This window comes from Bidens hawaiensis, unplaced genomic scaffold, assembly GCF_021521415.1.
Source record: "Bidens hawaiensis isolate Kalapana, Puna unplaced genomic scaffold, B.hawaiensis_p1.1 tig00014461_1, whole genome shotgun sequence".
NCBI lineage: Eukaryota > Viridiplantae > Streptophyta > Magnoliopsida > Asterales > Asteraceae > Bidens > Bidens hawaiensis.
Window position 1 is genome coordinate 425425 of NW_027492256.1, and position 72089 is coordinate 497513.

The window sequence follows — 72089 nt, forward strand, 5'->3', positions numbered from 1 at the left end:
CTGGTTTGTACACTGGAGGACACATCACCTATAACATTCTCCAGAGGGTGATCTTTGTGAATTATCGTGGTCGGCACAGCACTGACATGCAAATTATCTTCCAAATTAGTAGAGAGCTCATCAATGGTTGTTTCTGGCTGAGAGTGAAAAGGATTGATAAACTCATCTTCAGGAGAGACAGCAGGGGAACCAATAGAATTTGATGAGGAAGGTTGACAATCATCAAATAGTTGTCTATGTGCCAAATTTTCCTCCTCATCTAGAAACATCTTCGTAGCAACACGTTCTTCTTCTTCTGTACGAACCAAATCAGGTATGTTAAAAGACTTGAAGAGCCTATCATAGTCGAAAATCCCCGGATGTCCAATGCTCGGTCTTGGCGATCTGTAACTCGTAATGTCGGTGTTACATACCACTTCAACCTTGCCGTTCGTTGTATTAAAGACACGCCTGTTGGGAGTCCCAACTTCATAGCCGACTAAGATTCCTTCATCGGCTGCTTCACCAAACTTTGAATGTGCCTTTAAAATTGAACATGGGGACCCGAAAGCTTCAAGTCCACACAAATTGGGCTTTCTTCCATGCATCAGCTCGTAGCATATTTTATTAAGTCTTTTTACCGTTAACACTCTATTCAGGACATAGCAAGCTGTAGAAACAGCTTCAGCCCAGAACACCACCGGAAGCTTCGAATCAGCCAGCATTGTTCTGGCTCCTTCAATTAAAGTTCTATTCTTCCTTTCAGCCACTCCATTCTGTTGCGGAGTATACGGAGCGCTGAATTGGTGTTCAATCCCTCTTGACAGACAGAAGATCTCCATTTCAAAATTTTTAAACTCAGAACCATTGTCACTTCTGATGAACTTCACTCGTTTATCCATAATGTTCTCAACTTTGGTAATCAGATTCTTCACCAGTTGAGCCGTTTCGTCCTTTGATTTCAGGAAGTATACCCACGAGTATCGTGAGTAGTCATCAGTAATCACAAAGCAATAAGTTGTACCACCTAGACTTCTTACATTCACAGGACCGAAGAGATCCATGTGAAGCAGCTCTAGTGTACTAGCAATTGAGTTTACTTTCTTGGTGAGATGGGACTTCTTGTGCTGCTTTCCCTTTTTGCACGCAAGACATTTGTCTTCAAAATTGAAACTTTTTAAGGGAACACCCAACACAAGCCCATGTCTGACAATATGGTTCATCTTCCGAAGATGAATGTGCCCCATTCTCCTGTGCCACAGTTCAGATTCCGATTCGCTTGCTTTCGTCAAAAGGCACGATTATTCCGTTGACATTTCAGTTGAACATAGATCCATCATATACGTATTTCGATCACGTGGAGCCTTCATTACTATCCACTCTTCTGGTATTTGATAACCAGGCTTCAACACAATAGCATCAGTCTTCGTGAAGTGTACGGTATAGTATTTATCACAAATCTGCGACACACTCAGCAGATTGTGCTTCAGTTCTTCAACAAAGTTCACATTTTCTAACGTCATCTTCCCGTTAGTTACCGTACCCCTTCCTGTTATTCTGCCACCACTCTCACCGGCAAAACTGACTCTTGCTCCCTGAACAGGTTTTAAATCTTGTAACAAATTCTTGTTACCAGTTATGTGCCGGGAACAGCCGCTGTCCACAACCCAAAGATTGTTGGAAGCCCTGTTCAACTGTTCCTGCACAAACAAAAGAGATTATTAAAATTTGGGGACCCAAGACCTCTTGGTCTTGGGTCGACTAACCTTCTTATCAGAACTCACACACCTTGACTGACCATAGTTAGCATTAGGAAAAATTTCACGAGTCCTAACAGGATACCTCCTTGGATACTGATAGTGAGGCCAACCAAACTGACGAACATTTAGAGAATTAAAAGAATTATAGCGGTTGGTTTGGTTATTAGTAGTGTGAAAACGAGATGTGTTTCTTTGAAAACCGGTATTATATCTCAAATTTGAATGGTTTTCATTTTTATCATTTAAACGATTACTAAAAACCTTAGTCTCAGTTTTCGAGGGCCTCACCTCTCTGAAACGCTGCTTCAGAGGGCAATCAGCAACAAGGTGCCTTGTTTGATTACATCTAAAACAACATCTATATTCAGCTTTCTTTTCAGCAGATGTTTTAGATGTGGAGGCAGTATTACCACCCGTACGTCTCACATAAGGTGGGACATATGGGTTGAGTGGAGTACTCTTTTGAGTTGATTTAACCTTTTCTCCACTAGTGGGTAATACTTCCTTCTCTTTTGTCTTACCCGACTCGGATGACTTATCCGAATCAGATGAGACTGGACTTGAAATTTTAATTTTTGAGACAGGCGAACTTGTTTCGCCTTTACTAACTTCCGGTACTTTACCAGTTTCCTTAGCAGTACCTGTCTGATCAGCTACAAAATTAACAGATTCATGAACACTAGGATTGAAAGTATAATTATGGTTATATGGTGGTGGAACCTCATGGTAACCAATTCCTCCCCTCTTAGGTGAGGAACCTTGATCACTGACGAGGTGATCAAGAATAGCAGAGGAATTCCGGAATTGCTCCAGTTTCCTATTTAGTTCCACCACTTTTACTTGGTGATCAGCAATCTGCTTTTCTTTCTCAGCAATTAACTTGGTTTTCTCTTCTAAAACCTCGTAGCTTAGATCGATCACATCAATTTTTTCAGCTAATTTTGTTTTTAAACTTTTAACGTCCTTTTCACACTCTTTAATTTTTATTCTATAATTATTTTCTCTTGTCTTTGTAAAATGATGATCTTCTTTCAAGGTTTTAAATTCGGCATCCAATTTAACATACTGATTAGTAATTGTTGCAAGCTGTTCAGACAAGTTCTCACACTTAGTACAGATAGGTTTAGTACATACCTCGGTTATCTGATCATCAGCCATGAATGCTTTTTCATTTTCAGCAGCTTTCACACATTCTTCAGCTGCAACCTTTGCCATGTGAGCTTGCCCAAAGAGTTCTCCAGAGAACATATTCCAGTTGTATTCTCCAGCATCAGACATCATGGCTCTATTCCCATTGTTATTTTCACTTTGCTGTGTAGTCCTCCCCTGACTACGTTCTACCCGTGCATTAGTGCACTCTTTTGCAAAGTGTCCATTCTGTTGGCAATTGCAACACCTCACCCTTGACTTGTCAAATCCTGGCTTTCCACCTACGAACTTTCTGCCAGTCTTCTTCATGAAACGCTTCACTCTTCTGACTATCATCGCCATCTGCCACTGCAGATCCATCTCCTCCAGATCATCAGGATCGATCTGGTCATAGTCTTCTTCCAAAACCGCAGGGTCCACAATCTTCCCTTGTATGTAGTTCTCGTAAGAAGCAATAAAAGATGCATAGACTGCAAACTGCTCTTCAGCAGATTTGACACTCATTGGCATCTTAGTGTAGTTATTGCTTGAAGCACTGGGAGAGAAACTACTTTTGGATGCTTGAGGTTTTGAAGCACTTGATCCTCCAGCAACGAAGCAAACATCACCGTTCATGTTTACAGACACATTTCCTTCATGAGAAGAGTCAGAACCTGACTCTCCTTTGGAGTAGTAAGCAGCAGAGTCAGGCTTCGAACTTGAGCCTGAGTTAACTTTGGCACCATACATACCAAGGTCTTGAATCTGATCTGTTGGTGTCTCTTTACGAACCATATTAAGCTCAAAGGTTCTGAGCTTGTTTACTGCTGTCTCCAAATCACAATTAGGAAAGTCTCTGTCTTCCCTCATTAGAACAGTGTACATTTCCCACTTCGGTGGGAGAGCATCGAGAAGTTTCTCAACTATTTCCTCTTCTCTGTAAGCAATCGAATAGTTGTTCAGCTCTGTCATTAGATGATAATATCGGGTGATAATATCATCGAGTGATTCGTTCTTCAAATGCTTGAATACAGAGAACTGGGTCTTTAACAGTTTGATCTTCGAGGCACGAATACCCACGTTCCCTTCGAATCTATTCTCAAGAGCATCCCAAAGCTCTCGTGCAGAAGTGTACTTCCTGAAAGTATGGAGAATCTCTTGAGGAAGAGCCATTGTAATTGCAGCATGGGCCTTGCTCTCGGCCTCATACATTTTCTTCTCTTCTTCCTCCATCTTGCTGTACTTCTTAACCACATCACGACCTTCGTACACCATTGTCGGTGGGATATATCCATCCTGGATGCACACCCACATTTTTGCATCCTGGTATTTAATATACTGAATGAATCTATCCTTCCACGCCACAAAGTCAGTTCCTTTCATCAACCTTGGGGCCTTAGTAGCCGACCCCGCTTCTACTTCCATTTTGACTAATTCAGAGATGTTAATTGGCGACATCTTCGCGAAAACAAGAAAAACCCGAAAATAAAAAAATTTTCCAAACAGTACTATAGGCGAAGTTAAGGCTAACTTCGCTTAAGTGTTAACTTCGCTGAAAAGATCTTAAATTCGCGTGACTTGGCGAAGTTGAGAATAACTTCACTTAAGGTAAGCGAAGTTGAGGATAACTTCGCTTAGGCGAACTTATGAGGTAGGCGAAGTTGTGGATAACTTCGCTTAGCCTTATATCTTCGCCGAAACCCTACTTCCAGTGGCGGCAACTTCGCCTGAAGAACAACAACTCCGCACGAAGAACACTGAAAATATTCAGATCTGTTTTCGACGTTTTAGCAGTTTCCGGTCGTTGTAACGGCTTGAATATGACTGTATAAGGTGAGTATAACACAATCCCAACGAAAACGCGTCCCGCGAATAGGTCAAACGAGACGTTTTCTACACCCGCGTGAAATCCCGAACCTCACAATCGAGCCTTGGCTCTGATACCAATTGTAGGTTCCTGGACGGATCGTACACGGGATATCGCTATCTGCGCAGGTGCGGAATCCCTGCGTAGGTAGTTACGAGCGTAGAATACGTAAAACACGAACACACGATACAAACGAAACCACGTTATATTATAACTCGAACCACGTCTATTACAGACACTTGACACGTGAAATGATCACACACTATCACGAACTCTGAAACAAACTCTCGAAAAACCTACCCCTAAACAGTAACCCGTAGGTTACTTAAATACACGACAACTTCGCCTCAGGCGAAGTTGTCAATAACTTCGCTCGTTGAACAAGTTCGCCTAGGCGAACTTGTCAACAACTTCGCTTGGTTAACAAGTTCGCCTAAGCGAACTTGTCAACAACTTAGCTGTTACACAAACAATTACATAAACAATATTACAGACTCGATTACAGACTTTATACATATGAACTACTGACATCTATGCACCAACAGGATTCCAATGAAGTATATGTTCCACGATGGAACACCGCCGAGGAACAACCCTTCGGACGCCTGTGGAATGCGTCGAGTGGGCGCACCACGCCGCCCCCGCTGGTGCGCTGGGGGAAGCCATGTCCAGCTACCAGGAGGGTAGGCTGTCGAATGAACTGCAGATTCTCCTTGCCCGGATGCAGCCGCGCATCGAGTTACTTTGTCGTGAAAACGACAAGTTAAAGACGGCGCGTAGCCTGGAAGTGGCTCAGGTGCGGGCCATCCGGGAGGAGAACAAGAGGCTTGCCGCAGTGGCTGCGGAAAAGGAGAAGGCCTTCGAGGTTGAAGTTCAGGCCCGGCTCGAGGCCCGTTCCAAGGCTGCCCAAGCTGTTAACGAACAGCTTCGGCTGGCTAAGGAAACTGCACGGAACGCAACTGAGAGGGCCACCAAGGCTGAAGCTGTTGCTGAGCCTCTACGCATTGAGAATGAGGAGCTTAAAGCCAAGCTAGAGAGGCTCCAGCAAGCTCATGATGCCTTGGCTATGGAAGACACCAAGAAGCTCCAAGAGATCTTGGACCAGAGGGGCGTGCTTGACCACACTGAGCGGAAGCTAAAGGGCGTTGAAGAGGCTGCTGCTAAGGAAGTGTTGCTCGCCAACCTTAACAAAAGTGAAGCCGAACGCGCCCGTAACCAAGCTCAAGCTGCCCTCCAGGAGGCTCTGGTTGCCAAGGAATGGCTTCTTCGAGAAGCGTTGTCTCAGGTATGCGCAATTTCAGAATATCTTTACGCTTTTCTTTGTACATAGAAAAGGTTTTGATACTTGTATTTTTTCTTGTAGGTTGTGCATCGAGTCTTCACAGACACATCATATGACGATGCCATGAGCGTAGCCCTCAACGCTTCTCATGAGGATGGGGAAAAGGTCGGCTTCCTGCTTGGTCTAGGGTTTGTTGAAAAGGGCATCCCGCCTTCCAACTTCCCTTTATATGATGTGGATACTGAAGCTGTATATGACCAAGTAGTGAACCAGTATGCCGCCTTCCCGCATCCGGTGGTGGAGAAGGTGAACGAAGTTGCTGCTGCTGATGATGGGCTAACCATTCTTAAGACCTTCCTTGAACCGCCACAGCCAACTGATGGTGTGGGTACAAGTGGGTTTGGAGAGAGTGGTCCTGAAGCTTGAACCTTTAGATCCCTTCCCACTGTTAGGATAGGTTTACATTGTATAGATTTATATTCTTGTAGGCGGGTAGTTACCCGGCCATTCTTGTAATACTTGAATTATTATGGAATACAAATCTTTGTGCGGGTAGGACCGCTACTTTCAGTGGATGACTTGCTTTATAAACGTTATATGACTTGCTCATGCATACTTTAGTTTAAATTAGCAACTTTCCAAGTGTTCTGAATAAGTTAACCTTTGAACGTGGTAGATAATAGGTTGAAGTTTTGCTTCATCCTTCGTGATTGTGCGGGTAAGACCTTCACGTGAACTTAGTAGGATGGCTAAACTTTACCTATATCTGATCTGCGTGGAGGTTTTCCTCATCTTCTCCTTAGAAATTTTCTAAGTGTTTAGAATAAGTTAACCTTTGAACGTGGTAGATAATAGGTTGAAGTTTTGCTTCCTCCTTTGTGATTGTGCGGGTAAGACCGTCACTTGCACTTAGTAGGATGGCTAAACTTTACCTATATCTCACCTGCGTGGATGTTTTCCTCATCTTTTCCTTAGAAATTTAAGTGTTTAGAATAAGTTAACCGTTCGACGCGCGGTTGTCAATAGGTTAGTTCGGTTTCCTCTATCATGATTTGTGCGGTTAGGACCTGCACTTTCATTTAGTGGGATCACCAAACTTTACCTATAACTGACTTGCGTGAAGGTTTTCCGTTTATTGTGTTTACGCGGGTTTTGCCGCCGTCCACACGCAACGATTTCCTTACACTTATGCGGTGAAAACCGGCATCAGTGTTGAATAAATTAACCGTTCGACGCGCGATTGTCAATAGGTTAGTTCGGTTTCCTCTATCATGATTTGTGCGGGTAAGACCGTCACTTTCATTTAGTGGGATGACCAAACTTTACCTATGACTGACCTGCGTGAAGGTTTGCCGTTTTTTGTGTTTATGCGGGTTTTGCCGCCTTCCACACGCAACGACTTACTTCCCCACTTATGTATGCGGTGAAGACCGGCATATCAGTGTAGAAAGTTCATAAAGTATAAATGTAAGACCATCAGCGTCAATGTGATAAGAAGAATCATTTCCATTAGAAGTGGCTCTGGGCCTTTTCTTTTACAAGTTTGGAATTGATCTACATGCAGACTGTGTAATTGAGCTCCCTTCCATGTTCTTGGGAGTGTCATCGAGCCTTTCGAGCCGATATGCACTTGGTTCGGAATCTCGTTGTTTACGCAGTATGTAGTCTCCGACATTGAAGCTGCAGTTTTATTCGTGTTTTCCCCAACTGGGGTTCTACACGCATTAGCTTGCTCAGCGTTTATTACGCCACGAGGTGCGTGAGCGTCCCATCTCTGACAAATGCTTCGACGATGTCCTTCAAGTCTACGCATTCCTCGGTGTTGTGGCCTCTTGTCCTGTGGAAGTCACAGAATTTGCTCTGATTAGCGTTGTGACGCTCTCGGATTATTGGAGCCTTTGGCCATGGGAGCTTCTCAGTGGCGAATATCTCGGTGACGCTTTTGGTGAGTTGCGTCCATCTGGAGTTCTGGTTCGACTGTACGTTATTCCTTCCGCCTAACCGATGTTGCAAGCCGGATGAGGTGTCAAAGTTTACCCTTGACTGCCAAATGCCTAGCTTCCGCTTTTTGTTTAGTCGAGCGGTAAGGACGTTGTCTTATCTTGTTTTCTGGGGGTAGAGGTTTGTGCTCTGGGGGAGGTCTCTACCCAGTTGCTTTTCCGTTTCCGCGAAGCGTTTAGCTGCTGTCATGATGGCATCCCATGTGGATGGCATGTCATCTTTACCCGTTAAGGTGCGGATGAGCTCTGGGTCTTTTGTGCCCTGGATGAAAGCAGCGCGAACAAAATCTTCGCTAATATTACCCAGACTTAGCTTCTTTGAGTTGAAGCGAGTGATGAAGTCTAGCAAAGATTCATCTTCCTCTCGAATGCAATTGAGGATTGTCCATTGTTCTTCGGTATACTTTCTTTGTTGGCTGAAGTGTTGGCTAAACTTCTGTTGGAAGTCTGCCCAATCGTAGATGTGGTGGACCGGTAGACGGTCGAACCACGCTCTGGCTGCTCCAACCAGCGTCATCTGGAACATATAACACCACGTGGGTTCCGTCCAGCTGCTGACGGTTGCCCCCGCTATGAATCTGTTCAAATGATCGTCTGGGTCAGATATACCATCATAGGTGCCGATGTTTGACATCTGTTTGGCACTTCTTGGGGCGATTGCTTCCGCAATGTCCCTTGCAAACTTGGAGGTTCCCGCATTTGCAGCGGTTGGTCTGAAGGTTTTAGAGAAGTCACGTGGGTTTCCACCCGCGTTTTTTGGTTTGAAGGTTTCTCCAAAATTCCTTCTCGGTTGGAAGTCCGTTTCCTTACGCTTCCCTTTCGCCCTATGGCGAGGGTTTGCGTCGGTGTCGGATTCCTCCGAATCATCGTCCAAGTACTCGCACTCATTGCTCATGTTGAGCTGTTGTCGAGTGCTTCCGAACTCGTCAGCCTGTTGGAGTGAACGTAAGCGTTCGTCCAACTCAGCTTGGAATTCCTTCTGACGTGCTTCCGCCCACGCTTTAACTTGATCAAGTGTTTGGCGGGGGAGCCTCGTCCGTTGTCTTTCCGCCTGGGCATTAATGAATCCCAGGGGATGATTGTTTACTGCACTTGCCCCGGCTTGGGTAACCGGGGTAGTGTTCGTAAAATTTATTGCACTTGCCCCGGCTTGGGTAACCGAGGTAGTGTTCGTAAAATTTGTGTACTCGCCGGTATTCCCCCCAGTCGCTGGGGTTGTGGTTACCGGGGCTTCTTGGTCACTCGTTGATCTTGGCAACGGAGTAACCTTAACCATATTTCCAGAAGTTTTGAAAAAACTGAAAAAGAAGTAGTTATAGATTTTATGCACGGATGGCGCCAATGAAGAAACACTAATCGACCCCGGGCAGATTACGGATAATCTGGGGGTTAAATAGATGTTTCCCACGAGGGGTTAGATCCGGCGAAGATGGTTCTTCTGATAACCTGCAAAACAGACACCGTGAGCTCGTCACTGAGAAGGGAGGGTACCTCCTTGTGACCACCCTCCGGCGTGAGAATCAGACTAGATTGCTCTTGAATATAAGTGTATATTAAGAGAATTACTAGAGCAGATATCAGGTAATATATCAAGATATGAGATATGAGATAAGATGATACCATTCCAAGGTGTTGGAGTATTTATAGCCGAATGTAGGTTTCCAAGCAGGTACAGCCGGCTGAATAGTGTTCCTGTTCTGCCAACTGTGGGCTATGCACATGCCATGCTGGTGGTTGGTGGGTAGGCAGCGGCTGATAATGACCAGGCCGGCTGTGTACTATTCCTGTTCCACCAACTGCAGGCTATGCACGTCCTCCGACAGGTTGGTGAGCAGGCAGCGGCTAATAGTGACATACAGTACAAGAGCGTGCGGCTTGTCATACTGTTGTCAGTGAGCTGTCGTATCTTTGGTCAGATCTTTTGTCCATACCTTGTCAGGTACAGTACAAAAGATTCTCCAGTATCGTATGGACTGGCTCATTTGGGCGGGAGCTTTCCCGGCTTTGTGCGGGAGTGTTCCCGGCTTGCTCACTTCTTCTTCAGGTGACATTACTGAATTATTTAAGAGTTAAGTGCCTTGTGCGTGTAGCCTTGCTGCGCAGGTAGCCTTCCCTGATGGCTTGTATCCGCAGCTGCGGGAACAGGCGGAGTACTTCACCATTGGGAGGCTTTTCCTGCGGGAACCGCTTGCGTACTGCGCGTAAGGACGTCACGTCTCTGAGCATGGTGGGTCCTGTGGGCCCAGTTGGTTTCTGCGCAGACGTCCCTCTTCAAGGGGTTGCGAGTTTAGCCTTTGCGCAGACGTCCCTGTTGAAGGTGAGACTTGCGGGTTCAACTGCGCAGACGTCCCTCTTTGAGGTGAGTCTTGCGGGTCCAACTGGGCTCTGCTGGGACCTACCTCTTCAGGTACACAATAAGCTACATGAGGTTCAATGTCATCCCAAAGCAACTTACAAAATCTCAAAACATAAACTTCTTCGAAAACATGATTTATAACGCCTTTTGCAGAAAACCAACTTTAAGGGCGTAGGCATCATATGCTTACAATGATATAGGCAGTATATAGCATGTCTAACAAATTAACACAAATACTTAATTAGACATATACAATTTATTATTTGGGAGCCAAGGTTGAAGCTATATATACCCTAGGACAGAGAAGTAATGTTTGCCTTTGATGCTTTCATCCCACCCAGTTAGACATAATCGTTATGTTCACAGGTTTGTTAATATACGGGTCACGAGTCAATGTTTAGTTTAGTCAAAACAAAAGTCGGATTAGACTTCTGGATTAAGTAAAAGGATGTTTTGTGTAAACAACTTGTGTGTCAAGTTGCTATATTAGAAAAGTTAAAATAATGAAGGTTATCATATCTAGGAAGATAAGGTTGTAACTTGCAACTAGTTGTGCAAGTTGTTTAAGATTATACAGATTTTATGTAGGTTCCCAGCCGGATCTACACGGAATATCTCGTTCTACGTAGGTGCGGAATCCCTACGTAAGACGTTACGAGCGTAGAAGACGATACACGTTAACACGATCAAACACACGTTACAATAAACAAAGACACGTTGTATTGCAACTGGAAACACGTGATTCACTGATCACCGATTACACAAAACTGAATAACTCGTAACTTAAAACTCTAACTCGTCTCCTGATCTAGCCGTAACCTAGCAGTTTATATAACACGACAACTTCGCCTAGCATGTTTAGGCGAAGTTGTCCCTAACTTCGCTTGTTCCACAAGTTCGCCTATATCAGCGAACTTGTGAGAACTTCGCTTACATCCAAATACAAATCCAACTAACTCGATTACAGACACTAGACACTGAACTACTGACATCATGTACCAACAGACTCCCCCTTGGCAGTAGCTTCATATCTCTATCTTCAAGCACGTGTCTTGTAATCTTCAACAATCTTGTATCTTTCATCTTCAAGCATGAACTCCTTCTCGTATACAAACCGAAACAACTCTTTGATATTTCTTCGCTTCTTCTTTCCAAGCAGGAATATAAAATATTTTCTTCTCGTTCAGCGCCTGCAGATCAGCTTGAGACAAATTCACCAAGTGCATTGGATCATACACTCTCAGCAGCTCTTGTTCATCTTCATTCTCCATTACTGCTTCAGCTGTTTCACAATCCACATACCACCACTTCAGATCCTTGAGCACATACTTGGGCATTTGTTTCATCGGCACTTCTTTTAAACACCGGATCGGCTTATACTTCATGATCATCCAAGGCTTGCCATCTGCTCTCATCCCTCTATCTTTATCTTCAATAAGTTTTCCTTTCTGTGGTTTCAACAGCTCGAACGTTTTCTCGTTTATACTTTCCTTCCAAACAATCTTTCCAATGACCCTAGCCATGTTATCATCACTCCTGTTTATCAACCCCAATCTGGCTAAGTCTTTCACTTCAACGTATTCAACGATCTCAACAGTCTCTTGAAGTACTGAACCCCATCATACCTTTTAATCACAAAGAGCCTCAACTGCTCATCATATAACCAGCATATAATCCCCTTTTTCGATTCAGCATAACCCCTGATGTTGTAACTTTTCTTGAACATAGTAGGGACCGCCGGTTTCTTAGTCTTTACGAACCACTGAGCGTAGCCTTCTTTCCATCTTGGCTGCTCTTCCCATTCCGTCTCATCGCTTCCCATATCTTGACCCATATCTGCCTTATCAACTTCCGGAATCTCATGCTCAATGTTCTCCTCTACAATCTCTCCCTCATCAATCTCATTATCAATAACAATCTCTGCCCCTATCTTCTCTATCTCCTCCATCGGTAACACATCCTCATCACCTATAACATCATCTAACACCTCCTCAGCATCCACAACCACCACATCATCACCTCCTGAACCGCCAGCTGCACTCGTTGTATCCCCCTGAGATGTGGAAGTCCCAAGAGCTTGTTCAGTTCTTGGCAACTCTCCACCTGCACCTTTCGATGCATTGGGATCATCGTCTCGATCATTACGCTTCTTTGTCCTCAGCTCATCACCCTTACAGCTCGTCTCCCCCTGAGATGCCAAGAACTGTTTCAAAGCATCAATTATTTTTCCATGTTCGATCAGCAGGGACGACTGTATCTGATTCTCTGCAACGAGGCGCTGAATAGCATGGGTCTGGATAAGATTTACCCTTGATTGTTCTGCCACGACCCGTTCAAGCGCTGCTATTCGTTCCGAGTCGGATAAGGTTGCATCGAAATCAAACCTCAGATGTGATATATCTTGAGTGTACTGAGGAGGGATTTCCAATGTAACCGGGACCTCAGAAGTAGGCGTAAATGTAACCGCAGGTGGTATCGTAACTGACAACCCTGCAGTAGCTACAACTGTCGACTCAATAAATCTTGCCACGACCTCCGTTGAAGTAAGAGTTGGAGGTGGCAAAGATACAATCTCCGGAGTCGAGAGTTGGAATGTAGTGGGTGGTAGGCCGAATGAGGATGAGGTAGCCACCACGGGAACGTCCGTGGCGCTTGGCCTTGTAACTGGTAATGATGTCGGAACCATGGTCATACCGGACAGTGCGGGTGGAGTGAAACGTACCACCCTTGAGCTCTCACCAGCTCCCGAACCTGCACCTGTCCTCTCCCTTCTTGATCTACGGACCAACTGATGTACTTCTTCCTCAAAATCTGACTCACTGTCATCATCGGCTCTCTTTCTCTTCCCTTGAACCCTTTCTTGTGTTACTAAAATCCGTCTCGCTTCAGCCACATCATCATCTGACGAATCAGAATCAGCCACCGTCGGAGCTGCCCTAGCCACATTCACACTAGAAACCTGTGCAACCGAGACTTGCACATTTTCCTCTGGATCAACATGTTCCATATCAAAGAAGCCTTGACCGCCAAACGCTTCATCAAGGTCTACATTTTCCTCCGGTGACACAACAGGAGCAGCAGGTATAGCTTGTTGTACCTCATGTGGTTGAGGTGCTCCAGCCTGTTGTGGATGAGGATCCCGAAACTCGTCCCCACGAGTTGGAACATACTCTGGGTTGATCAAGTACCCAAATAGTGGAGTATGTCGAGGACGGAGCTTAGGCTTGCTTCTTGCACTCGATGATCTACACTGAATGAAGATCCTTTTACTTACACTTTCCACGTATCTAATTGGACGGCGCTGAGGTAACGTGGGAGCAACATGATTCAAGATCATTTGTAGGAATCTTGGATACATAAGAAATCTCTCACGCGCCACCGCTCGTCTTTGACGATCTATCTCGTAAAATACCATCGGACTAAAGCTGTAACGCTTATTGTAAGTCAGTGCAGTCATCGCCGACTGCATGGTCGCACCCATCCCGTCTGTACCAGCCTTTCTCCCCGACATACACACAATCATCACGTGCATGAGAAAGCGCCACTGGTCTAGTAAGAACCCCTTGCGTCTCTGAGTATCCCCCAAAGGACCAGAATATCCCATCCTCAGAAACGCACCATCTCGGAATGGAGCCACAAAGTCGGTAGGATCGTCTCTTGTTTCATCCCCAAATTGTAACGCCACCCTGATCTGTTCAGACGAGAACTGTACTATCTGATTATTGACCGTTGCACGCATAACCGGGGGCTCGACTCGACAGTCATATTCCACTGTCTGCCAGAAATCTTCAATGTTTGGCAAAGATATAGGCAGTGTTGTGGTAATAGCGTGGAATATTAGCGAGCGAAGTAGAAATGTGATGATCTCACGGAAATCATCAACACCACTTGCATCCGGGTCCAATGTGATGTACATGTTATGCCCTGGGAAAAACTGTCGATGGTTATCTCCACCTTCATCACCACCTGCACCACCTGCTCCAGCAATAGCTGCCATTTCTGCAACAAACAGTCTAAGTTAGAGAATCGTCGAGGCAAATCACAAGTTCGCCTGTTACCATGAGCGAAGTTATGATTTATTCTGTATAGGCGAAGTTAGAGGTGGGGCGAAGTTGGGAACAACTTCGCCTCAACTTGAACTTCGCATAATAAATGTAAAATAAAAAGGGCAAGGCGAAGTTAATGATAACTTCGCCTAACCACAACTTCGCCTCATATACTGTTACATAATTAATTATCAGGCGAAGTTAAACCTCAGGCGAAGTTAAAAATAACTTCGCCTAAACTGTAAGTTCGCCTGAATTTGAATCGGCAACAGTTAGACTTTCGTAGTTTGTTGACTGCTGTTTCCAAGTCATAGTAGGCAAACTATTTGTCTTCTCTCATCAAGACAGTGTACATCTCCCATTTCGGTGGGAGAGCATCAAGGAGTTTTTCCACGATCTCCTCTTCTTTGTAAGCAATGGAATAATTGCTGAGTTCGGTCATCAGGTGATAATATCTCGTGATGATATCATCAAGTGATTCATTCTTCAAATACTTGAACACCGAGAATTGGGTTTTGAGTAGTTTAATCTTGGATGCACGAATCCCCACATTACCTTCAAATCGGTTTTCAAATGCTTCCCAAAGCTCTCTGGCGGTTTTATACTTCCTGAAGGTGTGAAGAATCTCTTGTGGAAGAGCCATTGTTATCGCTGCATGAGCTTTGCTTTCAGCCTCATGCATTTTCTTTTCTTCATCTTCCATCTTGTTGTATTTCTTAATCTGTTCACGACCCTCATACAGAGCAGTTGGTGGAATGTATCCATCTTGAATGCACACCCACATCTTAGCATCTTGGTATTTAACATACTGCTCAAACCGATCCTTCCAAGCCACGAAATCGGTACCCTTTAGCATCTTCGGTGCCTTAGTAGCTGAACCCGCTTCCACTTCCATCTTCACCAGTTCCGTAATATTTATTGAAGTCATCTTTTACGAAACGAAAACACAAAGAAACCTGAAAAATAAAAATTTTATCTTTAACAGTACTGTAGGCGAAGTTGTGGATAACTTCGCTTAAGTCTTAACTTCGCTTGAATTCTTAACTTCGCTCTTCTTTTTAAATTCGCCTGATTTGGCGAAGTTGTGGATAACTTCGCTTAAGTTAAGCGAACTTGTGAGGTAGGCGAAGTTGTGGATAACTTCGCTTAACCTTATATCTTCGCCTAAACCCTACAAACAGTAGCGGCAACTTCGCCTGATAAACACGATGATTATGCAGGTTTGATTTCTGGCTTTTGCGAGGTATGCGAAGGTGTAATGGGTTGTTTTTGATGGTGGGAGGTGAGTAGGACACAAAAACTCGGTAAACTCGTCCCGCGAATAGTCGAACGGAACGATTTCTACACCCGCGTGATTATCCCGAACCACACAATCACGAGCAAACGCTCTGATACCAATTGTAGGTTCCCAGCCGGATCTACACGGAATATCTCGTTCTACGTAGGTGCGGAATCCCTACGTAAGACGTTACGAGCGTAGAAGACGATACACGTTAACACGATCAAACACACGTTACAATAAACAAAGACACGTTGTATTGCAACTGGAAACACGTGATTCACTGATCACCGATTACACAAAACTGAATAACTCTTAACCTAAAACTCTAACCCGTCTCCTGATCTAGCCGTAACCTAGCAGTTTATATAACACGACAACTTCGCCTAGCATGTTTAGGCGAAGTTGTCCCTAACTTTGCTTGTTCCACAAGTTCGCCTATATCAGCGAACTTGTGAGAACTTCGCTTACATCCAAATACAAATCCAACTAACTCGATTACAGACACTAGACACTGAACTACTGACATCATGTACCAACATTTTATGTTGTATGTTTTAGTATAAATAGGTGACCAAAGTGTCTTGTAAAAGTATGGTGGTTTAATCCCTTTAATACAAAAACAGTTTTGTGCATTTGATTACCAACAACTGGCATCAGAGCTGCAAGATTGAATGGCTGAAGAGATGTTTAGAAAAAAAAAAGAGGGCGACTACCACCCAACCCAGAACTTGTGACTGGTTCAAGGGTTGTTGAAGAAGTGATCTGTGATTGATCGTTTGTAACCTAGAACCTGTGACTAGGGGTGTTCAAAATCGGATATCCGAAAATTCGGATATCCGAACTTCGGATATCCGGTCCTTTTGGATAGTGGATTTCACTATCCGAATCCGAATCCGAAATTTCGGATATCCGAACTTCGGATATTCGGATAGTGAGTCAGATATCCGAAATTCTAATAATAATAATAATAATAATAATTCATTTCTATAACTCCATTGCTTCGGAAAGTCCAAGAAATGTTTGTGTACAGCAATATATTTCTGTACATTTGAGGCTAACCACCACCACTCATCATAAAAGCATAAACACAGCCGACCAAAGCTATGAACCCCTGATCAACACAAACAACCGTCGCTCATGAAGAATCACCGGCCACGAATTTCCGGAATCCACCAAATCACCGTCGCTTCGTCTTCATTTCAGATGGCCGAATATTAAATCTTTGTTTCGTCTCCCTCTCTCTGGATCTGTTGTAGTGGATGGTTCTGGGCCTGGTGGGGATCGAAGGTGGTGTGCTGGTGGCCGGAGAAGCGTAGTAGGACGATAAGGACTGGATTATAGGGTTTCTTAAAATGTGGATGTAGCGGGGCGGCTTGTAAAGGGATAACAGTTAAAAATGTGATATATATGTAAATATAATAAATAGTTATAAAATAATAAAAATTAAAATTTCGGATATCGGATATCCGAACTATCCGAAAATATTCAAAATTACTATCCGAATCCAAATCTGAAACTTCTGATAATTCGGATTCGGATTTTTGGATATTTCGGATACGGATTCGGATTCGGATTTTTTTGAACACCCCAACCAGTGACTGGTTCAGGGGCTGTTGAAGAAGCGATCTGTGACAGATCGTTTGTGAAGAAGATTGTCATCAACAAACCTTGCTGTGGTCGATTTAGGCTGCTGAAATCGATCTGTGATAGATCGAACTGTGAAATCCGCTGGAAAAATTGGAGGGGCTGTGAAGAGCTTCCAGAAGGTGTGCGTGAGACAGTTTAGTCCTGGAGATGCCTTCAATGTTACGGTTACAGTCCATATTCTGGGGGTTCTTCTTTATGACAATCCTTCAATTACTGTCGGTTTCATCCTCTTCAATTCAGACTCTCTGAAAACCTCCAATGAATGTGTCAATGTTCATGCCCCAATCATTTGCAATCAATAACCTTTGGAGCGGTTAATTCCGCAGTCAATGGAACGGTTATGGGGCAATCACTTGAAGAGTTGAAATTGACCGTTCCTTATCAGCCCCCAAGATCGCATCCCAAAAGTCTACAACGTCTACTTCCTCTCTGGTTATAGGTAATATTTACACCGGTTCCGATTATGCCTGGATTGATTGATTGATTGATTGATTGATTAATTGATAATTTAAGCTTGTTTTTTTTTATGATTATTATTTTTTTTGTTTCTGGACCCTTAACGTCTGCTTTGATGATTTGTGTATGGAGGTAGAGATGGATTTGGTATCGAGTTGCAAGGTAGTGTTTCGATTTTGTGCAGTTATGATGTTCGAAGTATTTGATGTTTTTAATGTGTATTTGCTTTGGTAGTATAGCAGTAGGATGTGTGCTCTTTTGGTTTTGATTCAATTTGTTGGTTGAGTTTAGGGATCTTAAAGTGGAATCTTAGAGTATATTGTGTGCTTCTTCATAGTTTTAGGCTACCTTAATTTGTGCTTACATATTTTACAGCTACTGAATTCATATAATAATCATACGACATTAATATCTATGTTATGCAATACACAAATGTACTCTGATCCAAACATGGCTATGGATATGATGAAGAAGAATATGTCAATAGTCATGCCACAGGCTTACTGCTTTACACTGAATTTACATTTTTTTTAAATTAAATTTGATGAATTTAAGTTTTTGTTATTTGAACACATTAAGATTTCTATGCAAGAAGTTAGTCTCTTGTGTGAAGGGAGTGCTTTTCAAAGCTTTAATCTGCACAGGAGGGAATTTGTGAGCTTCTTCCAGTATCACCAAAGATGAATCAACAAAAAATAATTGAGTTGCAAACCAAAGCTGAAAACATAGGTATATGATGGCAAAATTGGTAATTTATGTTGTTTCTTTTAATTTATACATAGTTAATGTGTATACATGATTACACGTACATGTCATGATGGGATGTAGGTTTGGTGAGACAAAGCTTTTGGCGTTTGTTTCATAAGCTAAGTTTGGTGATAAATGCACCGGCAAACGCATTGGTGGTAAGTGGTGCTCTATCGACTGATCGATGGTGATTGGAGGCCCTGTGGCTAATGTAATACTGTTTTTTTTTTTATTTTCAACATTAACTATGTCGTATGTTGTCTCTGTTTTTATCCATTGTTGTCAATTTTGGCCCGTTTACTTATGTATGGATAGATTTGGTTTTGCTTCAATTTTATAACACAATTTAGCAGTTTTCCTTATTAGTTATTTATTAATAATTATTTGCACAAAAAATATCATATGCTCAGTCGCAGCAATGCCACCGAGGTCGTCACTGAGGAGTAGCTGCTGCGTCCTTCTGTTTGCACGCCCCACAATTTCACTTGTTTGATGTATTGGGTTAGATCAAAATCACTTGATTACTCCATTTACCAAATGTAGCATTTCAATGGGTCAAACTATTTGAGCGGGTTAAACAGGTCCGAAGGTTTATGATCATTATCATTACACTATTGTTTTGGTAATTACTGATAATTCATTAGTTATTTGTGCAAAAATGACAGAAAGTGTTTGTGGCTACAGCCTGGCTACCAGATCAGGTTTGCTTTGACCTGTTAGCCTGTTACTTAACTTAATCGACTCATCCATCTTGCTAGGGTGCGCATGAAACTGAAAACATGTAACCGTATAAACCAAACTGAAATAAGTGTACCCAGAAAAGCCTTCAGTTGCAAGTATTGTAGTGTTATTAATAAAAAAGTTATAATTTTTTTTGCCAGTCTTGGAATGAAGGATTGATAGGGTCCTTTGAAGGCTCTTGCGAGTGCTATCAATGGAATTGGTGATACTGTTAGTTTCATTATGCACATATTTGGATGTTTCATTATATATATTTTAGTTAACTTTGGAATTCTTACAATTATAGAATCATGCGAACGAGTGAATTGTGTGGAAATCACTCTTATCTTATTCCTGGTTTTGATGATCATACTGCTAACGTTCGTGGCCTTTCATTTCTTTAACAATTAAGTTTATTGATTTCAGTAACGTGCATCATATTGGGACTGTATTCCTCTCAAACTTTCTTGCTTTATACAGCATAGTATATGTATGACATGAAACAATTAAAATCATCTAATAAAGTTCAATCACGATGTCTTCGTTAATTTGCTTTCAAAACTGAGTTCGTTTGGGGATAGGGTTGAGAGTTTGAACAAGGTAAGCGATCTATCTATCTGTCAAATTCAATTATTTTAAAATTTTATTTTCGTCACTTCGTTTAAATCTTTTATAATTTTTCGCTTATTTACGTTCAACAAGGCATTTTGGCAAGTTGATATCTTTGTTTTTCAACCACGACGAATTTAAGTTGGGTGTTTTCCATCTTTTAGCGCTTTAATGTAAATAGCACATAATTTAATAGTTAGATGACCTTTCATGTTTTGAGTGGTGTGTTTGAAACATTTTAAAAACCTTGTTGACTTCAGGTTTATCATTCATTAATAATAAAATAATAAAATCCGTCCACAACGTGATATGGGCTAATAGTTTAAGTTTTGTATGCCACTGCAGATGCAACGTTTTACTTCATAGTCTGTTACAACTAAGGAAATGGGTCGCGGACATTTTCGGTTGTAGTCACAAAATGAGGCCAAATAATTGGATTAGGAGACAATAAACGAGCACAACTCGAGATTTGGATAACGGGGCCGTAAGTCTCCTAATGTCTAGAATTAGATTATTGTAATCTGTAAGAAATTTACATAGGCGTGTTTATGTATTCAACTCATATTTTAGTTCAAGTTGAATTCTGAGGTAGGGGTTAAGGTTATGCAACAAAGTTCAAATGGTATTTTAATCTAATTTTTAATCAAGTTCTGATGTTGAATGTCCGATTTTCAGAAGTGAAGGCCTTGCTTTTGCTAAATATTTGCCTAGCCTTATTAACATAATATATTTTCAAATTGAAGTAACCTGCTACGTAGGCCAATTAGGGGTGTGTTTGAATTTTTCGTGATTTAAATTTGGGTTTTTTTTTGTATCGTAAACTATACCGAATATAAATTTTGTTATAGCAAACACCGGTACTATTACGGACCAAAAAACTAACATTTGAATATATTTTCATTTACTGTTTATGATTAAAAATCATCCACATGCAGTGTGGTCATATTTTCAAACCCGCTACGAAGCGCGGGCTCTAGCCTAACTTATAATGTGCCACAAAAGTTTAAATGAATACTTTAACGAGCGAAAACAAACCAAATTGGACAACTGTAAAGTACAAAAATAAATTAATGTAAACGAATGGACATAAACGAATACATAAATAAACGAACGACACATCTACAAGCATCGGATCAAAACGGGTGACCATCGGATCATAACGGGTCTGTATTTAAACAGATAATCTTCCATATAAACTTGACCCGTTAGGCCTGACTAGCAATACCAATCTCTTTTGTTTTTCAAAAATTGTTTTTACTTTCGCTTTCGGGTCAATATCGGTTCGGCCTACAACAAGTTGGTTTCAATAATTTTTTTATCACTTAAATAATAGAGTTCGGATCAACACTGGTTATTTTAAATAAATCAAGTTGTCTTGGGTCAACACATGCACGGGTAGATTTCGGTCCCGAGTAATATGACTTTGGCTATTAACCGGATGTTATTGACCAATAAATTCAGGATGAACAATAACCTGGCATTTTAATAGACGAAACGTGAATTTAAGACCCCAATCAAGATGGACGGCTGTTACAATGAGTGGAAAACGAACACCCCCCCCCCCACCCACACACACATCATTGTGCAATTAAAGGGTGTAATCAATCAAGTGACCGTTACCATACATCTATAACTATGACAAACGTTTGGAGTCATACTTTCCAGCACCGCAAACATTGCATCACGAAAGCAGGTATGCTTTCATTCTCTCTGCCTTCCTTTACATATTGTTTAATTGAATGTATTGATATTGATACAAGTATTAACTGTTAGTGACAAATCTTTAAACCTAGGTTAATTTGTTGGATGTTCAGACCTTAGTCAGTGCATTCATCATGTTAGGTTATTTTGAATGATATTTTAGCTTATTATTTCTTAGATTTTTTACATGCTTTTGATATGTTAAAAATTGCTTTCTTCTTTAATGGTCAACGGATTGAGTGCCGTTATGTAAATTGGTGTTAACATTGCTACAACTAAATTGATGTGGTTAAAAAAACGGATTTTCTTGGGACACCGCCCAATTGCTAAAACACCGGCCTATACGCCGCGTATAGGTCTATACGCGACGTATAGGCCGGTGTTCCTAGAAAATCCAACCAATGTTGTCTTATTATGTTTTTTTTTTCTTTGTTATTTTGTTATTATTATTATTATCATTATATATTAATTAATTATTTATTTATTATTTAATATCCTTTCGGTGCAAAACAGTTAACACATATATATACCAAAAATCAATGTTAAATCTGTACAAATAAAAGAAAATATGACAACTAAAACATAAAATCTACGTGAAGTTCCCCATGTCCATGCCCATGTCATCGTCGTGGCCCACGAGCCCCCTGAACGCGTCGCCAACGTCGGCGTCGTCCTATCCCGTGCGCCTTGGCCCCGAACCGTCCGGGGCATCCACGTCGTCGCCCCGTCCGCTTCTCACGCCAGACGTGCTCGCCTCGTGGTCAAAACTGGGGGGGGTGGCGGTGGCGGTGGCACGGTGTACTGCTGTCCAGACAGCTCCACTACCCGACTGGCAACAAGCTAGTCGATCTGGCGCGACATCTGGCTCATCCGCCTCATCTCCAACTCCAGGGCCTCCAACCTTGCGTCGGTGGCGGGACCCAGAAGCACCGCGCGATATGTGCGTGGAACGTGCTGCGTCGGCCCCTAACAACAAAACCACAAAAATACGTTTAATACGAAGTCGAATTAAAAGAAACGATAAAACGATAATATATTAAAACGTACCTGAGATGCGCCCGGATCCTCACGTCCGGCACCACCGTCGTCAGGATCCCCGCTGGCCCCCTCCCCCACGTCGACAGGCTCATGTACAAGCTCCACCTCCGGTGCCGCGATCGGGGGAGGCTCGACTAAAGGCACCGGGACATAAGGCGCACGTGCCCCCGCCCCGGCCATCAGTTGGTCCCGCAGGCCATGGGGCCCGGGGAACGAACGCACAATGTGCATGCCGCCGCAACGCTGGCGGTCCAGCGAGCAGGGACGGGTCGGAGTGATACGCAGGCCGTCCACCAGGTCTCCATGGCCCAGAGATATTGCAAGCTAGGTGACGTACCCGCCACCAATCAAGGACCCTCGTCCCTGCCTGAACTGGTAGGCAACAAAATAGTCTGCAAACCCCCTAGCGAGGTTGCAGTGCCTGTGTGTCAGCAGACACCTAAAAAAACAGGTAGCGTAGGCTGCAGTGATCCGCGCCCTAATTGCGACCCGCAATGGACATCGCAATCAGCCTGTGAATGTACCTGTGTAATATATGATAATATAATTTATTAACAATAATAATAATTATATTATATTATATTATATTATATTATATTATATTATATTATATTATATTATATTATATTATATTATATTATATTATATTATATTATATTATATTATATTATATTATATTATATTATATTATATTATATTATACTAAACAATAGAATACATTTTAAGAACGTACCTGTGCAGCGGGTCCCTAATAGACGAGACCTTGGAACTGCTGCCCAAGGTCCTATCCCCGAAGTCGTGATCGCTGATGGCCCGCCACCATACCCGCAGCTCGTCCTCCGGCATCTGGTGGATGCTCTCCGTGTATATCGGGCTGCGTACCTCCTGCGCGGTGTATAAGCCCAGAGCAACCGCGAACTCCTCCATCGAGAGATGGACGTCATGCCCGAACATGCGGAAGTAAACCTCCGACTATGTCGTATCGGCGCCTGGCACCCTCATCTCAACCTCTGGCGTAACAGGCGCGTGGGGCTTGCAATAATATAATATAATATAATATAATATAATATAATATAATATAATATAATATAATATAATATAATATAATATAATATAATATAATATAACAATGTGGAGTAAACTTACGTAACGCGTATCGTGGAGTAAACCTCCAGTGTCAGCTCCCGATGAGCTGATAGTGACATACTGAAGCATCGGCTCCAGGGCGTATCCTGTCCGATGTACTCAGCCGCCCGCTGGTGCGCGTCACAGGACTCCAAAAACGACCAGGAAATAATCGTGCTGGGAAACGGGTGCATCTGGCGTAGGCGAATGTATCGTGTGTGGGCGTCCGAACCCTCAGCAAACTTCACATGAGGGTATGTGAGCAACACGTTGTTGCCCTCGGGGGGTCCGCGGCCCCGCCCCTCGCCCTGCCCGAGCTGCTCGAGCTCGTGCTCAATCTCGTCGTCCACAAACTATAATAATAAAAAATAATAATAATTAAAACAATAACAATTACAATAATAACAATAAATAGTAATAATAATATTTATAATAATATTTACAACAAATAATAATAATTATAATAAAAATATTAATAATAACAATAAATACTAATAATAAATATTATTAATATATTTATAACAAATAATAATAATAATTATAATAAAAATATTAATAATAATAATAATAAATACTAGTAATAAATATTGATAATAAAATTTATAATAATATTAATAATAATATTTATAATAATATTAATATTAATAATAATAATATTATTATTATTATTAAAAATAAACAGAAAAAAAAATTATATCAGACGCGACGTATAAAGCTATACGCCACGTCTGACTGTCCAGGTAAACCGACGGCCGGACTCCGGCCGACAGTTTTACCCATCCAAACAACATAATCAACATCATCACATCATCAACAACACATATTAATCATCATTTTAACCTAATCATCATCACTAATATAATATTAAAAAATTACCTCCATATCGTGTCGGTGTCGGTGTGGGTGTCGGGTGAAATCTCGTCCGCTCGTTTGGTATTCCGGTCGCCGTCCGATATAGGCTCGTGTGTGGATGCTCGGTCGTTCGCGCGGGAGTTTTGAAATTTGAAAGTGGGCATCTGAGCAAGTGTCTACTGATAATATGGGGTCCTAGACGCCACGTATAGGCCTATACGTGGCGTCTTAGCCCTAAGTCTGGTAGCTGAACAGACGTCTGCTGATATAAGGGGTCCTAGACGCCACGTATAGGTCTATACGTGGCGTCTTAGCCCTATATTTTTTTATTTAATTATCATTATTTATTAGTATTTATTATTTATTAGTTATTAATATTAATATTAATATTAATATTAATTTGTTATTTAGTTATTATTATTTATTATTATTTAGTTATTAATGTTAATATTAGTTTGTCATTTAATTATTGTTATTTATTATTATTAAAATTATTGTTATTTATTATTTATTGTTTAATATTTATTATTATTATTATTATTATTATTATTATTATTATTATAGATTTTTTGTCCATTGATACTATACGTGGCGTCTTAGCCCTATATTTTTTATTTAATTATCATTATTTATTAGTATTTATTATTTATTAGTTATTAATATTAATATTAATTTGTTATTTAGTTATTATTTATTATTATTATTATTATTATTACTTTTTTTTTATTATTTAGTTATTAATATTAATATTAGTTTGTTATTTAATTATTGTTATTTATTATTAAAATTATTGATATTTATTATTTATTATTTAATATTTATTATTATTATTATTGTTATAGACTTTTTTGTCCATTGATACTATGTCTTCTATAAGTTGTCTAGATCTACGTTAGAGGATTCTCTTCGCCAACCCTGGCGTATGTCTTCGTACTCCTTCAAACGTTGTCCGAACAGTGTTTTCCATTCGAGCGCCACCAGTACGGCGCTTCTTTCCCAATTAGGGTTTGGCCTAGGCATTGGGAAATCCCCTACCAGGTTTATATATATCTAGTGATCAGGACCGATTCTCAATTAGGGTTTGGCCTGTGGATCCGGAACCAAGTCAGGATCGATTCTCAATGGGAAGTAAGATTCGGTCTGATTGCCAACTAGGTTGACTAACACACACGCGTATGTCTGAGCAGCCACGTGCCCGTGACGGGGTAAGCTGAACCAACGACTCGGCGGCGCCGGTTTGACCGTGTTGTAGTACGGAATGCTGGAATGAACCCAGCCGTACAATCTGTCATCCTCTTTGTTGAACATCGCCCTCCACCACCCTTCGTTCATTTCCAGCTCGTTCTGCATCGCCCGCCTAATATCCGGCCAAACTTTCTCATGTATCCCCAAACCCACTGCAATTGATTGAAAACCACAGTTACCGTCTGGGCGTACGTTTTTGATGTCTGCGACGAACGGCTGGGCCTAGCTAGGAATGACGCTCCTAAACGTTTCTATCGCCGGTACTTGCGCAGGTGAAACCATCAAAGGAAACCCGAGGTGAGCTCCCGTAGGTCGTCCACGAGGAGTTTTAAACCGCGACGTTGATTGGGATAACGAACGATTCAGCGAGGATGGGGTGGGGTTTTCTTGGCTGGGCCCCTGTGACGAGGATGGGTTGTAGGAGCTGTGTCTGGGGAGATCTGGAGCGGGGGTGTATGCGCTGTGCCTCGGGGGATCTGGTTTTTTGGGACGCTCCCGAGGATCCTCTCTTTTTTCTGGCTCCTTCTTTTTAGATCTCCCTGGAATAGCAGACAAGAGCCTGGCGAAAAAACTTTTCTTTTGATTAGGGTCATCTATGGACGATAGCGTATCTGTGATGTCCCGTAGACCTGCTGCGTAGTCTGGCTCTTCGTTCGGCGGACAGGCTGGATCAAAATTAAGCCTCCTCAAGAACGGGTCAACATCCTCTATTGGGATACACGTGTCGTTAACTATGTATCCCTCAATCCGACAGGCACATGGCAGCCCCGAAGACGAATACAAATGGTGGTCGCATGAAGCGCCGTCGTCACGCATCTTGTGTATCAACCCATACTCGTTCACAAGTAGACCCAGAGCGTGAATCGACACCCTGTTTATTAGCTTCTTCAACCAGACGTGCTGTCGATGTCCTTCCATGACCTTCGAGCGGGAGGCTTCAAAAGATTTACCGATTTCTTTCATCTGCAAGTTGACCATTTTAAGGATTTGCCTGGCAATTGTGTCGAGCGAGTTGTTGCTTCCGTTGAGGTACCTTTTCAGATTTGCGTGCTGGCTCTCAACTCGGTTCGTCGTAGTTTTGGCGTTCGTCGATCCAGCAGGCTACAAACTTGTGTTTCTATGGATCCAGCCAGCTCTTGCGAATGTATTGCCAGACCTCTGAAAAATAAAAGGAAACGTTATTAACACGTATGTTTAGGCTATTAAAAACTGTCAGCTGATACGAAGGACTCACCGGCTCTATCGTCCCGTATCAAATGACGCTCCACGTTGAGGCGACGGTGGTCGTACTCCTGAATCATCGGCGACTGATACAGGACGTTCCACCAGTACGCAAAGTCCGTCCCCATTTCCGTGCTATATAAGCCCTTAAATTTTCTCCTTATATTCTCGGATATGTGCCACCTGCATAAATTTTTGGTGGCATTAGGGAAGACCGCGTCGCATGCGTTCATGAGGGCTTAGTCCGCATCAGTCAGGATCACGCGTGGCTCCATGCAGTTGTAGAGCATTTTTTTAAGTTTCTCTAGAGCCCAGCCGAAGTTCCTCTGCTGTTCCCTGATCACAAACGCGGGGGTGGCGATACAAAATGACTGTGATGTCGAGGTCACACCGATAAACTGAACCAACGGCCAGTCGTACATGTTGGTGTTGTACGTCGTGTCAACCATCAGCACCTCGGGGAACGCACGCCACATCTTATGCGACTTATTATGACAGAAGAAAATTTCCTCCGTCCTGTCGTCGGTATCACTCTCCCGGGTATAGAACGTGAAACCGTTGCCTGCGAGAAAGTTTTCCAGTGTCTGCATTGGATGAAATAAAACTTTGCTAAATATTACAAGCATGACAAGTACACATTAAAACTACAAGTGTTTTGAACTACCTTCATAGGAGTGTCGCCTAGTAGCCCATCCCTCCTAATCTTGGCGGTGTGGTTGTATATATCTTTTAATACAGGTTGCACACCGGGAAACTTTTCGCGGAGGCTGCTTCGATTTCTTGCGGCTTCACGCCGGCCCTGTGTAAACTCTCAACCATATCCAGCTGGTCGGTGTTCATTTTTCTAAAAGACGCACACCCCTCCTCGAATTCAACGGGATCGTGGTTGTGAGTCTCGTTTACCATTTGAACCCTTCAACATGCACTCCTCGAGTCGTACCTGCCCAGGATCTTAAACGGACAACATTTTTTGATGCTGCCGGTACGTCTCACCGTCGCCTTTATTTTGGGTTCGCCTCCACGATTGCATGCAAGGTCCACGGCGTTTTTCCTTGACCGTTGGACCACAACAACAAACCCATGCTCTCGTCCTCTAACTTTTACCCATTTCTCCAGCTCCTCGCGGCTCTCAAAAATCTGAAACAGTTTTACGCTAATTCTTAAACCGTTTATTAAATAACATACAAACAAATAATATTAACTTAAACAAAACACACGGTGTCTTACAGCATCTGTTTTATACGAAACCTTCACCTAGCGTATGTAGTCGTCATCGTACCCATCTTCGTTATTTGGGTTTGGCCCGACATAATCATTTCGCCCGTGGTGCGATGAAGACTCGGTTCCATAAAACGGATCATTTGCTACCGGTGGCTGGTACGATGAAGTAGCCTGACCTCCGTAATCCGACCAGGCGACAGATGACGGGTATGAAAGCTGTCTACCGTAATCCGACACGAAGTACTCCTACCATACATAAATTAGAAATTCAAACAACAGTACCAGTGGTAATAATTAATAATAATAATAATACCTATAATAATATAAAATATAATATTTTAATAATAAATAAGAATATTAAAATAATAATAAGATAACCGTATATTTACAAAAAGACTGTATAACAAAACTTGGTTCAGGTTTGGCAAGCCCGGTGAACCAGTGTTACCATAAAACTGTTCGGGTTGGGTATCATACCCGACATACTCCTAACAAACGTAATGCAGCATGTGTTAGTAAAAAAAAAACTACAAAATTCATACTAAATAAATATATAACGAAACCTGGTTCAAGTCGGGCAACCACGACGTGCCAGGCTGATCGTTAGCGGCGTAACCCGGTTCCTCCTCCGGAAATAAATGGTTAAACCAAGACATTATAGGTATATATAGTACAAATGTTGTATTGTTTTTCGTTGAACGATGAAACATAGTCCAATAACTACATTGGTTAATAAAGAAAGGAAAGGAGGGAAAGGAGGGGTGCTGACCTCCAATAATTCAGCAACTTCACGACGCCACGTATAGGTCTATATGTGGTGTCTAAGGTACGAGTTGACAACCTAGCCCAGCTTTTGCAGGGCAGGTTGTAATCCAACTAAGACGCCGCGTATAGGCCTATACGTGGCGTCTTAGTCATAAAAAGACGCCGCGTATAGGCCTATACGCGGCCGATAGGGGAGCTTTTCTAGAGAAACCCACCCGCTTGTCTTGTTATGTTTTTTTTTCTTTTCTTTTTTCTTTTTTTTGTTATTTCTAATAATTATTATTAATATTATTTTAATTATGAATAATATATTATTATTCAAAATTTGGCAAAGCGTGTTCGGTAGCAGGCCTTATATGGGAAAATTGACATTGCAAAACGACCCTTCAATTTATTGGCTGCTATCGTTATGGACATCTTGAATCAGTTACGGTGATTACCTTGGGAAAAACTGACAGTGCCAAACGAACCCTTTCTTGGATGCTCTCGGTATCGGCACCTCAAATCCGCCTCTTCGATATCTTCAAACTCCAACGCTCTTGACCTTCGGCCACCACCGGCAACCGTAGTTGTGTTCACTCGAACACATATCAGTCGTCACTAAGCTTAAGCTTAGGCTTGTTATTAGTTTTATTTTTAGTTATGGGTATTCTAAGTTGGTCATGTTGCGTATATTAAAGAATTATCGGCTTTTATATATACGTATACATATATAGTAGATGTGCGTTATAAGAATTCATTGCGTCGAGATAACTAGCACCAGATCGAGACGCTAGTTTGATGAGTTTCAATCTCTCGGATCCGCGGTATACATTAACGGCAGCGAGAACGTGAGCCCATATTTTGGACAGATAAGTAGAAATTCGGTCATTGCTCCAGCTCAACGAGCACCATACTGAGATATTAGCCGGGACCTACCTGAACCGGCTGACACGTATGCTGACGTGGATTTAGGCTCCGTGCTGGCGCTGATATTAACACGTTTGCATAATACACAATGAAAACACAAACTCAAACAACAATCCATACAATAACAATTCTCTTTAACGACCAGTCAAACAAGAAGAAGAGAAAAATAACGAAGACAGTTGCTATTGTATGGATTGTTGTTTGAGTTTGTGCTTTCATTGTGTATTATGCAAACGTGTCAACGAATGCTGTAAACATACGTGTTAATATCCGGGTCAGCACCAAACCTAAACCCACGTCTGCATACGTGTCAACCGGTTCAGCTAAGTGCGAACTAATATCTCAATCTGGTGCTCGTTATGTTGGAGCAATGACCGAATTTCCACCTATCTGTCCAAAGTAGGGGCTCCCGTTCTCGCTGCCGTTAGTGGATACCGCGGATCCGAGAGATTCAAACTCATCAAACTAGCGTCTCGATCTGGTGCTGGTTATCTCGACGCAATGAATTCTTATACCGCACATCTACTATATATGTATACGTATTTATAAAAGCCGATAATTCTTTAATATACGCAACATGAACAACTTAGAATACCCCCAACTAAAAATAAAACTAATAACAAGCCTAAGCTTAAGCTTAGTGACGACTGATATGTGTTCGAGTGAACACAACTACGGTTGTCGGTGGTGACCGGCGGTCAAGACCGTTGGAGTTCGAAGAAATTGAAGAGCCAGATTTGAGATGTCGATAACGAAAGCAGCCAAGAAATTGAAAGTTCGTTTGGAAATGCCAGTTTTCCCAAGTAAGCCACTGTAACTGATTGAAGATGCCCATAATGAAAGCAGCCAATAATTTAAAAGTTCATTTCGCACTGTCAATTTTCCCAAATAAGTCCTGCTACTAAACGCCCTTTATCGAATTTCCAATAATAATATGTTATTGATAATTAAATATTATTAATATTAATAATAAACATAAATAACATTAATAATAACAAAAGAAAAGAAAAGAAAAGAAATAAAAAAAAAGGAAAAAAAACCCATAATAAGACAACACTGGTGGGCTTTTCTATAAAAACTCACTAACATAAATATAACATAATACAATATAACATAATATAATATAATAATATAATAATATTATTATATTATATTATATTATATTATACAAACGTACCTCCTAAAGTCTTGCGTCGCCGCCTAACCCCGACATCTGACTCTCTGGCCTACATCAGGTACCTAATAATAATAATATTTTAGTACTAATAATAATCCGAAACTAAATGCTTTAATACTAATAATTATATGTTTAGAATAAAAATAATAATAATATAATAATTAATATTTTAATAGTATTTTACTATATTTATTTTAATAATATTTTAATAATAATAAAAATATAATAATTTATATTTAAATAGTATTTAAATATTATTATTTTAATAATAATAATAATACTATTTTAATAAATACAATAATAGTATTTTATTTTACTAACAATAATATTTTCATAACAACAATATCTTAATAATAATATTAATATTTTAATAGTAATAATATAATAAAATTTTAGCGCTAACGGTAACAATACGGGAAATCTATTTTAAGTTTAGGAGGCCTGGCGAACTAGGGTTACCGTCAAACGGTCGGTGCCTAGACAAATTTCTAAAGTAAACCATTCACCAAATCTCTGTCCTAACATCTACAACTATGTTATAACATGTAACAAATAAAGATAAAACGAAACCTGGTTTAACTCCGACTGACCGTTAGCGCCGTCCGGCATCTCCTCGTCCGACTCTGGAAACATACATGGTTCAACTCCGACTAACCGTTACCCGTCCGGCATCTCCTCGTCCGACTCCGGAAACATATATGGTTGTTGGTGTTGGTTGAATGAAGAGGATGAGGGTTAAGAAAAAAAAATAAAGGAAAAAAGAAATGGTAGAGAGGGAGGGGAGGGAGCCGGGCTTCAAAAATATACAACACCCTAGGCGCTGCGTATAGGGCTATACGCGGCGTATAGCCCTTACGATCCGACAACCCTATGACAGGCCAGGCTAGGACATCAAATCGTACCCTAAAACGCCGCGTATAGGCCTATACGCGGCGTTTGAGGCGGTGTTCCTAACAGGACCCTAAAAAAATTAAAACATACAACTTACTGTAGATACAGTTTAATATAATCTTTCTTTCGATATAATTTCATCACTTACAATTTAATAATCACATCAGTTTGAACCTTTATGTTAACTAAACCCATAGGTTCGTTTCCTATTTACAGTTTTGTAACAATTTGTAAAACAATTGATTTCCCACATCATGAGTTAATAAATTAATATCAATAAAAGATACAAATTAAAAAATAACAAATTGACCACGTGAGAACGGAGTAATTAATTTATTAGTTTAAAATAATAAATTCTTTACCATTTTTCATACAAGGGTGAACAAGTATAAAGACATTCCTATATAACGGCCAGACGGCCACTCTCTCCACATATCAAATAACTTCTGGCATACCACTCCATAAATGACAAATAAATTGCTATACAACATTTGATAATGAAAGACACTCAAACCAAAAAAGCAAAATACGTATATACGGCTTTTCCAATAATTTCCTTCTCGCCTAATATAGTTGTCTAAAATCACAACTCTTGTATAATAAACTAAACAAAATCCAAATGTTACTATTGAAAACGTCGGTAACAAAGCGACCCCCTACTAAGTAAATCACAATTATGTCTCCGTCGCAACGCGCGGGCACTTTTACTAGAAATTTAAAAAAAAAGAAAACAAGTCATCTTCTTGTAGCGAGCATCTAACTTCTTGGGTTACTCTAATACCTTGCTATCTATGCTAAACCTGTTTCCTGAAATGTGGGGAAAAATACGTCAGCGATATGCTGGTGAATCGTTGACTCTAAAAGTATTTAAACAACAATTATAATACAAATATAGTTTTCTTTACAAGCTCAGCAGATATATTACTATACCCGGTATTTGTAACACTGCCCTACACACACACAAGTCTCCGAGCCACGTAGCCCATTCCGGAGAACTAGTTATGACTGTTTGCCCGCGGCCACGCAGCTTTTGACTGTTTAGGCTGAATAGTTATGTTTGGATCCAGACACATGTATATTCGGTCTGAGTTGTTTTATTCTCTAATTTGTATTACAACGCTTTAGAGATTACGTAATCTCATGTAAACGTTTGATTGACTCTATAAGATAAACAACATGTTCATCCTATAGAGTATAAATATGTTTTGACTGTTTGTAAAGGTTTAACGTATTCACATATGATTGTCTGTCTGAATGATGTGGTGATCTCGTTTGAAAACCTTTTGAATAAATGCTGATTGACCTGTAATAAAATAGGTTTATATAATTACCCGGATCATCACTTGATCCAGCTACAGGCCTTTAGTCTGGTTTTGATAGCTTTAAACCTTGATTGATCATTGTTTGAATAAAATTATTTATACATGTGATATTTTTGTTTGTTTACCAATTATGTGCTGAGTTTCTTCTTCATGAAAAAACATCTATCGATTGGTTTCTTCTTCAAGAAGAAACATTGAATGACTATAACCTTTGTATGTGAATGCTTACGTTTCTTAAACATGAAGAAACATTAATGTGATTTGTAACACCCCGACTAAAGCGGAATACGCTCGGGTGTGACGTATAGATAACTCATAAGCTCGTAACGCTATTAAAGCGACAATAATTTTATTTATTTCATTTCAGTACATCACAAATACGCAATCAAATAACAATACGATAAACATTGAATTTCATTATGTTGTATTTCTATTACCCTAATGGTCCAACTAATCTAGTCTTCAATCCTTAGACTTCAATCTACAGCACGTTAAAATAATATAATTTGTCAACAATAATGTTGGTGAGAATTCATAAAGTTTTGTATATATATAATACGAAAAGTGTAAAATTCACAAGTCAAGATGTATAGTCTCAATCATAAGGTAAAAGAAAAGTAAATACATGATATTCCACTTCGCTTGACATAAGTCAAATCTACTAAGGAACCCCCGTTCGCCGAGCTACTTGGAGTGTAGAATAATGATACCGCCATTTAAAAATGGACGGCGCAGGTACGTCCCGTCGGACCCTCCCACTATGAGTATGTGTATGATACCGCCATTAACAAATGGACGGCGCAGGTACGTCCCGTCGGACCCTCCCACTATGAGTATGATTCTCCACCAACAAAACAGTAAACAACTAGCACATAATCACATAGTTTACAAGCAATATGATACAAAACAAATACATACATGACACGCATGTGAATGTTAGTTTGACACAAGAAAACCAAGTTTGGACGAGCTACACCCCAAAACAAGTAAAAGGGGGTTATGAAAACTCACTTGTTAAAGTAAACGAGTGAAGCGAGGTAAGCGTTTAAGCGAGCTAAACCGGATAAGTTCGGTTCGGCAAACGGTCATACGAAATAAATTCTAGATTCAAAATAACGGATATGAAATAAAATATCAAAGGCGACGATAGTTTTTGTTCAAAGTTTGGATTTTTAGAGTTTATAACGAAAAATATATTTTCTCTCTATAACTGGTTTAGTAATGTTTTTGACGTAAAAATACTCAAGTTGGTAAAATTTATTAAGAATTTGGGTTGCGATATTTGTTAATCAGTTTTTATGAGTTCAGACGTTCAAGAAAGTTAGACAGGCCTAAAGAGTAAGAAAACGGTTTAAGCGAGTGGTTTGTTTTTAGTCGGATCCGAACCAAATTTTATGTCGGGTTCGTTTCCGTCATGGTAAAAATATTATTCATTGGTTAAAACTTTTTATGTTTCAAAATTTATATGTACAAAAAAAAAGCAAATTTTGTCCAAAATGAACATAAGCGAGTTGAGTTTGTCTTTAGACGGACGAATGTTGTTTGAAATATTTTTAATATAGCACAATATCCTAAACAAACTAAACTCGCAGAAAAATCAACATACTAACCCGAGGAGTGAACAAAAGACAAAACGAATAAACTTGAACTTGGGCGGTTTGACTTTCTTTGGTCAAACTTGGACTTTGCACAAATTAGAGAGCTAGAACATAATTGGGAGTGAAATGGGTTGTGATGCAAGATTTGTAGAAGTAGAGACTAGTATATATAGGCCAAGAATCATTAAAAACAGGGGTCAAACGAATTAAATTGATGGCTAGTCATAAGGCTAGTCTTATGAAGAAAATCATGGAATTGACTCAATTGAATGAGTCAAATGATGAATTGACTATGGAGCCATGTCTAGGTTCATGAAATATCTTCAAAAAGAGTCAAAAGAAATAAAGTTTGATTTTTGAGAAGTTTAAATAAATAGACTATGATAAAATAAAATTTGGGAATAAAATACATGAAAAAAGAGTTCAGAAATAAAAATCATAACAATAAAATCTTTAACAAGAGTTATAAATTATGGAATTTAATACTTTCATTAATAAATGCCGACGAATTATATCAAAATTTTGAAATGGGTCGGGTTTTCGGAATTGAAAAGTAACGGATGTTACATGATCATAGCTTCTACTTATGAAAAGTTATATTATTGCTTAAATGTGATCAAGGTTCGGGCTATACCCCCGACTATGGTCTAAGCCATATAATTTAATAATGAAATGATGACTTAAGCAGAACCCCTACCTTACACGGGTATTTGGAGTTTAGTACCTATGATTGATCGAGCAGCACTTTTACTCTATATCGTGTTATAGGGCTTAGACTGTCAAAGCTTCATAGCTTGGCACATATTACGAGGTACGACACGCAAACCGAGGCTAAGTGTATGAAAGTGATGGCGTTTGGTGTGAGATGGGAAGTGTCGTAACCTCCCCTTTTATAGCTGATTTTGGGATCCATTGCGTAGCGCGATGGTCCCTTCTGTTAGTCCATCGCGTAGCGCGATGTCAGAAGAATGGCGTGTGTATGCTGACTCAGCCCTTGCTTCTGCCACGCTTCTCTCAGTCGCGAGTCCGACTCCGAGTCCGTGTCCGTTGTCTTTGATAACTTGTCACTTCGTGGTCATACTTCCATTTTCCAAAAATACTAAAGCGTCCCTTATGCGGCGATGTGAAGTGCCAAGTGCGCCATCAAAACGCCCATCGTCCGAGTCCGAGTCCGTGTCCGTGCGCGTCAGGTGCTTCGCACCCTTCGTTAGGACTAAAGAGAGTGGTTTGCCACATAAGAATATTACTATATAAACTCTCTTTCTTACAATAAGCTTCCATTTTCTTTCTTGTTTCCATGTGGGATGAAACTTTTCTTTCTTATTTATACCCGTGTGAAATACTTCCACTTTCTTCCATCTTTCCAAGTGGGATGGAATTTTCTCATTTCCTTAACATGAGATACTTTGTTTTTCTTTCTCTTTACTTGTTGTAAGAATATTTTTAATCCTTCAACTTTCAAGTTGACATTTTCAGTCCATAATAATTATGGAATTTTCTAGGATTTTACAAACGATTAGGGGGTGATTTTTAGACATAATCGTTATGTTCATAGGTTTGTTAACATATGGGTCACGAGTCAATGTTCAGGGCAATCAAAACAGAAGTCGGGCTACACTTCTGGATTAAGTAAAAGGATGTTTTGTGTAAACAACTTGTGTGTCAAGTTGCTATATTAGAAAAGTTAAAAGGTTAGCCTATCTAGGAAGATAAGGTTGTAACTTGCAACTAGTTGTGCAAGTTGTTTTAGATTATGCAGATTTTATGTTGTATGTTTTAGTATAAATAGGTGACCAAAGTGTCTTGTAAAAGTGTGGTTGTTTAATCCTTTTAATACAAACATAGTTTTGTGCATTTGATTAGAAACAACTGGTATCAGAGCTGCAAGATTGAGGGCTGAAGAGTTGTTCGGAAAAAAAAGGAGGGCGACTAGCACTCAACCCAGAACTTGTGACTAGTTCAGGGGTTGTTGAATAAGCGATCTGTGATTGATTGTGTGTAACCTAGAACCAGTGACTGGTTCAGGGGCTGTTGAATAAGCGATCTATGACAGATCGTTTGTGAAGAAGATTGTTATCAGCAAACCTTGTTGTGGTCGATTTAGTCTACTGAAATCGATCTGTGATAGATCGAATTGTAAAAGCCGCTAGAAAAATCGGAGGGGCTGTGAAAAGCTTCCAGAAGGTGTGCGTGAGACAGTTTAGTAGTGTGAAACGACCGATTCGGACTGGTTGTGTGGAACAAATGCCGAAGGAGAAGGCCTAAGCGATTCAGGTTGCAATTTCTGTTCAGCGAGCGATCAGAATCTGAGCAAGGTTGTAGTCGAGAGAAAGTAGACAACAACCAACAATCTGCGTGGAGCAGATTTGTGAGTGGTTATTTGTGAGGATAAAGCGGAGCAGGTAGGATCAGTGAAAGATCCAGTGGATTGGTCAAAGCAGTGGAAAAGAAGCTATTGGAGTGGAACATGGTTGAATAGAAGGATTAGGGACGCCAAGAAAAAAATATATAAAGGTATCTTCGACCTGATTTCTTCCTCGCCAAGGACTAGAACAGTAGGTGACTGGTTGTTTTGGCGGAATTATTCCAACTAGATAGCACAGGAAAAACGAATTAGCGGGATTGCTTTCGTTTAGCGGCTTGGAAGACAGAAAAGCGGGTGGCTTGTCTTCTGGTTGGTGGTTGATAGCGTGTGGCTTACAACTCAGGAAGAAACTAGTGTACTAGGGTAGCGAAGGTCAAATCAAAAAGAGTCGAGTGAAGTCTTTGGACGTGACCAGAGTAAAAGTTGGAATCTGGGATAAAGTCGAGTTGGCTCGGGAAGATGGTGATTTGACATTGCTGTGGAGGGCAGTGTGAACATTAAACGATTAATGGGGTGATTGTTAGACATAATCGTTATGTTCACAGGTTTGTTAACATACGGGCCACGAGTCAACGTTCAGGTCAGTCAAAACAGAAGTCGGGCTACACTTCTGGATTAAGTAAAAGGATCTTTTGTGTAAACAACTTGTGTGTCAAGTTGCTATATTAGAAAAGTTAAAAATAATGAATGTTAGCATATCTAGGAAGATAAGGTTGTAACTTGCAACTAGTTGTGCAAGTTGTTTAAGATTATGCAGATTTTATGTTGTATGTTTTAATATAAATATGTGACCAAAGTGTCTTGTAAAAGTGTGGTTGTTTAATCCCTTTAATACAAAAAAAGTTTTGCGCTTTTAATTACCAACACACTCTTTACCAGTTTAACGGGGTGCTTTTGTTTGTTTTGTAATGTTATTTGAGAAAATAAATGTACATAGCTATTGATTAAATCATAGATAAAATAAAAAAATAAAAAACTAATTGATTTAAAATGGTAATGTTATACTATACAAGTCTACGTCCATGTAAGACACATAAAGCCATGTTACATGCTAATATTGATCCATTTCTAGATCTCGATGATTTCATAAGTTGATTAGGGAGAGAATGTGATATTAATCAACATCAATCTCTACACTGATGTGAATCTTTAGCAATATGAATGCCTTGCAGCTCGGTACCACCACCAACGCCACCACCACTTGAACTGCCACCACGCCCTGAGCCACTAGTGGTGGAATGTGGAGCCTTCTTTTTCTTGGCGTTTTTAGCCCAGCTTATAAGACTTGCTTGGATATGCTCATCAAATATCAACTTCTTGAAATTACTTCCCATCTGCACATCAGGCAACTAACTTGAATATTGTTTGTACTTGAAGTTTGACTACAAAAGTCTAAGATGAAGACTATAACCGAAACTAATTACCTGTGTGACAAGCGCGTAAAGTGGTAGAGTACTATAACTGCACAATACTTGAATAAACACCCTAAAGCAAATGACATATTACAACACAAGTTAACATCTAAAATACGACATATAAATCCTAAAAAGACAAACCTGTGAGACCCTGCTTAGTTTGCTAGTTTATATTAAAAGCAAACCAAACAGGATCTTGAGCAATGGTATGGCGAATGCTGAACTTAATGCCAATATGTTCATTGAATCACGGCTTACCCGATAACAAGTCTTGGAATAATATAAATCATTTTTCCCGTTATGCACGAATCCAGGCCCAATTGAACCTATTGATAAAACACATTTTGTGTCAATTAAATAAAACGTAATAAGAATTCGCCATGAAGAGTAGGTCAAAAGTTGTCCAATGCTAAAAGTAAAAAACTATGGTGCCTAAAACATCATAAAACTCGAGCATTTTAATTTAAAAAAAAATGTATTGTTGTTGTAACATGGAACAGTATTTAATACATTTAACTATTTATAAAATTCACAAGCAAGCACTAAAAAAGTGTTGGTGGGTCAACCCGACCCGCCTGGTTTGACCCATTGCACAATCTACTCAACCCGCTCATTTTTGCCACTTCTAACTTTAGTCATAATATTTTTGAAATAAAACTCACCAATATCCAGAAGAAGAATGCAATCTCGAACGCATTTTGGAAAAGTATAAAATGTATACAAAGAAGAACGATCTTTGGTCGATGAAACCAAAAGTGCTGGTCTGAAGGTTTCACTATCGGTTCGCCTTCTATGACTACTTGCTTCTTAGCAACTTCATGAGCCAACTGAATGATTACATGTTCTAGTTTGGTTCCCACAGCAAGTAGCAACTGAAAATTTATGAATGTTACATTTGTTATACAGAACATTGACACAATTAGACTATTAGCACATAAGAATTTTAAATAGATTAATTTGATGTACGCATTCGAGTTGGATAACACTTACGAAAAAGGGTATAAAAGCTATCCAAAAATATGTATGCCAACCTGAATGAAAACCAAGAAACGAGAATCAATCATGGCACGAAGACTTCAAAAAACGATAATAGTTGAAAATTTATCTAATACTCGATGTCTTTTTCTACAAGTTGTCTGTAGAGACGTAGATGAGGGCGGGTGAGTGTGCATACCGTCAATATTCAGCAACAGGAATATGATAGCAGATACCCACAAGTACCAACTACAATAGATAAAAGCACACATTAGTATACCCTGTATTAAAATAATAGTCAATGTATTTTTCACTTACATTGATCAAACTTGTATACCAAAATAGTCATTAACTTTTTTTCTTATCAATTTGATCGTTATACGCAAATCTTTCCAAGTTTTGTGTCAATGGTCGCAAATGTGGTCCACCTATTCGTGTGTTGTTAGTTTTCATGTTGCAAAGTGTGTAGCAGTCATAATTTATAATTTTAAAAAGTTAATGGCTATTTTAATAAGTACGTTTGATCAATTATTTATTTTCGTGATTTTCCTGACGTTGCAAGGTTCGCTCTAAACCACTTGCCTGATGCCGACAACTTTCCTAGAATCGTCTTCAAGAGCCCGCATCATATATTTATGAAAATTAAACTTTTGGTTTCCCCTGCAGTGCGTCTATAACATCATGAAAATCATTTGTGTGCATTGTAAAAAAATAATAACACAAAGATGGCATTGTTAAATATATTTACCGTAATAAATCCCAGTCGTAGAGCAATGTAATCTGATTCGGTGACTGATCCATAGAATTGCTTGAAGAATGATTGCTTCAAAGTATATTATAGCATAAGAATTGTGCAAAATTAGGTAAAAGAAGATGAAACAACCATGGACTTAAAACGTTCAAAGCAATGCAAGCAACGATGTTAACAAACTCAAGATCGACTAGTTTAATGCTCGAACGAGCACGCTTAAACGAGATTGAGCTTGAGCCTAGCCTATATTGGATCTCAGTTTATAAGCAAGCTCAAGCATGAGCTTCACTTATCAAGCTTGACTAGCGAGTGCATTATTTTTACAATGTTTAATTTATGTATTGAACAAACATTTACATAATGGTTATTATTTATTATTATATATACAATTATGATAAAAATTGCTAACTAATGATTATAAATTTATATACATAATACCAATTTATATACCTTTTGCTTTTGACACTTTTGGTTTCCTCGCGCCTGAAGCTGTGGAGTTACTTACCCGTGTTCAGCGGGTCATGCATAGTAATGTTATGACTCCAAGATCAGCTAATGTAGTTTTTAAAAGATTGGGTTTTGCAATTCAAAAGAGGGTAGCGGCGCAGCTTGTTGCCCGCTTGCCTTCTGTTTCGATGTAAAAAAAAATTGAAATAATAAAGCAATAGAAACAATAAAAGAGCCAAGTTCGAGCTTAGGTGAACTCGGCTCTGCTTACAACACTAATGTCAAGTTTTTTCAAATATTTTGCAACGGTTTTTGTCTTTGGGTTAGTAGTGGAACAAGGTAGTTTTCAACTATAGATCACAACAAAAATTATTTTTTGCATTCATTTCAACTACTTTACCGGCGACAGATAAACTCAACGGATCCCGCCTCTAGTCCCAACCATATTTTGGTAATTGTGGCCAAACAACTATAACAACTTACCAGCCAACCTAAAGCAGCTGAACGTTTGCCAAGACCCATGAAGCGTTTCGCGATGAAATCATGCTCTTGAACATATGTGACTTTCGGCTCAATATCTGAAATCATCATTGCCAAAAGAGTTTATGTTAATACTGGTGTTCATAATTAATTTCCATGTTTTTAAATTTTAATGTTAAAAAGTTTCACCCGTATACCTACAACCCAACCCAACCCAACCCAACCCAACCCAACCAAAACACAGCCCGTTTATTAAACATGTTAGGTGGGTCCACCTGTTAGTGTAAAAAAATTGTGAGGATATAGTAGCAATCTACTTTGAATTACCATTGCTTCCACTTTCCCATTGCTTCCATTGGCTTATCTAATATGCAAACAAAAACAGTTACAAACAAACCATATATAATATGTGAGTTAATTAAAAAACGATCCACAAGAGCGTGTGTTTACTAACCTTAGCCCCTCCAAATACAACGGTAAGAACAGAAAATGTCACGTGCACAACAGCGAGTACAAAAATAAAAATGTGTAGATGATGCAGTGCCTCCAGGGATAACAATGGGACCTTATTCTGTTAATTAGAGCAACATTGGTTATATACACTTCCAGGGAATTTTAAGAAAATTTGTTTATGGGCCCGCCTGACCCGACCCGTTTTGCTTTTTATGATTACCTCTAGAGCACCATAACCGACTGATGTTTGTTTGTTTTCATGAAGCGTGTGTGGGCTAGGTTTTTCATCTAATGAGCAAGGAAGGAAATGTTGTGTAATATTCTCATTCACACAAATCTTGACGATTCTCGACTGACAAACAGATAATAGTAGTGAAACGAACCCCATCAACATCAACTCTTCACAAAAAACAGTACAACTGATTAACCATATATTGTTGCTTAGGAAAGGGGACAAAAAATCACACACAAAAATAGTGCAAACGGGTATTAAACTTCACGTAAGATACTACATATACACAAATGTTTTGACTTTCTGAAAGAAGAATGAGAAAATAACCAAAATGTCCATTTGACCGGTCAATGTGGACAAAATGTCCATTTGGCCAACCTATTATGTTCTCATAATGTCCACCTAAACTCGTTGACCCGATCACTTTTTAATCATTACCAGATTGCCACTTGTCCAACCAACCTCGTCGGAAGCCAAAAATAAATCTCATTGGATGCCTAAATATTCCGTTCAGCTTCAAAAATAAAAATTAAAAATTAAAAAAATAACTAGTGACCATGCGGTTTTTATGGCACATGGAAAAGTCTAGTTGATTAAAAATTTCATGGAGTAATGATTAAAAAATAATTATCGGGCTGATGAGTTTTAAGGTGGATATTTTGAGAATTGGTTGTCGACGGTCAAATGGGCATTTTGGTCATTATCACAAGATGATTACCTTCTTTGACTTTTTGGAGAGCTTGAAAGAGTGGCTTCCGGCCTTCTTTTTTTAGTTTCTGTATGCACACAAAAAACACTTCATTTTTGTATACAAAGTTTAGTGCAATCTTAATATAATATATATTAAAAGAGACCTTGCCGGCATAGTGGAGTAGCCGTTCGACTGCGAGGGAGACACCGATCATGACGGCACAGACGGTGGCAACAACCCAAGTGGGCGTAAACTCTATGGACGTGCCTTCATCTTCATGACCCCCCATAACTTATTCAAACCAATCTACACATAGCAACTTGATTATAGTGCAAGGAGAATAATACAATATAATAATAATTAAAGAAAGAATAATGGATTGCAAGGAAGGATATTGGAATTGAAAAATGAAAATGATGGCCGATGACGGCGATGAAACATTAACTGCATGCCGTCCGACGAGTAGATCTTATATATGGTTTGGTTTATTATTAAAGCTAATGTTTAAATAACCAACCGTTCCTAGATGATGCATGCTTGTCATAACTGCTCAACAATATACATTGATAACTAACCGTACGTATATATATTTTTTATACGTATTTGTAAGTAGTGTTATAATTAGTATTGGATTTTGGTTAAAAAAATTATAGTGACCACATTCGGTCATTATTAGCATGCCATTACATCCTATAGCAATTTAAAAAATGGTTAAATTGAAGACATATAGTCAAATCATATGGCATGTATGATGTGTGAAATATTTAAAAAATACATTATTGACTGTGTTAGAGAAGGAGAAATCGATATGGAACCAAATGTGAATGTTTTGAAGAAAATAAATATTAAAATTTTTGAATAACGTAAACGAGCCGAGCTGAGCTAGCTCATTACGAAAGAGTTGACTTCGAATGTGATTTTTCCGAAGTGAGCTCCAAACATCGAGTAATTTGAGCAGTCTTACTTGTCACCCCTCCCTAGATCTACATCAAACAAAGTTTTGTTCAAATCTTTGAAGATAATGATGAGGCTCTAGCTAGTTAGTAAAAAAAAAAAAAACAAGCACCTTCATCGGTATCCCATTGAGTGAAGATTTGATGAAAGGAATTCCAGTTCAATTGAATTATGTCGTGAAATCTAGTGAAATGTTTTTCAAACTCAATTTTTTATTCTATTAGATTCTATGGATTAAACATTATAGAATTATTTATTTTTTATTTTCACTCCAATAGGTTTTCCTATGAGTTTATCGATAAGAAAAAGGTGAAAACCCTTATATACAAGCTAGAAACTCTTATCATAACTAAATTAACTCCAAAATAAGCAAATAAGACTTAAATGGAACATATGTATAATGTATCCACATTTTAACAACCATAGTAGATTAACACGGCTCATTGTGACGCCCTAGACAAATCCACCATCAACCATGGCCAGAAGAGATTCTTGCTTCATAATACATGCTCATCTTCAAATATCACCAACGTGTTTTAGGCTTAGCTGGTTGTGAAGCAGATGAAAACTCCATAGTTAAGCATGCTTATGTGGGAAGTTTCCATTGGGGACATGGGAAAAGCAAAAACAAATCCGTGAACTCTTGGAGAGGCGATCTATCGGGTGCAAAGTGAACAATATTGATGGTACGAGAGGCTAGATATTATAAACATTTGGCGAACTTTTTAGCTTTAGAGCTATTAACATCAATCTTACCATTTTGAACATGTGTTTAACAATGACATCAAGAGATCAGGAGTTGTTGAACAAACTGTCGATTCTTGTACTTAACTACGTAAGCCATCACATTTACTCCTATTAGTGGACATTGTTTGGGGGTATCGAATGACATATGTCTAAATAACCCTTGAAATGGAAATAAAGTTTGTTATAACAGATTTTGTTACAATAACCATTTTAATTATTATTTTTTTTAATTCTACTTTTCTTTTAAGTGTATTATTGTATTATCAGCATGTAATATGAATCTCAGTACACTATTAGAAAAGAGTAATGTTTCCTATAAAATTTTCTAACGCATTTACTTCTAACACTATTTTTTACACTTTTCCAACGAATTCCTACGAAAATAGAAAACCATAAATTCGGAACAGAAGTGTGACAAGATAGCAACAAAAAGTTGGTTACACACTTTTATGTATCATTATTTTTGTCAAAAATGCGTAGCAAACAAACAAATTAAATATAAATAATAGATTTCGTTGAAAATGCGTAGAAAATATTCAAACATAATTGTAACAAACAGTTAATTACAAACTTTTGTTTAGTGTGTACATTTTTATTATTATGATGCTTATTAGTGTTTATTTTTAAAAGTATACAAACTTATGTTTTTATGTAAAAAGTTATTGATGATAATAGTTATTAGTCATATAATAAAGATATTAAAATAATTAATACAAAAATAGTGAACTACGACGGAAGGAAATACATAGGAATATAAAGAAATAAAATAAAAAATATAAAAATATCATCTGAAATGCGTTATAAAAAGCATATATATACACACACACACAAATTCATAGTATTTGATTAATAATAATTAAATTAACTATGTAGGTCCCGAGGCGGATGGATCTAACAATAATCTTGGATCAACCGAGCTTAGTGCTAGCAGAAACCACACTAAGCCACCTAAGCAGCCTCGGATCTTGAGATGTTATTTTCGGGTGGTTTGAGAGAAAGAAAGAAAACCGAGAGAAAGAGAGATTTAGCAAAAGGTTTTCTATTGATCAACTAACAACATTTACTTCTCATGGCATGCTTCCTATTATAGGAAGCATGCATGAGAAGTAAGTCATATCAAATGCCCAATGGGCTTTACAATATTATTTCTCTTGGGCCTAAATATTCACAACTAACAACTAGATCCCAAAACATATAATTACAGTACAAAAGACTAAAACTACAAAATGGGACTAACAATCTCCCGCTAGTCTTTAGTATTGAAACCCGTCAGTGCCGTAGACCAAACATTCATCCTCGGTTAGTGGAAATTCAACAAGTCTACGCACGAACTTGTTGAAGGCTTCAACTATCCGGTCTGTTTTCTGACGTCACAAGTCCTCGACGGTTCCCAGTGGCTTGTTGTAGAGCTTCTTCACATCCTCAATGTGTAGACCCATAAGTTCATGCTCATCAAACACTAGAATCTCGTGCATATCACGGCAGTGGATGACGGCCTCACCGGTTTTGTTATCAAACTCCCAGTCAATGAAATCTCGGAGAGTGTTGGGAAGATAAGGCTCGTCGTGATAAATCTCGTGACAGTCTTTCGGTGCCCTGTATCTCCACATGGTGCGAGGCTCTCTGGTAGCTAGGTCTATCTCCTTTGGGTTCTTGTACTTGCGACCCTTATTCGGCTCGAAATCTTTGTAATCGACCCTTGATTGACGATGAAGATAATCGGGGATCCAGCTTTCTAGCATACTTCCGACTTCACCATGACCTAGAGCTTTTCGGAGATAATTGATGTCAAGCTCTGGTAGTGACTTTAGCTCGTGGTGGTTGAGATAAATAAGGTCTTCGCTGTATCTTCTGATGGCCCAAACACTGTTCCTCTTATTATACTTCGCATAAACGATCAGTGAATCGTCATGATAAGGGTAATTGAGCAAGCGGGCACACGCACGACTTGACACAATGTGCTTCTTTCTCTTCTTCTTTGGTGGTTCCTGTGTCAAGTCGGCTGCTGGAGTTAAGACGGGATCTGTTGCAGGTGCATCTGAAGCTTGAGCAGGAGGGGTATCTGGATTTGGCGAGTAGTTGATGTCGTCATCTGGTTCGTTTACTGCCTCCTCCGTTCTTGTTATAAAATCTTCAAAACTCATACCCGCCTCAATAAAAGCATCCACCATCCCTGTAACATTACCTGCAGAAAAAACATCTTTATATAAATCGTTGATCTGTGAGTCGTTCTCCCTAACTTTGCTAGCAGAGTCTGGATCAGCAGGGTCTTGAACATCATGTTGAGAATGTGGAGGTGATTGAGTGTTATCTCCATCTCCACCTCCTACTGCCTCGGCTCCGCCGTCTCCACCATCTCCACCCTCATCATCATCATCGTCGTCAAAACTATCATGCACTTTGTCGTCCTCATCTTCTCACTATCATCATCAACTTCCTCCTTTTCATCTTCTTTCTCTCCTTCAACTCCACTACCAATATCACTAGACTGAGCGCCCTGTTGTACTAACTGACCAACAGTCGCCTCACCTTCAGATGCCACGACTTGAACTCCTCGCAAGGCCACAGATGAACCTGCGGTAGGTTGTGATCCACCAACTTGAGAAGTCTCACCAAACCTTCTCCAAGCCCTAAACACCGCATCCAGCCTATCTTCCAGATCATTGAAATCATCCTCATGAATACCCATGAGGTCTGAGGCTGCCTGGTATTTTCTCACTATGTCTTCATTTGTTTCTAATTGAAGCTCATTCAGACGATCATGCTCCTTTATCTTTTCTTGTATAGCCTCCATCTTTGTTCACAGTGTATCGAGAGAGGTAGATGAAGCAAGCTGATTTTCTAAACTTGTAACTTTGGAGTTTGTAGCTTACTTTTCAATATCCCACCTTCTCATCACATCTTCTATCTTCTTGTTTACACTGGTTCTGAGAGCGCTTGCACTTGGTAAATTTCTTTCAAGTGTAGTCAGTCTGTCTCCAAGCCTTGAATGATCTGTTCTCATATTTGCGTTCTCAGAGGCTTCTCAGTTCATCAGTACTTGAAGATTCTGAATTCGTGTATTGAAAGTATTTATCACCAATCTTTGACTTTCAGCAAATGCATCACTTGTCTCCTTCTGCTCTTCCAGTACCCTAATCATTTCCTTTAGAGCCGCCTTTTCTTTCTCATCCTCAAGTGCCTTATGTTTCATGTCTTTAATGAATTTGAGGAGCACGATTTCCCGTTCGGCCCTTTTAGCGTTGGATTCCTCCAGTGCGATGATCTTATCAAGGATAGGATCAGCGTACAATAGAGGAGTCGAAGACTTCCCTCGGGCTATGGGTTTGGGTGAGATGACTGTGGATGGTGGTGTGATGAACACTGTGGGTGGTTGGGTTGTTTGCAGAGGTAGGGTAATGGATTGGGTAAGGATTGGTGAAGTTGTAGTGGTGGGTGGTGTTGTGATTTGAGAAGGTTCGGGTTCGGTTTGGGTAGGTTGTTTGATTGGAGTTGTAGGTTGGACTTGGGTTGGTGAGGGTGGTATTTGGGGTAGGAAGGTAGAAATTGGTTGGTCTGTTGGAGTGGTGTCGGGTGAGGATTCAGGTGAGTCATGGAGTAAGGTTTTGATTTTCTTGGATTTGGCTTTCTTTCTGGTCTTTGGCTTTTTATAGGTAGGAATTTGGATTTTGGTTATGTCTAATGCTTTGAGGGCTTGGGCTAGGGCTTCTTTGGTGATCTTGGGCTGGTCAGATGGTTTGTCTTGTGAGGGAATCTTGACAAGAAACTTGGTTGACTTCTGGGAGTCCCCAAGTTTCCTCAGACGCTTCAAGGGCGGCTGGTCTTCCTCTTCCTCAACAACCACCTTTTCCTTGCTAGAAGCACTACTAACAGAAGGCTTGTCAGTAGCCTTCTTCTTCGAGTCATGCCGAGCCTTTGTTCTGCCCTCAAGGGGCTCATCAGACGAATCCACTTCTGCCTCATCCTCTGGCTCATCATCCTCCTCACTTTCAACAGGCTGGTCACCCACCGCCTCAGTTTCCTCAAACAGACCAAACTTAGGACCTGGTCTTGGTCCCTGATACTGATGTCCCTTGCCCTTGGTGCTTAACAACACGCCAAAAATTGAAGTCTTGATCTCATCACATGATCGGGCTCGGGAAATGATTTCTTGTCTTTGGCTTTCTTTGATCCCGGCCTTGGAAAATCTAGAATCAAATCATCTATAAGCATTTGTACAAATCTCAGGTACATCAGCCATGTAGCTTCACTCTTGATATTTCCCAACATACATAGAAATATATTCCTAGAGTAATTAAACTTCTCCCGAGCCGTGAGTGCAAACATGATGCGAACCCAGTCTACCCTCATGCTATCAAGTCCTCCACGAATGTCTGCGAAGCAATGAGTGACAATATAGAAGAGAAACCTCCAGTATGGTGGGAGATGTTTCTTCTCAAGGCTTTTCCACTCAGTGTCATATCCCATCTGGGCAACAAACGCTTCCAACTTCTTTCTGTCGCCCTTCTCATATGTATAATCAGGTTCATCAGTTATCTTCAACACCCGTTTAATGTCTGCTTCAGTAATGGTTAATTCCTTCCCGGCAACCTTCGTAGTAAAAGACAAAGAATCATCAGCAATCTTTGCAAACGCCCAGAAATCCAAAACCCACTTGTAATAAATAGCTGGGTCAGCTGAGATGGCATGTGCAAGGGGTGATTGCTTGAGCCCCTTGACCATTGACGTGAATACTTTATCCTTCTTGGCTTTTGGTAACTCGAGAGCACAAAACAAATTGTGACCCTGAAATCAAACCATATGATCATGAGAATCATCATTAAGACAAACAAAACAAATAAGTTATATATATATAAACCTTAAGTATGTACATTTTAGATTTAATAAGTAGAGAAGTTAATTTTATATATAAGTTACTTAGTCCAAAATGTACAATTTTTAAGTCCAAAACAGTCCAAGTGTCTAAACAATCTATTTTTCCAAAATAGTCCAGTCGCTGTCATTGTTAAGGTTTTGAAAATTCTCCAAGTGTGACATTTTCGCATGGAAAATTTCGCATGGGGTCCAGTTTTTCTTCGCATGTTCATGCAAAGCGAAACAAGAGTCATTTCGCTTCGCATGGGTATGCGAAGCAAAACAGAGATCATTTCGCTTTGCACGGGTAAGCGAAGCAAAACAGAAATCATTTCGCTTAGCATGGGCAAGCGAAGCGAAACAAAGATCATTTCACTTTGCATGGGCAAGCGAAGCGAAACAGAGATCATTTCGCTTCGCATAGGCATGCGAAGCGAAACAAAATGCCTTTTCGCTTCGCATGGGTATGCGAAGCGAAAAACCTTGTATGCGAAAAAATTCAACTTGTCAATTTTTGTTTCCCATTCAATCCATTGATGACGCCTAGCCCTGAATTGGGTTTCTGGAAAGTTTGACCCTTTGGTTTGCTTGGTCAATTGAGCCCTTGAACACCTGAACAAACCCTATAATTACAAACTGACCACAAACTAAGTCTAAAACTAACAAATAATGATGATAATCACAAATCTAAGGTCCCTAATAAATGTTTATGTCCAAGAGGACATCATAAATCAAGAGATCTGTCTTAGATCTAGCCGACGGTTCATAAGAACCGCCGTCTCGATCCACAAGAACCGAGAAACACAGATGAAACAGTGGAACCAAGATGTTTATGAAGTTATACCGAGGGCGCATGATCTGGATTCAACGGCATGATTGATAATGAAAGGCCGGTGTAACATCCCGAAAATACCCTATTCAAGTTTTGGGCTAAAAATGACATTCTTGGAACATAGAGGGTTTAAAATAAAACTTTTTGTTTTTAAGAGCCATCGCTTTACGCGATGGGAAGATCATAGTCCTCATCGCGCCACGCGATGCAGTTTCCTAGGAATTTAGAAAAAGGGGTATCGCGCTACGCGATGGTCCAAGTTTAAGAGGGTATCGCGCTACGCGATGACCTCGTTAAGTAACTGGATCTACGTGTCCAACCACGTGTCAACACGTGTCAGATTCTGGTGAATTGCGGCGTCGCGCTACGCGATGGCCGAGGGGAAAGCCCCATCGCGCTACACGATGGTGGCCAAATTTTGCATATAAAAGGGGAGCTACGGGTTTGAACCAAAGGCATCCCAAAAACACCTCCATAAACACACACTTAACATTGGGGAGCGTGCCCGACTATTGTGAGGTTTCGAGGTATTGATTTCTCGTGATTCGTGCAAGAATTGAAGTTCCGACGCCCCGTAGATTCGTTAAACAAGTTAGAAGCAGGGTTCTGATGGTTTAAGCTTTAGTACGCGATATAGAGTAGAAGTGCTGCTCGATCAATCTTAGGCGTCTAAACTCTGAATAATTGTGTGAGGTAGGGATTTCGCTTAAGTATTATTTTATTATTATAATGGTTTAGACCATAGTCGGGAATATAGCCCGAACCTTGTTTATTGATAAGCATAATATACTTTTTCATAACTAAAGGTTATAGTCAAGGTATTGTTTCTTTGTGATTAAGAAACGTAAGGAATAAAATAATATTTCTTTATGATTAAGAAATATATGCAAAGGTTATAATTAAACTAAAGTTTCTTCTTGAAAAAGAGATCCAATATAGATGTTTCTTCATGAAGAAGAAACATAGTATGTGATTAATGAATAGACAAATGGATTAAAGGTCCAAATGTTTTAATAGAAAGAAATGATTACCAAGGTTTAAGCTATATGAAACAGACTATAGGTCTGAAGCTAGATCGTTGATCTAGATATTTATACAAAGTTTGTTCTCGTACTATAGGTCAGAGATAGAAAGAATGCATAAATCAGAAAGATACATGAATCAAGAACAAAGGTGAATACGCTAAACCTTTTTATGATTATGTTTTACGACGTGAATACGTCTAAACTTTGATAGCATGAATTCGTCCAACCTTTTTATATTTTTTATGACGTGAATACGTCTATGTACTGTTAAAAGATTTACTATGGAAGGTTATCCATAGATAAAAAGTCTATAAAAAAATTTTATGAGGATTGGTACGAATCCTCTAAGTTTATGAAATGTATACTCTTATAAACTATGGACTGTTATCCATATGTAAAGAGTTATGAAAGTATTTGCACGAGGGTTGGTTCAAATCCTCTAAAAACGTTTTGATACAAGGTAGTACTAAACGCTCAGGCTAAAATACATTTGTCTGGATCCATTCATATATGATTTGTAGCAGGCCACTACAATCATACTGACCATGAGGCAAGTGACTGTCTCTAGGGCGAGTGAAGTCCGATTATGTGGTCTATTGGTATTTTTAGTTCCGATGAGATGGGATGAGGCCCACTGAGTCGTTGACACTATTGGTGTTGTATCATAACGAAGGTGATTTTGTATATGATTATATTATGATGAATTATGAAAATCTTTTATTGAGTTAGCGTTATTCACCAGCACATAGTTGACGTATTTTCCCCCCACATTTCAGGGAAACAGTAAAGGTAGAACAGACAAGCAAGCCAGATTAGAAGATTGGGGACATAGTCATTAGAGGTGTTTTGATGGCTCATATGTTTTAATTAAAATATTGTGAAAAATCATATTTTAAAATGGCAGGTATTTGAAATATCAAAACGAGTATTAAATTCCCGAGATTTCATTATAATAATATTTTATGACTTCCGCTAAAAGAACGTAACTCTGATGTAATTGCAAAACAGGTACCAACTATTGGTCATACGCCTAGGCCCTAGGCCGGGGTGTGACAGCCGGATCTTTTATGTTTTGAAAAAAAGTTAGGGTTTGAAGTTTGAAGATGAGAGAGAAGAGAGAGAGTGAAAAGGAGAAGTCTTTGGTGAATAGTGAAAGATATTTTAGGTTTCCCATTTATATAGGGTCAGCCTATCTCGCGATAAGGTCAAAACATCGCGAGTATTCACCGAAAATACACTCTCAGTCCTCGGTCTTTAAAATATTTGCATTTTCAAACCTAAAAAGCATTTACTCAACGAATCCATGGACTTGTTTAATTTTTTATGATTTTCTTTTGTCGGTCCGTTACTGTTAAACTTTGCACTAACGATTGATCTCTTTGACAAAACATAAAAACACAAAAAAATAAAAATAAAAATAAAATAAAATTAAAATTAAAAATAAAACTTAAAATATTAAACTGTACAGGTACTTAATATTTTAGAAAACAAAATAAACTAAAATAAAAGAAAATTTAAAATATTTTGAAGTTAAATAAAAATATTGAATTAATTTACATAGTATTTGTTTAGTTAATTTACAAAGAACGATCGCGACATGGAATCATATTGATTTGTAAAGCCCTAGATCGTGTTTCCATTTTGAACTTATTATGACACAAATTCATCATTGACTGTAGATATTGTCCACCTTTTTAACTTGACAAGTGTTTCGATGTCAAATGATATATTTGAAGTTCAATTAGGCACGGTGCTTATATGGTCCCCACTTAATCACACATGTTGCTGATTCTATCATATCTCGGGTTTACTTTGTGTTGACATATCACCTCAACTTGACTTAAACCTTTCTTAGTTGATCACAGTACTCTTATTAACACACTTGACCTATTGTACACTGTACTCATGACACTTTGTGCTTTGCACACTTGACTCGATCTAGAAAGATTAAAATAAAGCAGAAGTTCCGGCCATAACAATCAGGTCGGATAATACCAATTATCGCGCAGAGAAAGTCCAAGGCTTGAAAAAAAGGAAGAAAATAAAACAAAGCAGAAGACTCAGGGCCTTAACAATCAGATCTTGTATGACTACAAACGTAGAAAGTCCAAGGCTTGAGTCAAAAATAAATGAATAAATAAAGCAGAAGTTAAAATTCCTAGGACTAACTCTTTTTCTGACTCTCTTTCTTTTGTTTTTCTGACTCTTTTGTTTTCTTTTTCTTGCTTTTCTTGACTTTTTACTTTGACTCTTTTCTTGACTCAATGAAAATTAAAATTGACACTAACTTTCATAAGACTACTGTGATCAGGTAAAGAGAGGCTTGGGTATGACATGTGTAATTACATTTTATCCTTCATTGATATGACTTAAATGGAATCATGCAACCGCTTCTTAAACGTGTAGTCACTAGTAACAGCATAAATTTAAGTTTATATCGCCCAACATTTACTTGTTTGTCAAGCCTATCTACACATCAATGAATGACTTTGTAGCCTTTTGTTCTATTTTTTTGACTTGCTAGGATCAATACATGCCAATGTACTATCACTTTCCATATGGTCAGATCAATTTCTTGAGTGAATATTTTAAATGTCCGACTCCCTTTACGAAGGAGCTCCCTCTTAACGGGACAATGCTTTTAGAGTTTTCTTAAGATTTTCTTAAATAGGAGTAAGGATGAAATTAATATTATATATATAAAAATTTAAAATCTTTTTGTTAAGTCAGATGACTTGATTTTTGTTATATTAAAAGTACATTTAAAATCTTTTTGGTGAGTTAAGGTTAACTTATTTTCTCCTCTAAAATTGTGACATATTTGAAAAATATTTACTATTTCAAAACCAAAAAAAATAAAATTTACTCAAAAGAGATCATGCCTACTGACTCCACGAGAAACAAAAATCGGGCACGGCTAAAAGCTTTAGTAAAGAGATCTGCAAAATTATAGTCAGTATGGACCCTTTTTATGTTGACAAGCTTACGATCATAACAATCACGAATAAAGTGTATTCGGATGTCAATGTGCTTAGTCTTTGAGTGCTGGACCGGGTTTTTAATAATAGCAACGGCCGACTCATTATCATATTTGATCGTGGATCCATAGAAATTCAAATCGTAATCCAGCAGCTGATGCTGGATCCATATCACTTGAGAGCAGCAGCTGGATGCAGCGATGTACTCGGCTTCTGCTGTGGAGGTGGATATGGTGACTTGTTTCTTGCACTGCCACGAGATCAACCGATCACCCAGGAATTGACATCCACCAGATGTTGACTTTCTGTCTAAGTTGCAACCTCCATAATCACTGTCAGTGTAAGCATGAAGTTCCAATGGTGAATCCTTTGGATACCAAAGACCCAAACGTGGTCTACCCTTCAAGTATCTGAACATACGCTTGACAGCCGTCATGTGGGATTCTCTCGGGTCTGACTGATATATGGCACACTGATAAACAGGAAACATGTTGTTCGGTCTGCTTGCAGTGAGATATATCAGGGAACCAATCATTGACCTGTAAAGGTGTTGATCGACTTGCTTTCTCGACGGATCAGGAGCGAGAATAGGTCGCGTAGCGATTGGAGTCCTGAAAGATGTTGAGTCCTTGAAACCAAATTTCTTAACAATGTCGTGAACGTACTTCTCCTGGTGTATTAAAGTCCCGTCCTTCTTTTGCTCAACTTGTAAGCCCAGGAAGAAAGTCATCTCCCCTAAGGAACTCATTTCAAATCGCTCTTGCATAACCTCAGAGAACTCCTTGCACAGAATCTCATTCGTGGACCCAAAGATGATGTCATCGACACAAACTTGGACCAGAATCAGATCGCCGTTGACCTTCTTGACAAAGAGAGTTTGATCGACAATTCCTCTCTTGTATCCATTCTTCACTAAATGATCAGCCAGTGTGGCATACCATGCACGAGGTGCTTAGTGAAGACCATAAAGTGCTTTGTCAAGGCGGTAAACGTGATCAGGATGACTTGGATCTTCAAAACATGGAGGTTGACTGACGTAGATCTCTTCTTTTACTTTCCCGTACAAGAAAGTGGTCTTCACATCCATTTGATACACTTTGAAGTTCATGTACGAGGCGTATGTCAGAAAGATGTGAATTGCTTCTAGTCTGGCTACCGGTGCATAGACTTCATCGTAATCAAGACCTTCACGTTGCCAAAAACCTTGCACAACAAGCTGGGCTTTATTTCTAATGATCACCCCTTGTCATCTTTCTTATTTCGGAACACCCATTTCGTTCCGATCGGCTTCTTATTTTCTGGTTTCTTCACTAGCCTCCAAACATTCAGCTTCTTGAACTACAACAGCTCTTCTTGCATGGCTTCAATCCAGGAGTTCTCTTTTAGTGCAACCTTGTAGTCCTTGAGTTCCACCTGTGAAATAAAACAAGCAAAAAGACATATGTTAATGTTACCGGAAGTACTGCGTGTTTAGATTCCAGCGGATGGATCTCCAATGATGTTCTCAGTCGGATGTTGACGGTGAATTGGCACCTGTGGAATCTGATCAACATGCTCGACTGGTGTGGCCTCAAGCTGGATAGTTAGGCTCTCTATGGGATGAAAGACATTGATCGCAGAGATAGAAGCACTTGGTTGATGATCAATTTCACCTTCTTGCGGTTCAACCAAGTGTTCTGGAGCAATGGGACCTTCCCATAGGTTGTCATAGAATGGGACAACTACGGCTGGAACAGAGGTAGTGTTGGTCTTATTAGAAGCATCATTTGGACTTGGTTCAACCTGCACATTTGATGCATTGACCTCCATAGCAGGTCCTTGATTGTCTTCTTCTGAGGGAGGTTTGGGGACAGATTCCACTACACTTGGTTCTGCAGGATATGGCTCTGCTTGATCGACTTGAACATTTTGATTGTTATCGGCTGACACATATGAATCAGAATCTGAATCAGTCATGTCTTCAACAACTAGCATTTCAGTGGTGTCGGTAGAGGGCTGCTCATCATTAACCGGGGCTAGTTGATTCGCCACGGGTTGCATATTAAGTGTGGGTACAGCAGCAGCTATGTCAACATGTCCAAGATATTTCAAAACAGCATGCATCAGGATAGACTGATCATCAGCAGGTTAAACCGATGGAGAAACAACAGGGGGAAACCATTGGTACAGCGGGTGACATGTACATTCCATGAAAATGCTTAAACAAACTTTCATAATTAAACATCCAGTCAGGACCATTGTGTGCATCACTAGGGTTTAATTCTTGCCAATCAATGTTGAACGACTCCAAGATTACCCTAGTTTTCTTGTTGTAGACCCGATAAGCACATTTGTCAACAGCATAACCAACAAAATAGCACCCATCCGCCTTTTCAGCAAACTTGGAGGTTGTTCCAGCATTTGTTTGGAGTATGGTATAGGGACATCCAAACGTTCTGAAGAAATTTACCCTTGGCTTCATTCCATAGAAGACTTCATACGGTGTCTTGTTCAGAAGCACACGATTCTGGGTAAAGCAAGCAGCGTTGATGGCTTCACCCCAGAAAATCAATGGTAGTTTGGAATATGAGAGCATTGTTCTCGCGGCTTCAACCAACGTACGGTTCCTTCTTTCAGCCACCCCATTTTGTTCTGGAGTGTAAGGTGTGCTGAGTTGATGAACAATTCCCTTGTTGTGACAGAATTCATTCACCATCTTGTTGCAGAACTCTATGCCATTGTCACTTCTGATACACTTCACCTTCTTATCAGTTTGATTCTCAATCAACACGATAAACCTGAGCAAAAACTCTGATGTCTCGTCCTTATGCCCTAACAGAAATGTCCAACTGAAATGCGAAAAGTCATCAGTAATAACCAGATAATAGGCTTTTCGACCTATTGCCATTGGTTGAATTGGACCGAAAAGATCCATGTGCAGCAGCTGAAGAGTGGAATTTACAGATTGACGGATTTGGGTCTATGAGGGAGTTTGTGCTGTTTACATTTAGAAGAAGATAAACATTTTTCAGCACAGTGAAAAGATTTTACTAGTAACCCCCTCACATGATCACCTTTAACCAACTTATTCAAGTTCTTAAAGTTGACGTGACCCAACTAAGAATTCGTAGTGGCCATAACGAGTTCGGAACGCCGTTTTAGACACGTCTTCCTCTTGGATTTTAACTTGATGGTAACCGGATCGAAGGTCAATTTTCGAGAAATAGTTTGCCCCTTGGAGTTGGTCAAACAAGTCATCTATTCGTGGAAGAGGGTATCGGTTCTTGATGGTAACTTTGTTTAATTCCTGGTAATCGATACACATTCTAAAACTTCCATCCTTCTTCTTTACGAACAATATCGGTGCTCCCCAAGGAGAATAACTGGGACGAATGAAACCCTTATCTAACAACTCCTGTAACTGGTTGGATAGTTCTTGCATTTCAGAGGGTGCCAGTCGATAAGGTGCCTTAACAATAGGGGCTGATCCTGGAATTAAGTCTATGCGGAATTCAACCTGTCTGTTTGGTGGTAACCCGGGTAAATCGTCAGGAAAGACATCGGGGTATTCGCGTACAACGGGAATCTCTTCTATGCATTTCTCATCAGGGTTCTTTATAGTCACGTTTGCCAGGAATTCCATACAACCTTGGCGTAAACATTTCAACACTTTAAGATGAGACACAAGATGTAAAATCGAACCAGACTTCTCTCCTTGTACTACAATCACCTCACCATTCGAAAAGGGAATTTTAACTGTCTTGTCGTTACACACAATCTCCGCCTTATACTTGGTTAACCAGTCCATGCCGACAATAACATCAAAACTTCCTAACTCTACCGGGAGTAGGTCAATAAGGAATGGGTGGTCATTAAGAATAATGGAACAGTTTTGGATTATTTGGTTGACAATTATAGAGTTACCGTTAGCGAGCTCTATAGTATAGGGATTTGTTAGTTCACTAACTGGCATGTTACCCATGGATACAAAGCTAAAGGAAACAAAGCTTCTATCGGCACCAGTATCAAATAATACAGAAGCATATTGATCAGAAACAACAAATGCACCTGTTACTACGTTCGGGTCTTGTCGTGCTTCTCCTGACCCAATAACAAACGCGCGTCCCCGAGACGCACTTGAAGTTGATGCTTGGTTTTGACCGGTGACTGCTCCTCGATTCAGTTTGGGGCAGTCCCTTTTAAAGTGTTCCGTGCTCCCACATTCAAAACAAGCACGGCGATTCACTACAGTTGAGTTTTGCTGAGCTGGTTGCTGATGATTCAGTTTGGGTTGCTTGGGTTGGTCGGTTGACAATTCCCATACTGACTCTACAACTGGGGCCATTATGCCCCATTCTCCCACATTTCTGATAGATTAATGGCCTGCACTCACCCACATGATGAAAACTACATTTATCACATTTTGGCCATGGTCCCTTGTACCTTTCTCGTTTCACCTCAGAACTACTCATGACATAATTTTGTATTGTTGGGCGTGCACGTTTATTTGCTGGCCTTCCTTGTGATCCTGATCCATAATTGGTTCGCTTCATACCTGATGATTCCCCGGCCATTCTCAACACTCCGCTTCTTACCAAGTCGAAAGTTACGATGCCGGCCTGAGTCACGGCATTCTCAAATGATGTATGGCCAACAGAGTCCACCAAACTCCTCACTTCTGGGGCTAAACCCCAAATATAACGTTCAACTCGTTTATCTTCAGGAGTTACTAACCATGATACTAAACGGGCCAATTCATTGAAGCGGTTTGTGTATCCCAAATGATCCGCTCCTTTCATCTCCAAACTCCAAAGTTCGTGTTCTAATCTTTGAATTTCGTTCTTTGGGCAGAAATGTTCCAGCATTAGTGTTTTGAGTTCAGCCCATGTCATGCGATTCACCGTATCTTGACCTTTTATCTGTACCGTAGTGTTCCACCACATTAATGCGTGATCAGTAAATGTAGAGGCAACATACTTGAAAATGTTTTCGGGTGGACAATTGCTGATATTGATGACAGATTCACTCTTTTCAATCCATTTGATTAACCCGTTTGGCCCTTCAGTGCCCTTGAAATCAATCGGTTTACAGGCCATAAAGTTTTTGATCGAATATTCCCTTCGATGGGGATTAGGGTTGTTATTGTTATTGTTTGGGTTCGGTGGGGGATTAATTGCATTGGTAGGGGTATTTGTATTAGGTGGGGGATTGTTATTTTTAACTGTTTCAGTGTTGTTTGGGGGAGCATTATTGTTTTGTTGTTGGTTTGTTTGCATATTTGCGTTTATACCGGCAGTTACTTGTGTTACGATAAGTGGGATCACTGCCTGCATTTGCCGAGCAATCATCTCGGCTATTTCTGCCTCAGTCATAGGGTTTGCTTTCTTTGGGGCCATTCTATAATGATAAACAAATATAAGCCAATTAGTACTAATTCCAGCCTACGGCACTGTGTAATAGTAATCACAATAAATGTTATGCAGGTAAACCAAATAACATACTAACATTTCACAAATTGTTCTGTACATTGATAATAAAAGGTATACAGACTTAGCCTGATAAAGGCCAGTGCTTGCATGTATATATCAAAATCTGTCACTAAGTGACTGTTAGACTTAATCCTATAAAGGTCAGTGCTTGTAATAATGTACAAAATTGTGCTCCACGTTAACATAACATACTACTATATACATACATGGAGTATCAAAAGATCATGTACACATAATTGTAATATTCCGCATCTATCCATACAGACGATAGGCTAACCACAAACATAAAAATAACAGCACCGTAATCACCCAGTAACAGTTCCACAGCCGAACTGTCACCCTATCCAAACACCAGTGGTGGTAGGCATCTGACTGCTGCAAGTTCAGTACTATCTGATGTAACGTCGATAAGTACTGGGTCACGTCCCTCCTCTCTTGGTTAATGTTAGCTATGGCTATCGAGTGGTCTATCACACGGTCAGTCAGGACAGCCATCCAAGAGTTGTTTCCTGTGTTTGGGAGGTCAGGGCGAGGGGTAGGTATACTCAATGAACGGGAAGATGAAGTATCTGCCCTAGGGCGTGAAGGTCCTCCCCGGTCGTGGGTAGATCTGAATGGAATCGAGGTAGGGTCAATCGGGGTTACCCTAATACGAGCAGTCTGCCGGACTCGCGCAGCAGCTGAAGTCGTCGGCGACAGGTGTACAGGTGGAGTGGGTGATCGGGCTACTCTAATAGGCGAACGATACTGACTGTTAACTTCGTCTTGATCCCTGCGTGGTGACCTAGGTGGATAACTATCACATCTGTAACCGGATAGATCAGGCACATTCATGGGTAGCTCTCTACATATAACTTCTTCTTCCACCTCTTCCTCTTCCTCCTCCGGTTCCTATTCTGGGTCCTCCTCTTCTAGATCCTCCTCTTCTGGATCCTCCTATGATTCTTCCTCGGGATTCTCCTCTACAGAGATTACCGGTTCTTCTTCCGGTATGTACTCGTTATTCCTTGACATGACTCTGCACAAAGATTAGTTATAAGAATAATAACTATTACTAGCGCTAACTATTGTCAATGAGATTAATTAATTAAACCAAATTTAATAGTAATTATATTAGAATAGAATATTAGTTTTATTAAAATTTTAATTATTATTATTATTTAAATCAATACTGAATATAAATGAATATAATATTCATAGTAAAATTTACCGTCATCAACAGTATCGTACGTACACGTATTCATACACCTTGTTCCAAATAAGCACGTATGAGTGTTACATATATATATACTTTCACATTACCTTTTATACACATATGTTGCCACTTTTACCTAACCACACGTTCCGCGACTTCTCCCCGAATTCCCTCGTACAAGCAAGTATGTTATTATGTTCCGGACCACAATAACTCAGTTGCCCTACAAGTTCATCCCGACATCCATTAGTATATAATATTAATTTATTATTTAATTATCTCCCAGAGTTAATCGAGCCTACGGTTATATTTTAGGTACCCTAAGGGATAACCTAATCCTTTATAACCAATGGCTCTGATACCAACTTCTGTCACACCCCGACTAGCACAATGCGGAAGCGTAAAACGGGAATGTAACAGACACCTCTGGTATCAACACATTGTTTATGAAGAAATATTACAAACTAATTTACAATATATTACATTTCTTTGTTCTATCATTGTTTTACAGTCTAGGTGGTACAAACAAAACTAGTTCGTTAACTAAACGTTCTTACTACTAACACCCTTGCTTCTATTCACATAGCATCAACCACACACTTCAGGCAAGTAACAGATCACCTAATCATTCCAATTTAGGTACACCTGAAAAGCAGTTTAAAACGGGTCAACTACTAGAGTTGGTGAGTTTCACGAGTTTCAAGAAATCAGTAATGAGTGTTCACAAGTCAACACTTGTAATCATGAAATAAGTATGTATGTATGTAAATGATGTATGTGATGTAATTATGCTAAGCTACAGTGAAGCCTTGACTGTTCGTGCTGCGTGCCTCCATTTCCCACGCTCGATCAACCACTGTGGCCCCTTTCCGCCCACAACATGCCCCAGTAGCTATGTCTAACACTACATAGCTGGTTCGTAAAAAATATATGGACATGTGCAAACGGGATAATGTCTCAGCAACCGTGCTGGCCCCGCCTGGGCTTGTCAAACCAATAGTACTATTCACAAGCCACCGGCTCGAAGTTAATCACTGTGATCGTGGGGACTTTCGTGTGTTAGCACTTAGATAATTCACATCATCACATGTTTCAGATAAGTATATAGATATAAGCAAACATGCTTTTCACCCCAAAAGTTCGTAAAACAGTTAAAAAGTGGGGTCATGAAACTCACTGTTTAGTCGATAATCAGTACTGTATCAGCTCGTGGTTTGTTTGGTCCGCTATCAGTAGTTCCTATAATCAATATTATAATAATATTAATATTTTAATATTATTATAATCTCAATACTAAACTGGGCTGTATAACTAATCTGGGTATAGCTGGAATGCCCAGAAAGTGGCAATAGGCTTAGGTTGTGATGTTGTTCAATGTCTAATACATAAAACCGAACTTGGCTCAGATTCCCGTTTTCCCAGCTAGGCCGAGTTGTTCGTTTACGCGTTCAGAAAACAGTTATGGGAAAATAAGCTTGGGTAAATGTATTGGTTAATAAAATGATTAAGTTATAAAGAAGGATCACATACTGGGGTCCCGAATTAGCCACGGGGCCCGTTTTCGTTTATTCAATTTGATTTAAGAAGAAACGCGCACAATCCATCCGGATTGTCCAGGTGTTTCATGGAAAAGTTCGTTTTTACTTAATTAGTCCAAAAATATGATTTTTGATCACTCTTGGTGTTTTGATATTCCCGCAGATTCGCTAGTCGCAAACTTGCCGGTTTTTATAAAAACTGAATTTGTTTAATATTCAAATTAACATAATTAATTAACCGTTAATCATTAAATTATGAAAATTTAACCACTTATCAATTAAAATATTTAGATTTTTATAAAAATATTTCTGGAATTTATTTACTGATTTATTAATTTATAAAAATTCATTTTATCAGCTATATTTCGCATGAAAATCGTCCGTTTACCCCAAACAATTTCCAAAAATTCCACAAAAATTCCTGAATTCTCAAATCATGTCCCAAATCAACCTGTATCAATTCCAGAATGTAAAAAGTTCGTGCAATATTCTTTTTGGCCCAAATTCGGCTATAAAAATTCACACGAACGCATATAAACAAAACACCTTTAAACTTCTCCAAATCATTCCAAAATTCATATGTGATCTAAATACATCAAATCTGAGTTACTAGAAAAGTTTCATAATTTTTGAAGTATTTTAGCTATTTTTCCCAAATAAACGTCCCAATTCGGTAATAAATTCGCCAAATATTCTCGGATGGTCGAAAAATTACCAAATTTAAACAGGGACTCATTGACATGGTCCCTGATGTTCCTGAAAAATTTCAAGTCCTAAAAATATTCACATCACAACCTTAACCTAAATAGCCCGTAAGCGAGTGTTTCGGCATTACCTTAGCGGGTTTGGCTCGTTTCCGACTTTTTAATCAAGTTTTTAGGTTCTTGTGCTTCTAAGAAAGCTAGGTACAAGTCCTATATCACAAACCAAGCAATTTTTCATCAACATAACAGCCCTTAACTTAGGGTTTCGGCTAGTGCACAAAAACGAACTTTTGAACCGTAAAAACGCCGTTTCAACCCTTAAAATCCGTGTTTATGGCAAAAAAAAACTATCAAAACAGGTTCCTTACCGTGTATTATCAAAACATGCTTATGGACCATTTTTAGGATTTTTACACGGTTAGGAATGATTTTTAGTAACCAAGATATGTTTTTATGGTATTAATCAAGGTTAAACAAGTACAAAAGCTACTTATTTAAGCTCCTTACCTTAGGGTTTGAAGGATTTCTGGAAAATCAGCTTGCAGCTGCTTGGACCTCAACTTTTATAAACCAAAATGAATAAACAAGCTTGTGGAATAAGTTTTATAAAAAAAATGGGGGGTGGGGTGGGCTGGTCCGATCGGAAGCCCTTATGGGCCCATGATGGGCTGTTTTGGCCCAATGATCTGGTTTCTCAAGCCCAAATACGAAAAGCCCGGTCCAAATTTAGTTCGGGTTCGGTTTTTGGCGCGAAAAACTTATCGGGTGCGTTAAACAGTGCGAAAACAAGTGTTTTTCAGCTAGTTTTGTGTAAAATTATAAAAACATACTATATGTTTGTAAAAATCAAAAATATTTTCATGGATCGCTTAAAACATTTCAAATAAGTGTTTGGTAAGTCTTTTTCGGCTTAACGGATGATACAATGCTTGGTTTGTAACTATCTTTTGCGTTTAAATCTATAGCGGGTAGTTAAACGAGCATATTTTCGTTTAACTTGTTTGCTATCAAACTAAGGCCATATTTCTAATGTTTTAGCTTGTATAGATCGTATATCACTTATAGATGGCCCCCCGAGATATCTGGGTCATAACCCGACCCGTTCGATTAATCGTTCGTTTGTTACGCAAAAGGCGTTTATTTGCTTAATTGGTAAATACGTACTGAGGTGTACCTTGTTTTGGCTCAAATGTCACATCAAGCAGGAAGCAGAATGCATGGAATAATTGCTTCTCATGTCCAGAATGTAGGCATCATTATGCCTCGGAGTACGCAGCATGATCCACTCTTTAGGGACCTTAAAACCTAGTTTTAAAATGAGACATTCATTTTCTGTAAATAGGGTTGAGAATTTCTTATCACAGATTTGAGGCATGCTGAGCAGGTTGTGGTTGAGTTGTTCCACCAGATTGACCTCATCGAATGTCAAAGTACCATTCGAGACCTTCCATTGTTTGGTTATTTCTCATCCAATGTCGCCGGCAAAAGAGACGTGTCCACCATCGAATGATTTAATGTCGAACAACAGCGACTCATCTCCAGTCATGTGACGGGTGCAGCCACTGTCCAAGTACCAAATACTGTTGACAGGTCGTCCTGGCTGACCATACACACACGAATAACCAGTTAGTGGAGGGTTTCCCGAGACGTACTTGTCTCGGGAAAATTAAACACAAAATCACCAAGTTTAATTTTATGATTTCTGAAAATGTAATCCTTTGGTGAGTCAGAATCTGAAGAGCAATCCCTCGAGGAAGTTGAATTATGATTTCTCGGTTTTGAAATGGTTTTCTTGATTGCCATCGTTTTTTTTAGGCTTAACCACAAAATTTTCTTGATTAGCCTTTGAGAAAACCTTTAAAGGGTTCTTGGGCTTTTCAGCTTTAGATCCCTTAGCTAACCTCTTCCTTTCTCTTTGAGTTAGCCAGAAAGGTTTCTTGGGTTTTTCAGTTCTTTTGGGTCTTAAATCTGTCTCACTGGCTGAAGTATAAGTGTGGTGAGGCATTTTCTTATTTTGAGCAGGAAATTTGGAAAATGTCTGACCAAACTTACTGTTTAGATCTCTTTGTTGTTTATGCCAGGTTTTGCAATGTCTTGCGAGATGAGACGGATTCCCACAAACAAAACAACATTTTCTTTGGTTGTATTTATAGATATCTTGGTCACTGAGACATGTGTGATAGGGTGATGTAGTTGGGTTAACATTTCTATAACTTGTGTCTGTCTTATAATGATGAACATTTGAAAATTTTGAAGCAAAAAAGTTTGAATGTCTGGGTTTCTGTTGAGAATAATAATAGTCACTATCAAACTGATCATAATATTGAGCACTGTTATTCAAATTTGTATACTGAGAAAAAGAGGTTTTCTTTGATTGCACGTATTTACAAGAGGTGCTTGGTTTTTCATTTTCAAATTTGGATTTCTCTTTTACTAAGTTCTCAACATTATGATCAGTTGATGAGCAACCTTGACTAGTCTGCTCATTAACCTGGACTTCAATGGTTTCATCAAAAACAGTTTCACATTCTGAATCAGAAGAAGAACATTCACTTTCATTACAAATATTTGTACAACAGTCATCACTGGATGTTTCACAAAATACAGCTTTTGATCCTGACATCAAGCTTCCTAACATTGATTCACACACTTTATTACAGACAGGATTGTTAATCGTTTTTGTTAGACCCACATAAGAATCAAAACGTGGTTCTAATTCTCCTTTTGGTTTACAACCCTAGTTAACCTTCCCACAATCACCACTTACATCACCTGCTACACAAGACACGTTGACGTTAGACTTATCAGATGATTGAATTTGAGCTTTTGATGGAGAGGCAGCAGGAACGAATTTCACTGGTTTTGATACCTTACCAATCCCATAGGCCATCTCTTCATCAGGAGAAGTATTATAGCTAAAATGGGGTAGGCAAGTGTAATTATCATTCATTGGTGGAGGCATCGCTGAATAATCATAACCTAGTCCCGATTTAACTTTAATACTTCTCTGAGTTCCAATAAGATCATCTAATTGTTCAGATGATCCTTCAAATCTTTCAACTTGTTTTTTCTTTTCTCGTTTATCAGAAATATCTAGTTTCAACTTTTCAATCTCATCTTTTAAATTATTAATTATGTTCTTATAATAGATGACATTATGCTCTTCTTGAAAGATTTTAAGTTTAAGATTTGCAACATCATCGTGATGAGTTTTAGTCTTTTCAACATAGATCTTGTCAGCCTTAATATATTCAGCATTTAGTTGACGAAGTTTTGCATTTTTTTTTCAAAACTTCGTCCTGAAGATATCTATAATATGTAACTTTGTTCATGCAAGCTTGAGAGCAAAGATTTTTATTTACCTCATCAGAGGGTGACGCATTAGAACTTGCAGCAGTGGATGAGGATACTTCATCATTTGTCGTGAAAGCCATGCCAGCCATGTTGAGAGGATTCTGCAACTCTTGGAATTGATCATCCCAATCCATACAAGTTTGGACCTCCGATTGGGAGACAAGGGCCTTTGAGTTTGTACTTGTATACTTGTGTGGATGATTCCCAACTCTTTGAGCTGAGCTGCTTGGCTTCTGCACCTCATGCCTCTTTCCAGCAACTTTGCTGTTTTCTTCCTCTGTCACTTCGGTCACACGAATATCATTTGCTGGCTTTGAGGGATTCATGCACTCTCGTGAAAAATGACCCATCTCACCACAGTTGTAGCATCGTAGCTTCGACTTGTCAAATCCAATCCTTTTCCTGTCAGAGTCATTGAAGCTATCCTTCCCATACGTCTTCATGAAGTTTGTGGCTCTTTGCACAGCCATTGCCATTTGGTACTTGATATCCATCTTTTCAAGATCCTTCTGATTGATATCTTTCAAATCCCCAGCCTCAAAGTGTGGTGGCAATAGATTTCCCTGCAATAATTCTTCATGACATGATAGAAAGGCATGAACTATTGAAACATTTGAGTCATGCAACAACGGAAGAGCTTCACAGTAACTTAAAGGTTTGCTTGTTTGAGGTTTTGAATATGTGGAGATCCCTTGAGCTTTTAATGCTTGGGTAACCGCACTGTCGACTGCCTTTTGAAATGAACTTGTACTTGAAGAGTCTGATTGATTGCTGGTTGAGATGAAAGCAGTTGGTTGTGAAGGCACACTTGGGGAGTACTTAGGTGTGGTCACAGGATACACATTCTGTTGAGTCTTGCTAATAAAAGCAGTTGGCATTGAGGAAGTAGTACTCACTCCAGCTTGATTCAGAGAACTTAGATGATTGTTCATTCTCATCTGCTCATCCATTTCAAATGATTTGATGGTAGAAATCAAATCACTGTTTGTCATTGTTCTCTTGATCGTGATTGTGTTTGTAATCCAACTGTAGGGCAACGAATTCATCAACTTGTGATTGACCTCAGAGTTGGTTATGTTAACACTGGCAGCTCTGACTCTAACCATCAGCTTCTCAAATCTCTTTACCAAATGCAACACAGCTTCGCCTTGTCGATGGTTAAACATATTGAACTCTTCCTTCAATAGGGCCTTCTTGTTTTCCCTAATTTCAGCATTGCCTTCAATCTTTTCAACAAGTGCTTCCCACAAACCCTTGGCACTTATGTGTTAACGAAGAGTCTCAGTGATCTCATTTGAAAGACAGACGGTTAAAATGAGATAGGCTTTCCTATCTTGTGCTAATAAGTCTCTGTCCGCTTGATCATAGTTTTCAACAGTCTTAAGTTGTTCCCCAGCATCAGTGCGAGTCACAGGAATATGAGGACCTTGTTCAAAACATCTCATTAGATCAGTTTCAGTCAATGAGATGTAGTTCATGAACCTCCACTTGAAGTCGGCAAAGTTGTCATCTAAGGTCATAAACTTAGGAGGCTTCTGAGGGGTTCCCACTTGGTTTTCTAACAACAAATATCCCTTCAACAGCTCAGAATTAGTGCTCGTCATGGTCTTGGTAGTCTCAAACACTTAACAACCCTTAAACAGTTTAAATCTTGAAAACAGTTAACTTTTTTGCGCGAAACACTTTTTCAATCGAAGCGAAAAATGGTTCACGCGAAGCGAAAAAGTTCCAAGCGAAGAGAAATAATTCCAAGGGAAGCGAAAAAGTGAACAGTGATGCGAAGCAAAAAACTTCCAAGCGAAGCGAAATAATTCCAAGCGAAGCGAAAAGTGAACAGTGATGCGAAGCGAAAAAGTTCCAAGCGAAGCAAAATAATTCCAAGCAAAGCAAAAAAAATTTAAGCTTCCAGAAGCAATCTTTCTCGGGATCTGTTCCACCTAACTTGTTAGTACAAGGTCAAAGGTTGGTACACTGATTTTGATGCCATGAGAAGCGAAAATCTTAACTTGTTAATTTTGACCCTTTTCAACAACCCGTAACACCAAAATTTATCCTTTTTAACCCTAAAACATTTTAGATCTAGAACTTGAACACTTGTTATCTTCACCAAGAATACTTTCTAAGACATTTTGCCCGAGTCTTTTTGTATTTTTCTTATTTTTGTTGTTTTTGTGAACTTTCTTGTCAATAACACTTGTTTTCTTCTACTCAAGATCAAAACCCAAGGTTGTGATCCAAAACCCTCAACTAGTGAGCCGAAGCTCTGATACCAATTGTAGGTCCCGAGGCGGGTGGATCTAACAATAATCTTGGATCAATCGAGCTTAGTGCTAGCGGAAATCACACTAAGCCACCTAAGCGGTCTCAGATCTTGAGATGTTATTTTCTGGTGGTTTGAAAGAAAGAAAGAAAGCCGAGAGAAAGAGAGATTTAGCAAAAGGTTTTCTATTGATCAACTAACAACATTTACTTCTCATGACATGCTTCCTATTTATAGGAAAGCATACATGAGAAGTAAGTCACATCAAATGCCCAATGGGCTTTACAACATTATTTCTCTTGGGACTAAACATTCACAACTAACAACTAGAGCCCAAAACATATAATTACAATACAAAAGACTAAAACTACAAAATGAGACTAACAAACTATAAATAATAAGAGTAACAATTATAAAAAAAAAAGCAATAAGTTTATTTTTTGTATAACAATTATTTTTTTATAACTAAGTTATCAATTAAAAATATAATAAAAAATTTTATAACCAGCGCGTTGTGTCGGGTTTGTGACAAAGTTATAACATTTTTTTATTCAAGCTTAATATTTTGAGAACCAAAAAGTGATAACATAGAATTTACATACAAAAAATAACTCTATGTAAGTAAAATTACTCATCATATCCCTACTCATTCTGCAACATTGGTTGCCACACCAAATAATGGAGCGTTATCATAGTCTGGACTGAACATTTAAGTAGCAAACCAAGAACAACATAAATTACCAGCCACTACCACAGGTGGCCGGAAAGGGCAAAGGTGAAGCTGCACCATCACCAACAGCTATGGCACCCTACCACGCAGTCAACGGATCGTCACAATCATCAAACGATCGCCACCTAGGATTTCCATATAGAACCAAGCAACAGTAGGCCATCCACATCCCCCACCCAAACCGAAGGTCTCCCACACCACCACCATAGCTGCAAAACCCCACTAGGCCACCATCAACAATCGAACCAGCAATATCATGTCACCTAAGGCCTGCAAATGGAACTAGGCAATAGTACGTAGACGAGAGGACCCTGTATATTATTATTTTTAGACCCTTTTTTACTCACAATTGCAATAAACATGTATTACCTTGTTGTACATCACGTTGTTAGAGTTACACCTAAGTATTATAACATTGCCCTTCTTACACTATTTGCACCTCTCTCTTCAATCCACTGCACAAACCACCATCGTCGTGTGCCAACCGCCACCCCTAGAAGGCTTTTTTTTCGGTTCAAGCTCGACTCATTTACTGAACAGTGCTTGACCTTGGCTCGTTTCAAGCTAGTTCTAAAGCTCGAACTTGCCTCGTGATTTTTTTTTGGGGGGGGAGTGGGGGGAGGTGCTCGACTCATTTATTATTTGCTAATTAATTTACATAGGCTCTAAATATTTTATATATTTTAAGAAAAACCTTAAGTGAGTCTAAACTCAACTTGAGCTCATGTAGTATCTTAAATGAGCCAAAGTTTTGCTTGAGCTCAGTTGTGCAGTGTGAAATTAATGCATATAAATACAAAATATGTAAAATTTAAAAATACACAAGGCTTATTAACGCTTGAAGAGCCGAAGCGAGCATCCTATACTGCTCGAGCTTGGGCCGAATAACTAAAAGAACTTTATTTGAAGTTCGGCTAAAAAGTCTCAACTTGTTTTAAGCTTTTTATCGATCCAAGATCAAGTAGCTCTCGAGTGGTATGACTCGAGCTTGAACTCAATTATCCGTTGTTGAAATGTTAGATTATAGTTCATGAGTTAACAACTTAGCATAGCCATATGATGGTTATATATAGAATTCACGATTCAGATTTAACTATGCGTACATAGGTGTTCATCAGTTTGGTTTTCAGTTTATTCGGTTTGAGATTGCAGCTTAATTCTTTGATTTTGATTATATTCTGCGCTTCTATGTTCATTGACCTGTAAAATATAAGATTCAAACATTCTTGTGATATAGTTCCGTTGAGTTATTTGTAAAACTCAACAGATTATCGTATGTTTCTCGGTAGTTTAGTTAAGGATAAGACGAAGTGTTGGATAGTGTATAATCTATGCCCAAAGTTAAAGTTAGATCAATTAATCTATATGGGTTAAGTTTACACAACTAAAAATCTTTATCAAATATAGAGTTAACAATTTACAATAAAAACCAACTTTGAAAGTGATGAAAGACTAGTAACTTTAAAATACTACAAGCATTTATTGAAAGTTTGAAAAAACAGTGACAAAACCCATGGTGTCTAGTGTATAACTTAAAAGAGTGACAAAACTAATACATGGTGTCTGGTGTCTACATTCAGCATTACCTCTTAAGACTTTGGTGACTTAGATGCATGTTCCTTGTAATATTTGAGCTCGGTTATACTTTCTTTGATCTCATCCAATATGGCTCTATGCTTCTTATTCTTTTTAGGAGCCTTTTTATCATCTGCAAGCCAAAACGGAACTAAACAAAATCAAATCAAACAAACCCGAGTAAACAAAGAAATTTTAACCAGTTTATTTAAACATGTCAATTTGCGTTATATTTTATTAATATTAACGCGTTTGATGGCTAAAGCCAACAAATATAATTTTAGATAATACCGTCTGGGAACCAATGGCAGCATAAAGCTTTGACACTGCTGACATCAACGAGAACATGAGAGAAAAGACTGGCCAGATTGGGCATGTACTTCTGCAATATGAAAGATTAATATTATGCTGCTTTTATATGAAGATTATACATGATGAATATGAACAACATGACTGGAAAATGGACAATTTTACCTTCAAGAACATAAAATCAACATAAACTGAATTTCCTGCAAGCGAAGGCGTATACGCGCTGACATGTCCCTTCACAAAATCTATAACCTATGGCAATATAAAAAATAAAGCATTCTGATTCAAATAAAAATTGTGAAGGGCCGCTGAAATCGTTAAAGAGTTTTAATTATTTTTTATCATGAACAAGTTTTATCTCACCTGTTCTTCAGCATCTTTGTCACCGATTCTACTTTGTGTCACCTTCTCAGACAACCCTAATGTACAAATTGGCATGTAAATTTAGGACTTAATAGTTTTGGTTACTTGAACCAAAAAAGTACATACACGATAGGTGACAATTTTGACCTGGTTACTTATAAAAGGGTTGGAATTGGGTCGTGGTCTATCTCAAAGTAGTCACAGAAAGAAAAGAAGAAAAAAAAGAGCTAAAGGTCAAGTGAACTGGAATTCGTTTGAAGTCTATTTTTAATGTGTTTCGACCCGTTCTTACAGATGACTTGTTTTGACCGGTTACTCAGCCTACTCATATTGCCGCCTCTAACATATATAAATCATATATGTCCTCCCAATACAGTCGTAGTTGATAATTAAATTAAAAATAATGCATGAGCTAATGGCTAGCCTTACCACTTGCTGCACGATGATCTT

At 39.4% G+C, this 72089-nt stretch overlaps 1 protein-coding gene and 1 pseudogene across 1 annotated transcript in view; both read right to left on the minus strand.

The window, feature by feature from the left end:
* Positions 1-38433: 38433 nt before the first annotated feature.
* On the minus strand, positions 38434-43042 carry LOC143546727 (MLO-like protein 1; annotated as a pseudogene).
* Positions 43043-70981: 27939 nt separating this feature from the next.
* The window catches only part of LOC143546731 (oligoribonuclease-like), a 5004-nt gene continuing 3896 nt past the window's right edge, over positions 70982-72089 (minus strand). The window contains exons 4-8 of the mRNA XM_077038332.1: positions 72069-72089; positions 71640-71695; positions 71442-71528; positions 71259-71349; positions 70982-71100 (exon numbers count right to left, since the gene is read on the minus strand). The exon at positions 72069-72089 is cut by the window's right edge and continues 61 nt beyond it. Of these exons, the coding sequence (XP_076894447.1) occupies positions 70982-71100; positions 71259-71349; positions 71442-71528; positions 71640-71695; positions 72069-72089 (374 nt within the window). The remainder of the gene's footprint in view (positions 71101-71258; positions 71350-71441; positions 71529-71639; positions 71696-72068) is intronic.